Below are 72089 nucleotides of genomic sequence, written 5' to 3'. Positions count from 1 at the left end.
TTCAATAATTTTATTAATTGAGGAACTTTTGAACAATTTATTAACACATGTTCAGAATGGAATATTACCAGATGTGATTTATCAAATGTTACTAGGATGCCGGATGCCATTAATGGATTGCTAACTGGAGCTCGATTGATAGCCTGGGGAGATGGAGGCATTACAGATGCTCGATGGGCTTTCATGGCTGCACCCACTGCTGATCAGGCTCATCGTTGGAAGGGCGCAGCGGCGCTATACCCCGTGATGCTACCAAATGGATTGTTTTCGGGGATGGCCAACTCTGCATCCACTTATAATTTTACTTTGTACAAATCTTATAATGTAACTGCTTGTGTACCTCTGCCTTATGTATTTTTAGTGGGAAATTTTACTTTTTCTCCTACTATTTTTTTTGTTTTAATTGTCGCCTGTATTCTTGCATTAATTCCTCTCTTAATTTTAATGACAGTGATAGTATTATGATTTTCCACAAAGAACTCATATTTGGCTACCTGTTAAATTAGGAAGAGAATAGTCCCAAATCCTTTGGATAGTGTTGTTATTGAATTTTTTACCAAACTACTAAAACGTACAAAACGTACAATTGGAGCCATTATAGATGTGATTTTAAGCCAAATTGCTGTTACTACTGTTGCTGCAGTGTCTGGAATTGACCTACACACTTCTTTACAAACTAAACACTTTATGAAAGAATGGCACCGGGATTCACATAAATTGTGGGTCTTACAGGCAAAAATTGAGGCTTAATTACAAACACAGATTAATATTCTTAAACAGACAGGGGGATGGTTAGGAAAAAGTTATTGGCTTTAGAAAAACAGTTATTGTTAAAATATGATTGGAATTCTACTACCTTTTGCATTACTAATGTAAAATATAATAAATCTATACATGATTGAAATGGACTACAGCAGTATTTATCTGGAAAGTCTACTGCTGCTCAATTAATTGCTCAGTTACAATTTAATGTACATGATATTTTTGGTAAACAATTTGCAAATGATGATGCTTCTAATATTGCTGATACATTTATTAAACGGTTGGAAGGGTTAGATCTGAAAGGAATACTACAAAGCATTTCACATACTGCTAGTGGTATGGGAATTATGATTGTTATTATTCTGCTTGCACTTTTGCTGTTATATTTGATTTTTATGAAACCAAAGCAAGTTTCTATGATAACCCTGTGGAAAGCTTTACTTTTAAAACAAAAGAAAAAAGAAAGAAATTGTGAAGACTCAGGGTCTATGTTGACGGGGTAGAATGATGCAGGCTCCAGCCTCAGGATTATCTGAGGACTGTGTTTGGGATTAGGAAAGCTCTTGGCACGCCGGGCTAGAGAGGGAAAATGTTCTCTCTCCCTATCTCAAAACACATGTCACAGACTCCTGGGAGCTCAGGAAGTAGCTCTTCTGCTTGCTTAAGCATAGATGAACAGCTGGTCAAGCATTTCCCTGAGATTGGAGAAGCGGTTTGAGTTTGCTCCAAAATAGTTTAGATAATAATATACCAAGACATTGTCTCATAGGTCAAGTAAAAATGTATCTGTTGAAATTTTTGTGTGAATGTCTTCTGACCAAATCTTGGCAAAGATCATGCCTGCTTGTCTTTAAATACCCACTAACAATAAAGCACAGCATGCAGTGGCAATTGCTGTTTGCACTCTGCATCCCCTGTGTCCTGATGATTTTGTGACCCTTACCCAGGGACCCCAACGCACTAGACCTTGACAATAGAAGATACCAGGAATCGAAAGATTTCCCATATTCCGGGATAGGCAGAATTAATATGGTGAAAATGACCATACTGCCAAAATTAATTAACACATTCAATGCTATTTCCATTAAAATTCCAGTGACCTACTTTTCTGAAATAGAGAAAATAGTCCAAAAATTCATATGGAACAACAAAAGACCTAGCATAGCCAAAATAATTTTAGGCAAAAGAAAGAATGCAGGAGAGATCATGATACAGGACTTCAAGCTATATAATAGAGCCATAATAAAAAAGACAGCTTGGTATTGGCACAACGAGAGACCCCAAAATAAATGAGTCAGGTTAGAGGACCCAGAAATATAGCCGCATATGGACAGTCAGTTGATATTTGACAAAGGAGCCAAAGATATACAGTGGAAGAATCACAACCTCTTCAACTACTGTGTTGGGAAAACTGGCCACATGCAGAAAACTAAAAGTGGATCCTAGCCTATCATAATGCACTAACATCAACTCAAAATGGATTAAAGACCTTAATATCAAGCCTGAAAATCTGAAACTACTGCAGGACTGGGTATGAGAGACACTTGAACTTACAGGCATAGGCAGGAACTTCCAGAACAGATGCCCAGGGTCATTACAATTTTGAGAATGTCTCGATGGGACTACCTTAAAATAAATAGTTTCTGCACAGATAAAAAAATAGCAACCACACTAGAAAGAAAGCCAAATAATTAGGAAAATATATTTACCAGCAATTATCTTGTACATGTGATTGTAACCCCTCTGCACAGTTTTTTTGCAATAAAAATAAAATAAAATAAATATTTACCAGCAATATATTAGAAAAGGGTCTAATAGCCATTATATATGGTGAACTTAAAAAACTAACTCTTCATAAATCTAACAAACCAATCTTGAAATGGTCAAGGTTGCTAAAGAGATACTTCTCAGAAGAAGAGATAAAAAATTGCAAAGGAACACGTGAGGAAATGTTCATAATTCCTGGCTGTAAAGGAAATGCAAATAAAAACAACTCTGAGATACCACCTTACTCCATTCAGAATGGCCCACATCCTAAATTTAGACAATGACAAATGCTGGAAGGGATGCAAAGAAAGAGAAACATTACTGCATTGCTGGCAGTAATGTATATTAATACAACCACTTTGGAAACCAGTCTGGAGGTACCTCAGAAATCTAAATATCGACCTCTCCTATGAACTGGCCATACTACTCCTAGGCATCTACTCTGAACAATAGGAACCAGTATAGAAAGACACACACCTCAATGATTATTGCAGCACTGTTCACAATAGCCAAGATTTGGAAAGAATCCAGATGAGCTACTACTGATAAGTGGATCCAAAAATTGTGGTACCTATATACAATGAAATACTATGCAGCCTTTAGAAAGGACAAAATGATGGCATTTGCAGGGAAATGAATGGAACTAGACCAAATTATTTGAGTGAGATAAGCCAAGAACAACAAGACAAATGGCACAGGGTCTACCTGATATGTGGATGCTAAAGCCAAAATGCAAGAAGGTATGACAAAGTAAACAGGACTCGAGAAACAAAGGACAGCCACTCATTTTGTTGTATCACCATTAATGACTCCATGTTCTTGACCATGTAGATGGTAGAAATATGCATGCAATAGAGGGAAGCCAGGAGGAGGAACACAATAAGTGGGAAATGGAACAACATACAACAAAGTGGCCCATCATTTGCACTGGACATAGAAGAAAAATAACTAAGCAACCCAAACACAGTGATGGGAAGGGAGGAATGTGTGGGAAAGAGGGAAAGAAGGAATAGCCGACACTAAGCAAAAGAAAAAAAATGTAAACATCATCTGAGGTGGGAAAAATAATTTGGATTGTCAAAGCTCATAGAATTAACAAACTTTAGACCATGATAACAATAATTTGCCTTGTCAAGTTTAAAAAGTGTTTGTGACTTTAACTAAGTATCACAATTCCACAATACTGTGAAATATGTGAAATATATGTAATCACCTATCTCAATTTTTCAAAACGTGTGAGAAGGGAAGAGTTATGAGGGATGAGTGACAATATTGTCAGACACCTTGTATTCATGTACTGTTTTGTAGGATGGGAACATCTTTGTAAAACTACTTAAAGAAAATAATAATAAAAACTGTTTAAAAATAAATAAACATTAGGATGACGATAAAAAAGTTCAAATATAAAATAAGAAATTAATCCAGTTGGAACGAAAATTTCTTTGGGGAGAGTAATGTAGTGTATTCTATAGCAAGTCTCACTTCAGCATTAAATTCAAAAGCTAGACCTCAAGTAAATGAAATAAACTAAGAAATTGAGTTGAAAAAAGAAAAAAAAAAGAAACTCCACCCACTCTTCCTTGCCTGGACAGCTGGTGTGGGTAAAAATGCATCATGCTCCTGAATTGGAACTGAAGTGGCAAGGACCTTACTTGGTCATGCTAACTTCACTGTTGCATATTATATTAGCATGAAAACAGCATTAGATTCATCAGTCTCTAGTAAAATAGGCAGTGGACCCATATACAGAGAAGGCTACAAGATGGACTGTGCAGACACTCAGAGGGACCCTTAAGGATAAGACTTACTAAGTGTTAATTAGCAATAACTAGTGTGTTTCTATAATTTACTTGTTTACAATTAAATTTACATTTTAAGCCGGTTCATTGGGTGGAGAGATGGGATTTTTTAGGATTTGGTAAGAACGAATCAAGGATTTGATTTGACAAGAAAACCAGTGGGGGATGTATAAAGCAGCAAAGCCCTAATAATCAGCATGACCCACTAATCAATGCGGCCCCATGTCCTGGCCCGCAGGAGTGCATGAGTCATGCCACCAAAGGGGCCAGGGCATGCTGCTGGAGGGAGTTGGATATCATCCTCAAATGAGCTGTTAAGAAGTTATTGAGGAATGCGCAGTTCATGAAGTGATGGATGAAAACTGTTAGGCAGGAGACCCACTAGGTCTGGGAGGGGTTCAAGCTATATATAGGCTGCATAGCCAGAGCAATGGAATTGGAGAAAATCAAGTGAAGACCTGGAAGGAAGGAAGTGGTGAGATAGCAGCGGGGAAAGACTTGGGAGAAGAGGAATTTGAGGGAGTGCAGGAGGGGAAGGATGCCAATTGGCCACCAGGCCAGAGAAGTGTAGGCCTGTAGATAGTGGAGAGGCCTAAAGAGCAGAAGGAAATGATGGAAGGGAAAAAGGGAAATGAAGGACATGTCTATAAAGAAGGAGGGAGTTAGAGAAAAGGAAAAAGCCTTACCTATTGAAGTATGGAGTTTCGAGATGATAGTTTGGGGGGTTGGTGGTTTGCACAGTAATTAACTATGTGCAGGGCTGCCCATTGGAGGTCTGAGATTTGGTGGTTGGGGCTGGCTTGTCAATGAGTGTACAGCCCAGGACAAGGCAAATGCAGGCCCATTTCTAGCGTAAATAAAATTACCCTCAATGTGCCTTATTTGATTGTCTTGTGTTTTATGTAACATAAGTATACAAGTTTATAAGTTAATAGTGTCAAAGGTCACGAATTTTGTAAAATGTTATGAGGTCATAATAGCTTTGCAAAACCCAATGGGACAATGATATCACAATGGCAATATGATGTCACAATATCAAATCATAATAATATTTTGATGTCATAATTAGCTGGTGATGCCATAATGGTGATGAGGTCACAATAGGTTTATGATGTCACAATGGATTGATGATGTCACAATGGCATGCTAGACTTCAATTTTCCATAACTTCAAATGAGAATATAAATCCAGAATGGGATTGTGATATCTACAAAGTCATGCATTGGCCTAAACGTTATGAACTCCCAACAAGTATGTAATGTCACAATGGATTACAATGTTCATGATATCTGACAGAGTGATGACATAATTTTCATGATATCAGAGTGCATTTCTAATATCACATATCATACCTGAAATTAGTAAAAAACAGATTATCAGATCAAAAAGGGCTTGTGTGTCACCAGGGCATCAGGTCAAAGTTATGAGGCGAGGACTGGTTAATGATGGCACACTAGTGATTCTGCTTAGAAGGGTTTGTAATATTACAATGGTATAACTGATCCCAATTGTTAGACCACAAAGAATATATGGGTAAACAACTGAATTTTTTTATCACAAAGGCCATATGCTGTTTCAAAGGTGCTAAGAGATCATAATCGATTAAAACGTCACAATGTGATGGTGATGTCACAATGGCAATGTGATGATGCAATAGGTTTGTGATATCACAGTGGTCATGAGGACACCCATGGAATAGTGATGTCATTATGAATTTGTAATATTACAATCACATGTCTGATTTCAATTGCTACTGGTTTACAATGAGGATAAGAATTCAAGGAAGGAGCTAGAAGTCCTAAAACCCATGAATATTCTAACATGTGATGTCAAAATAAGTTTGTGAAAACAGAATGGTAGAGTAATATCACAATGTCAATATGATGTCACAATATCATGTCATAATAAAGTGTTAAGGGAGTTCTGAGGAAGATGGTGGAGGAGAAGCTGGAGGCTAAACAAGCTTTCTCATAGAAAGCAGTTTTAGTGTTCAAGTGAACAATCCTAGGGTAGAGAATCACACCAAATGTGCCATCACAGTACAGAGAGTGTGTCCAGAGAGGGAAAATCCAGTCAAGGAGACAGATCTGAGCACTTGCTAGTAGCCGTGGCTGCTGTGGCTGCAGCGGCAGCAGTGGCGTCCATAGCCATCATCCCTACAACAGAGAGATCCCAGGACAAAGGTGCCAGACACAGCGGACAGGGGATTCTACTCAACACCAGCAAGAACTGAGAAGGAGCAGATACCTTCATCCTTCAGATTGCAGACCAGAGAGTGCCCAGGAACTAAGATTCTGTCATGAGTAGAACCCTGAAATCCTCACTCCTTCTCAGGGAGCAGAGGTGGGAATGCCAGCCTTATCCCCTACCACCACTGGAGATCTCCATCTTTGATACTGACAAAGACCCAGCTGAGCAGGTAGCTCCAACTCAGGCCTTGGAAGAAAACAAAAGAGTCATTTTGCAAGTCACAGGAACAAGAAGGGACCTGGCAGGCTCAGTTCCACCCAGGGCAAAGTCACCCCGCCCAGGCAGAGAGAGCTCTGCCCTCAGAGAAGTGACTTTCTTCACGGTGTAAACAGAGCCAGAGTCTGCCCCTCCCTACAGAAGCCTAGACAAACAATTGAAATTCAGTAAACATAAATCCTGAGAATGGCTCAGAGCTGGACTCTGTGTCTCAGAAGCTAGCCCCTCAGGGAAAAGCTACTGTTTGCTGAAAGGCCTCAAACCTACCCAGAACCTAGCCTCATCACAGCTTCTCCAAACTAGAGGAAATTGCCATTTCCCTCTTTTGGGATACTCAAAGCAGATCTCCGTCCCATTGAACTATATCAATAAATTAGAGAGATTTGAAACCATCAATTTAATAAGACATCTGAACCTCCTTAAAAAAAGAGCAGCAAGATAAACCCCAATCCAAGAAATGGAAAGAAATAATTAAAATTAAATCAGAATTAAATGAATTAGAATCCAAAAACACCATATAAAGAATCAACAAAACAAAGAATTGGTTCTTCAAAAAATTTAACAAAATTGATAGACCCTTAGGAATTCTTACCAGACAAAGAAGACAAGACACCCAAATAACCTCAAAGATGAGAATGGAAACATCACCACAGAAACAACCAAGATTCAGAACATTATAAAGGAATACTTCTCAAACCATTATGCTAATAAGTTTGAGAACCTGGCAGAAATGGACATTTTCCTAGCTAATATCGACTTGCAGAAACTCAACCAAGATGAGATAAATCAAGTAACATGACCATATCAAGCATAGAAATAGAAAGAGCAATAAGAAACTTCCCACTTAAGAAAAGCCCAGGACAAGATGGATTTTAAACGGAATATTACAAGGCCTTCAAAGCAGAGCACACACCAATACTCCAAAAACTCTTCAATGAAATTGACAGAGAAAGTTCACTACAGAATTCTTTCTATGAAGCCATCATAATCCTCATCCCAAAGCAAGGCAGGGACTCATCAAAGAAAGAGAACTATAAACCCATTTCTTTGATGAATATTGATGTAAAACACCTCAACAAAATTTTGGCCAATCGACTTCAACATTTCATCCAAAAACTCATACACAACGATCAATCAGTATTTATTTCAATGATGAAAAGCTGGTTCAATATATGCAAATCAATTAATGTAACTTATCACATCAACAAGAGCAAGGATTAGAACCACATTGTTATCTCAATAGATGAAGAAAAAGTATTTGACAAGATCCAACACCCCTTTATAATGAAGGCTCTGGGAAAACTATGAATCCAGGGAATATTCCTCAATACAATAAAGGCTGTATATGACAAGCCTACAGCCAGCATTATACTTAATGGTAAAAAACTGAAGCCATTTCCTCTTAACTTAGGAAGGAGACAAGGATGTCCAGTCTGTCCGCTTCTCTTCAATCTAGTATTAGAATGACTATCTACATCAATAAGAAAAGATGCAAATAAAAAAGGGATCCAAATAGGGAAAGATGAAGTAAAATTCTCCCTCTTTAAGATGACATGATCTTGTATCTAAAGAATCCCATGGACCACTCAGAAATTACTCATGATGATTCAAAACTTTGGCAAAGTAGCAGGGTATAAAATTAACTCTCACAAATCAATGACTTTTCTGTATGCCAGCAATGAGAAAAGCGTGGCTGAAATTAGGAAAGCAACTCCATTCATAATACCCCACAAAAATTAAAATACCTAGGAATTAACTTAATCAAAGAAGTGAAGGATCTTTTTGATGAAAACTTTAAAAACCTGAAAAAGGAAATCGAATCAGAACTTAGAAAGTGGTAAAAAAAAAACAAAAAAAAAAACAACTCTCATGTTCCTGGATTAGAAAGATCAACATCATGAAAATGGTAATACTTCCCAAGGCTAAAATTCAATGTGATACCTATCAATATTCCAAACTCGTTCTTCATGGAAATAGAAGAGGCAATGCAAAAATTCATATGGAACAGTAAAAAACCCTGAATAGCAAAAACAATCCTCAACAGAAACAACAGTGCTGAAGGAATATCAATACCAAATTTCAAACTGTACTACAAAACCATAGTAATGAAAACAGTTTGGTACTTGAACAAAATCAGACCTCAGGATCAATGGAATGGAATTGAATACCCAGAAAATGAACGCACTGACATATAGCCACCTAATCTTTGAGAAAGGAGCTAAAAAAATAGCATGGAAGAAAGATAGCCTCTTTAGTAAATGGTGTTGGCAACGTTGGTTAATCACTTATAGAAAACTAAAGCTAGATCCTTATATATCACCCTGCAGCAGAATCAATTCCAAATGAATCAAAGACCTCAGAGTCAAAGCAGACACCCTAAAAACTTTAGAGGACAAAATAGGAGATACTCTAGATATCCTTGGAACAGGACTACATTTTCTTAATAGAGACCCATAAACACAACAAATCAAAGAAAGGTTGGACAAATTGGATTGCATGAAATTGCAGAGCTTCTGCATGGCAAAGGACAAAGCTCACAAGATCAAAAAAAAGCCCATGGATTAGGAGAAGACCTTCACTAACCATAAAAGGGACAAGGGTCTCATATCTAAAATATACTTGGAACTCAAAAAATTAACTCCCCCAACAACAAATCCTCAAAGAAACCACTGCCCAATAAATAAGTGGGCTAAAGACTTACAGAGAATCTTCTCCGAAAAGGAAAGTGGGATCGCTAATAGACACATGAAGAAATGCTCAGCCTCCCTAGCCATAAAAGAAATGCAAATCTAAACAACACTGAAATACAACATCACTCCAGTTAGAATGGCTATAATCAAGAACTCTAATAATAACAGATTCTGGACGGGATATTGGTGAGATTGTAAACTTGTTCAACCACTTTGGAAAGTAGTATGGAGGTTCCTCAAAAGACTCTACATAGAGCTCCTTGATGACCCAGCAATCCCACTTTTGGGTATTTACCCAAGTGATCACAAACAAGAATATACTAAAGCTACCAGCATAACTATGTTCATTGCAGCATTATTTACCATAGCTAAGATATGGAACCAACCCAGATGCCCCTCAGTAAATGAATGGATCAAGAAAATCTGGTATATATACACAATGGAATTCTATGCCTCCATCAGAAAGAATGACATTGCCCCATTTGTTAGGAAATGGAAAGACTTGGAAAAAATTAAATTAAGTGAAGTAAGCCAGGCCCAAAGAAATATAGGTCCCTTGGTTTCCCTTATTTGCAATAACCAATTTATGTCTGAGACAAGCTGAAACGGCCACATATGTTGATGTTAGGCGAAATGAACCCCTTGGTAAGGACTCAAATTGTTTTTCTTTTCTTTTTTCTAGTATATTTGTAAGATGATTTCTCTGTTGCTTTGCATGTTCCTACTCCACGATATAACCCCTGTTTTCAGTATATTTGATGTTGGTATAATTTTGGGAGGGGAAGGGAAAAACAAATAGGGATACAGGGTGACCCATTGCAACAATGACATGTACAAGACATTATGTCGAAAACCAAACTTTATAACTTTTCGTGGGGTGGGGAGGTGCAGAGGGAGAGATGGGAATGGATGGGAAGGGGAAACAAAGGAGGAGGCAACAATGATTGATAAGAAATATACTCATTACCTTATTCATGTAATTGTAAACCCACTGTATGTATTTTTACAATAAAAAATCATGAAATAATAAATAAAAATCCATGTCACTTTTTTTTTGTCAGTCATGGGGCTTGAACTCTGAACATTGGCATTGTCCCTCAGCTCTTCAGTTCAGGAATGCCACTATACAACTTGAGAGCCACAGTACCATTTCTAGTTTTCAAGAGTTATATTGGAGATAAGAGTCTCACAGACTTTTCTGCCCAGGCTGGCTTTGAACCACTACCCTCAGATCTCAGACTTTTGGGTAGCTAGGATTACAGGCATGAGTCAACAAAGCCCAGATCCAAGACAATTTTTTAAAAGCAAGCTTATTGAAACTTCTGCCTTTTTCCAAGAAACAATCTTACTTTTTCAGCATTAGTTTATAACTATGAGTTACTTTTAGATGTAACTGAGTTTTTCAATAGAATCAAATATAAGTTTTATTATTACTAAGTATCCCACAAATATCACTGTAATTGATTTCCCCCAAAGTCAATTATTACATACAATATTACTCACTATTATTGTTAGAGTCTATATTACATATAATGTGAAGTGAACCATTTCATATAAATTAGTAGATGCTATTTTAGCATTATAAATTCACATCTGTGATTTTAAACGAAGGAAAGAAGATTTTTCAAGTTAAAATGAAATATGAATGTGTAGTGTGTCCCAACTGAACCTAAAATTCTGAGTTCATACAGACAAAATTATTTTCTTTCAACTAAAGACTTTCCACTAAAGTAACACTATTAGAAATAGTGAGGCAAGAGGAGGAAGAATTAAAATAATGTCAAACAATGTCTCTGTAATTCTGCTAACCCCTCCTCTTTGATGACCTGCCAATTCCCCGTTGTCACAAAGCTTCAAGTGTCCCTCTTAGAATTCTATTTGGAGAACTTCTCAATCACTGATTCTTTTTGTACTTTCTGTTATATGAAACAAAATATAGACACAAAACAATTGATATAAAATGCACACTTATGTTGAAGGCACCACAACTGGAAAAACAACCAACAAAGTAGAATTCCCCCAGGAACAAAATCATGTTGTGTCCAGTTTTTTTTGAAAGCACAAATAACTCAAATACATGTTAAATTGGAGTAGAGCCATAAAGATAACTGTGTCTCAAAAATAAGGTTGTGTTAATTTGTAATTAAATTCATCTAGATGAACCTAATATAGCAAATCCCTTGAATGGATAAAATTGTTTAAAACAAATGTGACTGTATAAGGAGTGAGATCTGCATATATATAAAAGAATAAAGTAACAAAATCATGACATACTTTAAAAATTCAGAAATGCAATGAATAAGTCCAATAATATCCATATTGAAAACTAATTCCTACTGATTTAACAAGAAAAAATATGCAACTATACAATCTGAGCAGTGTACATGAGTCTACATAATTTTAAACTACTCCAAATTACACTTTGTAGAAGACTGAATGTGGGTTACCTAAAGGAAAACTTCAACATATAATAAAAATGAATTAAAAATCTCATGAAAAGAGAAAAGTAGTTACTGGAAAATACTAGTTTAATAAATGGTGGTCAAAATCTTTCTAGTACTGAAAAAATTGCACACCTATTTAGTTAGATCCAGAAAAAGACCCAAGTTACTCGAGCTGATTTGAAACTTTGGCAAAGTAGCAGGATACATCTGTAAAATTTCTATGGATGTTGACTCTGGCAAGGAATGTATTTCCTCTTTGCTCTGACAAATAAATATATGAAAGAACATAACTTCTACAACTAAATATCAAGACCTAACTAAACATATAACCAGAAAAGTCATCATGTAAGCTGTATTGCAACTGGAGTAAAATTGAGATACCACTTCACAATTAGAATGGCTATAATCAAGAACTCTAGTAACAACAGATGCTGGACGGGATGTGGACACAAGGAAAAGTTACTGTATTGTTGGTGGGAGTGTAAACTTGTTCAACCGCTTTGGAAAGCAGTATGGAGGGTCCTCAAAAGACTCCACATAGAGCTCTCTTATAACCCATCAATTCCACTTTTCGGCATTTACCCAAATGTTCCCAAACAAGACCATACTAAAACTACCAACACGACTATGTTTATTGCAGCCTTATTTACCATAGCTAAGATACGGTACCTACCCAGATGCCCCTCAGTAGATGAATGGATCAAGAGAATCTGGTATATATACACAATGGAATTTTATGCCTCCATCAGAAAGAATGACATTGCCCCATTTGTTAGGAAATGGAAAAACTTGGAAAAAATGATAGTAAGTGAAGTAAGTCAGGCCCGAAGAAACATATGTCCTATAGTTTCCCTTATTTGCAATAACTAGTATATGTCTGAGTCAAGCAGAAAACGTCAGATAAGTTGATGTTAGGGAAATGAATCCTAAGATATATATTCAAATGGTTTTTTATCTTTCATATGATTGTTTTTAACACATTTATAAGATGATTTCTTTGTTGCTTTGTATGTCCTTCCCCCACTGTATAACCCGGCTTTCACAGTATTTGATGTCTCTATAATTTGTGGAGGGGAAGGGAAAAAAACAAATCGTTTAAATAAGGATACAGGTGGACCCATTTCAACAATGAGATGTAAAAGTCGTTATGTCGAAAATCAACTTGACAAATTTGGTGCGGGGGGATGATGGAGGTGCGGGAGGAGGATGGGAAGGGATGTGAAGGGGAAACAAAGGAGGAGGCTACAATGTTTGATAAGAAATGTACTCATTATTTGCCCATGTAATTGTAACTCCTCTGTATAGTATTTTCACAATAAAAAAAGATAAATCAGTCATACTGATTCTGTATTTATTGTAAATGTTGATTTTTTTCAATAATTATTTCGTTTAGTTTGCTTTTTTAAAACATTGTGTTAAATGATGTATATCTTGGTAACAAATTTTGGATGCCTCCTTAAATTTTGTTCTGAGTATAAAGTCTCACTTCAGTTCCTCACCCGTGAAATGATGTTGATTACAAAAAAATTCTAATAGCCACTGTTTATAATACACAAAATCTCATAAGCATGACACCAAAAGCATTGGTTAACATTTGGATATCAGGGTCTCATGACTGATGAGGCCTATCTGCAGGAGTATCATTGTACCTAGATTCCTCAGCCTAAATTTAGCCACTGTTTAAAAATGTTTATATCTTTGTCACCCATCAGAGATTAAATCTGAATATAAAGCCTAAGGAAAATGATAAAGAATTTAGCTTTTCTGGATATAAAGTAACAATATGCATCATAGAGTAACTCACTGGTTTAAAGTCAACCTATTTCTCCAAAACATTCTAGGTATTTCCTTAAAATGTGTATTATTTCCTTGAAAGCAATGGGGAATGTGAGAAGAGGATTAACCAAGCATTGCCTTGAAATATACATAATTTGGATGTACCTCTACAATTCGCTATAAGCATTTCTGATAAAAATGTTTGAATAATTGATTTTCTGTTCAGATATAATATATCCTAGTTTCATATACTAAACTACATTCAGAAAATGGTATATACCGATTAACTAAAGAAAGTCCTGGAAGAAAAAATGGCATCTCTATACTATGTGATGCCCAATTCTTAGGTATTTCATTCTGCCTCCATTTAGTGAATGCGATTGTTTAAATCCTTCATAAGGTATTAATTAAAATCGATCAGTGTCCTATAATATAATTGTGTATGATTTTGTTCTAGAATGATTCAAGGAGTGCCCATTCAATCACGACAAATATCACATTCCATTGGTATTCATATGGATAGGAATGAGTTTCTTAGGATCTCCTGCCATTTGAAGGTGGCAGGATCAGGATTCGAACTGTGGGCTCCAGCTCCCACCACTTAAACCTGAGGATAGGGAACTCACCTGTGTGTCCAAGAACATCAGCAAGACCAGTGATAAGACAGGCACAAGTGTCTCTCAGCATTCCTCCTTGATACTTACAAGGCTTCTCTGAACATGACTTTTTTCATTTTTTATTGTAAAAATATTATACAGATGGGTTACAGTTAAATGAGCAAGGTAATGAGTACATTTCCTATTGAACATTGTTGTCTCCTCCTTTGTTTTCCCCATACCATCCCTTCCCTCCCATCTCCACATCTACTCCCCCTGCCGATCTCAGTGACTTAATTTTTTATTTTTGGCTTTGTGCAAGGTTTGATCTCAAGTAGTGGCAACTATGAACTTTCCCTCACATTGGGACACATTTACCAAGACCCTGAGTTCAAATCCCAGGCTAGGAAATAAAAGTGGCAGAAATTCCAAACCAGGGAGCTTTATTTTTTATTTTAGTTAAATGATTAATTATTTTTTAAATTTATTCTTTATTTTGCCAACACGGGGGTTGAACTCAGGTCATGCAACTCTGCCTCAGCTTTGATCGCCCTAGGCTGGAGTACAACCTCTGGACCCAGAGCCGATCTTGGGATCCTAGGCCCAGAGGGCTTGCACGAAGAAAAAAAAAAGTAGGATACCACAAAAAGTGGTGAGCTGTAGAGGGCTGGGGGTTTACGTTTTTTACCTTTACACGGTGACCATCCTGGGTCTGAATGACACAGCTGCAATTGGACCTGACCAGCCATTGCTGAAGGCTGTTGGACTATCAGGGAAACCATAGGTCTACCTGTCAACATAGGCTCTGGGGTCAAATCCCGGTCCTGACACCTACCAATGGCAGGAGATCACAAGAGACTCATTCCTGTGCATAGAAATACCTATTGAAAGAGTACTTCTTGATTCAGTGTAGTCTAAAACTGGATGCAATAATCCTATCATGTGGATTGATCTTAATAGTTTATTGAACATGAAAAGAATAATATTACTTCAGTGGCGGTATAATAAATGCCTAAGAGTTGCTAGGAACCTAGTAGGTTTCATTCAATCATAGACAGACAGATCTGGTGCTCCTTTCCAATATGTATTTATTTGTATACCACCATCTGCCTATCCATGTATCACTGTTTGGGCCAAAACTGGGGCTGGAGGTCAGGACTTGGGAACCACCTGACAGCTTCATTGTCTAGAGGCTGCTGTGCTCAGACTCATCCATTCATGAATTCGGCCTGGTAGGCCCTGACTTCAGATCCAGCACTGCCAAAAATTTAATCTTGGAGTAAGAAGCCGAGTATGACACATTTTATCCTTTTCTGGGAGAGTCCTGAGTGTCAGGCATGATGGATATCATATCTACAAATCTGGATGCTGTGATAGGATGTAAGCAATGTAATAAATGGTAGCGGTGTCATCAGAGTCAATAAAATAATTGCTAAATAAACGAATAAAACCAGAAATAAAATGAATAACTACACCAAACACAATATGTACTGAATATCTGTATGGAAGTATAAATCCTATATTTAAAATGGATATAAAGAGTATGTTTTCCCAGCCTGAAGCTTGAATTCAGGCCTAAGGAACAGGCCTGACTTTCTTGTCTTCAAGCATGGTCAGATTCCCTTCTCTCACAGTGCTGCATATTTACCCAGACCTTGAGTTCAAATACCAGGCCTGGCAGAAAAAATGGCACGAATTGCAAACCAGGGGGGTAATTTTTTTTTAGTGGCGCGTTATTGGGGATGCCATTGTCCTGCATGACAACTTAGGTTGTGAGCCCTGGAGAAGCAAAAGTTGAGAAGGTGACGCCTCCACAAATTGAGGATCGCAGAGGATGGAGACATGCCCCAGACCTAGAGGGTCTGCGAGCACTCTCAGAGGCTGAAATCCACAGGGGGAAACTCCCGCTGCAGGAGTGGTGACCCCTGCAATGGGGTCACAGTAGCTCAGTGGCAGACAGAGTTGGAGCCACAGGCCTCCTGCCTCATGAGCTGCCACCATAGCAGGCTTGGGGATGGGAAGTGGGACAGGGGGCATCCGAAAACAAAACCTGCTTCATCCATGACCTGCATGATGACATGGACTTCCATAGTCCAGCGGATGAGCACCACCATCGATGCAGCCAGCTGTTGGCACACATCTGCACTGTCTTGGAATCCCTCATGGCGTGTAAGAGCAGATGTTCATCCTGGATGAACTGTGTCTGGAGAAAGCCAAGCGTGTGTGCTGGCTCTCCCAGGAGAAGCTGGAGAAAGGAGAGCTGGGGAGCTGCTGTCCCTTCTTGCAGGGGAAGGAACAGATAGAGGGCTCCAGATGCCGGCACAGGATGAGCCCCCACAACCAGAGCTGCTTCAGATGCCTCAGGCTCTAGGGTGGGCAAAATGAGGGAGGAGCTGAAAGGTTTTGAAGAATTGCAACTTCAAGACAGCTTGGAAACTGCCAGAGGAGAAATCTGGGTTCCCGACCCTGTAGATGACTCCCCTATGGAGCACATCCTACAGCAGATGCCCCACATCCAGAGCCACCTACAGCTAGCAGGCTTGGTCATGGGGTGCTCCCTTTCTTTCTTCTGTAGATTGATGTGGATGATGACTCTCTATGTAACATACTGATTCTCAAAAGCCACGTCAGCCACCAGAAATAGGTGGCCAGGCAGCCTTCTCCCAGGCCTCCATCTGCCGTGTGATGGGAAGGGTAAACTGAAGGTCAGGTAGGGCAGAGGCTGCTGGGAAGCGGCCCAAATTCAAGGGACATATAATAGCCCATTGGTGGCCAAGGAAGAGACCCATGTTATGCTTATCTCAAACAATAAATTGTTTTCAAAGGGAATAAAAGCTTCCAACAAAGATTTGTTCTTCCAGTCCTGGGGCTTGAACTCAGGGCCTGGCCACTGTCCCTGAGCTCTTTTTGGTTAAGGCTGGCACTCTACCAGTTGAGTGTTTACTGATAGTTCATCGAAGATAAGAGTCTCACTCACTTTCCTTCCCAAGCTGGCTTGGCACCATGATCCTCCAGATCTCAGCTTCCTGAGTAGGATGACAGGTATGAGCCCCCAGTGCCCAGCTTGTGATGCCTTTTGAAGGTATTTTGTCAAGTCTGTAAAAGGAGTCCCAAAGTCCTGGATAGACCATGACCCAATCAAGAAGCTGGGATGGGGGAAGGTTGACCTTCTAGCCATTCTGTTCTCCAAAATTAAAGATGCCAGTTGGCGTTGTATGCATCAAACACCTAGGCCAACAGCCATCAGGCTTAGTGGGGAATAGGTAGAGAATACCCAAAGATTGCAGTGTAGAAATCTCTGAATTTGCAAGCATGTGGTGTGTGTGTGTTTGTGTGTGTGTGTGTGTGTGTGTGTGTGTGTGTGTGTGTGTGTTTGTGTGTGTGTGAACTCAGGGCCTAGGCTCTATCCCTGTGTTTTCTTGGTCAAGCCTAGTACTCTGCCACTTGAGCCACAGTCCCACTTGCTTTATGATGGTTAATTGTAGATAGGAGTCTCAAGGACTTTCCTGTCCATTGTGGCTTGGATCAAGAGTAAACACAACTCACAGGTACAATCCTTATGGTGGGCTACTCCTGCCCCCTGATGGCCAGACATGGAACATGAGAGGCCGTGCCATTGTCCTCTAGAGTTCAACTGGGGGAAGTGACCAGGGCCAAGCTGACTTTTGCTCACCATGGGTGCTGATGCCAGAGCAGGTCTGTTCCACCCTAGGCCAAGAGAGCTCCAGGAGGCCCGGCTCCCAGGGGCACAAGGAAGGGAGAGGTCAGCTCTAGGCCGAGCTAAGAGCCTTTGCCCACAGACACCCCAACTTGGCTTTCCTGATCACCACAAGACCTGTCAAAGAAGAACCCCAAAATAACAAAATTGGAGCTGTGGGTCAAAGTGATAGAGCTCTAGCATTGAACCAGTGAGATCAGGGACAGAGCCCCCAAGGTTTGAGTTCAAGACCCCCAGCTGACCCTCCCCAATAAAACACAGGTTGGCTAAAGTAAACTTGTAGTATTTGTGAAGTGTTTCTGAAGAATGGTGATACTAAAGAAAGTACCGTAATTCTAATGACAGCTGAACTTGTGACATACAGCTATGTGCTGAGTCCTTCACAGGGCGCTATTTGCTGGGTCCTTCCCACATGGTGTTTTGTGCTGAGTCCTCAAAAATGTGCTGTTTTCTGAGTCATCCCAAAGGGTGCTATCTGCTGAGTCCCTGAGAAGAGTGGGCCATGCTGGGTTTTTTAAAGGGTGCTGTGTGCTGAGTCCATTACACAACGTACTATATGCTCAGTCCTTCAAAAGGTGCGGTGTGCTAATTCACCCCAAAGGGTGCTGCTATGTGCTGAGCTTGAGAAGTGAGGAAGAGGTGAATTTTTCAAGTGCTTTGTGCCAAGACCTTAAAATAGGGTGCTCTGTACTGTCCTGCAAATGGTGCTCTGGGCTGAGTCCTTTGACAGTGTGGTATGTACTGAGTCCCACACTGTGGTATGTGCTGAGTCTTTCAAAATTGTGCTATCTGCTAAGTTTTTTGAAGGGTGCTATGCACTGAGTGCTTTACACAGTGTGCAATGTACTCAGTCCTTCAAAGGGAGCTGTGTGTGTCTTAACACAGGATGCTATGCACTGAGTCCCTGGGAAAGAGTGCTGTGTGCTTGAGTTTTTCAAAGCATGCCATGTGCTGAGTCCTTCACACTGTGGGCTATGGACTCCCTCATTCAAAGGATGCTGTGTGCTGAGTACTCTACACAGGGTACTATATACTGAGTCATTCAAAGGGAGCTGTGTTCTGAGTCCTTCACACAGGGTGCTTTGGGCTGTTTTTTGAAGTGTGCTGTGTGCTGAGACATCTCAAAAGGTGCTATGTTCTGAGTCCTTGAAAGGCAGTTATCCCCAACAATCACACACACACACACACACACACACACACACACACACAAGGGTCACTGTACACCTGCTTGGTGTGTAGAGTGGAGGGGGAAGAAGGAGAGTATCCTCCAGTGGTGGTGCTGAGGGGAGATTCGATCCCCTGGGCAGATACTGGGGTTAGGAGGTAGTGATGAGCTGAGGTGAGGCTACAATTGCATGGCCTGGAAGCCTTAGGGCCCAGTCAGGGCTTGGCTTGCAGCAGGGGTGGGGGGCTGGGGCCAAGGGGAAGGGGGCATGGTAAGGGGAGGAGAGGTAGGATCCAGGGCACACTGTGTTAGCAGCAGGGGGTGGGTGCACCCCATGGGGGCAAGGCAGCCCAGGAGAGGAGTGGGGGCAGAGAGAGAGAGAGAGCAGATCGAAGAGTGAGCACACACACAAAGGCAAGCAGCTTTATAGGCTGGTGACCTCCCAAATCTTAGCGCAGGTCCCGGCAGGGAGCACAGAGCATGGGGAGCCTGTGCAGCAGGACATTGCAACAGACAGCCACTCAGAAGTGTGGTGGCCATGGCAGGCCTGAGTCTGAGGTCCCTGCGCAGGGAGTACGGAGGTGGAGGTGGCTGAGGTGGGGGCAGTGTTGGCTGATGAGGAGGAGCAGAAGCCAGGTGCAGCCCCTACATGCCCCGCAGACACGAGCCTGCCCACTCCCTGCAGCATCGCATTTCAAACACGGTGTTTTTGGCTCAGATCCATGGTCCCTCTCGAAGTCGCCCAGCAGAGATGGCATGCCCCTGGCTTGCTTGCAGCCCCTACCAGGTCTCGGATCCCGGTCCTTGGACTACGGGCCTGCATGCACCTGGAGGCTCTGCCTACAGCTTCTCCCAGTAGCACACATGAGTGGCTGCCCCATGGGCCTGCACCCTGCAAACCCTCCTGCCAAAAGACCCTCTCCTGCTGACATGGACCTGACCCTCCTGTCTCCCCTCTCCTGTCCTGCTATTGCCCACAGCCTGACATGTCCCTGCGACAAATGTACCCCAGTGTTGGAGAGTGGGAGTGGGAGACGACCCCGGGATCCCACCCCCACCCTAGTAACCGGTGTACCAGGAAATGGGGTAATGCAGGAATGAGTGAGGAGGGGTCTCCACAGAGCTCCTGGCCTGGATGTTCCAGGGAGCCACAGAGCCGCGCACGTGCACCCTTCCTCTCCCTGTTGGGAACCTGGTGGCTTTAGTCAGAGGTGGGGTGCAGCACCTCCACACCTGCCTTCTCGTGTCTTTTGCTTTTTGCTGGGGGTGGTGGGTGTTGGATGCAAATGATAGGCCCTCCTTGCTGTGTGAGCCCTTGTCTTCTGTGCTCGGTCACCCTTTCACCTAAGGAGGGTCCCAGAAAAGCCCACTAGTTATGTGAGGGCACTTGGAGTCAGATAGAAGGTGAATATCTGGGAAGAACACACCCCCTCTGACACACATATACCTGACCTGTCCCTCCACATCAGCTGTCAACAGTTCTCACATGGTGATCACATTTCCCAGCTCTCCCAGCATCTGCTGGCTCACAGTCCATCTGCTCTCCTAGTCCTTCACAAGAATCAGTCAAGTCACCCAGAAGCATCTAGGCTGGAAGTAGGGAGTCTGTCCATGTATGTAGCCTTTAGGACCCCATGCATTTCCCAACACTGCCCCCACCCCGGGTCAAACACCCCTCTGGGACACTGTGACCCCCCTGCTTGTTTTCAGTCCTGGCTCTGAGGAGCCACCTATCTCAGGACACCTTCACACAGCGTCCTGGCCTGGGATTTTGGTGAATGGTGAATAAATGCTGGTTGTTCCCAAGGGAAAGTGTCTGGCCCTTGAGAAAGGGAGAGATAGAGTGGTTCTGCGTTATTAGAGTGGTGCTCCTTTGGGTGGGAGCCACTAGTTTGACAAGGGAATCCCTGTGCTCCAGCTTGTACCTTGTCCCAGAGGAGGAACCAACAACTCAGGAGAGACACTGCTGAGTCTGTGTGCATTTGTGTGTGTGTGTGTGTGTGTGTGTGTATGCATGAGAGAGAGAGAGGGATGGAGGCAGAGAGAGAGACAGAGAGGGAGAGAGAGAGAGAGGAAGAGAGACAGAGAGGGAGAGAGAGGAGAGAGATCATCTTTCTCCTTATACCTGCCTGTCTGTGCTCAGGTGAGTGATCAGTTGGCAAATTGCATGTGCTGCATGGAGGAGTCTTCTGTCACAGGTCTGGATTTATGTGTGTGTGGTGTTTGTGTGTGTGTGTGTGTGTGTGTGTGTGTGTGTGTGTGTGTATGTGTGTTTGGAGAGCAGGGAGAACAATGAAAACATATTTAAGTCATTGTGTCTAAAAAGAGCAAAAGCATTTTATATGTATGTGTGTGTGTGTGTGTGTGTGTGTGTGTGTGTGTGTGTGTATTTGTTCTTCTTTTTTCATCAATGCCAAGTATGAGTCCAGCCATATTTTTGTTTTCTCCTTCACTGTTTCATGGCTCCTTTGGAGAAATTTTCAGTAGACATTCCTTTCCACCTACCTCTTCCCTATTTCCTATAGCCCACAGTAGCTGCTGGGCCTGTGTGGGTCTCCCCTAGGAGGCCTGTGTGAATTGCAGACCAGGGTGGACAGAAGGACTGTCTTCAGCTAGAAGGCTCATGAGGCAAGTGTGAATGCAGGCATACTCTTCTAGCCAAACAGTCTGCTCTCGTGTGTATAGTTGGAGCTAATTAGAGGGTTTGGAATGTGTCTGCCAAATATAATTAAGGAATTAGTTGCGGGGGAGGGGGGGAGTAGGGCAGGGGCTGTGAGGCTAGGAGGGTCTGGGGCGTGGTGAACGGTGTGACATGGCACATGGTTCACCACGACCGAGGATGAGAAGGCAACCTTACCCAGGGCATTGACTGTGTCCGTGGGCATCTGGGCAGGGTGTTCTGGGCACCCACTGGTGACATGGATTCCCTCCCAGGGCATTGTACCAGTGGTCAATCATCTCTGGGGTCCTGCAGACTCCAATCTGTGTCCCGCCTGGGCAGTTTCCAGCTGGGCAGTGGTAGGCACGTGCATTCCCCCTGCGGAGCCCGCTCAGTATCAGGCCGTGGCTGTTAGCAAGGGCTGTCTGAATGCCAGTTTCTGTATCCTGCTCTAGGCTGTCTGGAAGGAAAAGGGGACAGCTGACTTTGGAACCCTTTGATTGGGACAAATTAAATATCATGTTTTCCAGGGTTTTATCTTGAAGCTGGCAATTTCCACTAACACCTGGGATTATGGGTCAAATTAGATGGAACATTTCAGCCACCAAACAATGACGTTCAAAGCAGCACAGGCAGAGTTCCCTAGCCAGATGGTCTCCTGCTATGAACATCATGCCTTGACTGCCTTTCTTTGGCAGCTGTTGATTCTATTCCTGCTCTCTCTAGGGTGACCACCACAGTCGAGGACATCATGGGGAGCAGAGATTGTGACCTCACCATCCCCAGCCTGCCAGCTGTGAGCAGAGATGATTCCCAGCATCTGCACTGGACTCTTGGAGATTCAGAAACCTGGGATGCTTCGAGGATCCTTTCTCTGCAACTTGAACCTTGGGGGCCGGATATGTTAGACCATCCTGGCTAGCCTCAGGGGGAGAAGAGGAAACCCCTTCAGCCAGGCCTTCATCTCAAGGCAACCTCTTTCACACCTGTGTGGGGAATTGAGTGCCACAGAGATGGTCAGCAGCTGAACAGAGATCTTTGAGAAGATAGGCATCCCAGAGGCCCCGGAATCCAGCGAGTACCTCGTGGCTCACTTCCTCGGAACCAAAACAGTTAAGTGCAGTAGCACCAGGAGGGCAGGAAGAGGGAAGACAGAGAACTGTGGGAGAGCTACATCAGGCTTCCCCCCCACCAGGATGCTTACCTGTATCAGATGGGACTTTTCTGTAGTATTGTCGTAGAAAGATGCTCATTTATTTATCCAAAAAACAGTTACAGTATGAGCCAGGCTCCAGGGGGTCCATAGACAATGAAAGGTTCCAGTGCTGGTTCCACAGTACATGAAGAAACCTTGGTTTGAGCTGGATGCCGATGCTTCACACCTGTCATCCTAGCTACTAAGAGGCTGAGATGGGAGGATAGAGGCTTAAGGCCGGGGCAGGAAAGCCTGTAAGACTTATGTCCAACTAACTAACAAAAAGAAAACAGTAGAAGTGGATGTGTGGCTGAAGCTGTAGTCTGTTGGCCTTGAGTAAAAAGGCTCAACCACATCACCCAGGTTCTGAGTTCAAGGTCCAGGAGTGAGAGAAAGAAAGGAAAGAGAGAGAGAGGAGGGAAATACAGAGAGAGAAAAGGAAGAAAGAAAGGAAGAAGGAAGAACATGCAAGCCTTGGTTTGGAGTCCCTGGATCATGGGAGCCAACAATTCACATCTCTGTGGGGACAGTTGCAGAGCATAAAGGCAGTATGTAGGACCAAGCCACTGACCCCTCAGCAACTTCATGACATCCAGGAGCCTTGTGGTCACCGACTGCAGAGAGAAGCAGCCTTGAGTAGAGCCTTGGGCTCAGGGTGGGACAAGAGGTTTCAATCATCTTCCGCCCCAAGGAGTTTATTTTCTGGTCAGATATGAAGGAAATGTCTAAGGGCTAGGGAGGTGTTGGGGTGATGGAGTGTCAAGAGGGGGGAGCAAGGGATAAAAAGGAAGATGTAGAGGGAGGATTATCCCAGTTCAGGTGTGTCAGGACCTCGCCTGTCAACCTAGACCATCACTGATAGAGCTTTTGACCCAGCCACATTGCAATTAAATGTCCTGGTGCCTGTTGACCACCTGGCTATCATCCACTGCAGGATGCCTGTGCAGTAAGACATTGGGGACTGGGATTTCCAGGCTCAATCTGAAGATCACATCCCCGGTGTTCATTTCTTTACCAGAGAAAGAGGTAAGGATGCCACTGGCACAGGACAGACAGGGAATGAGGGCGGGAGTCAGATCAGTGGTGCCCCAAGATTTCCTCAAGTGGGCGTTAGGACCCCGTGATTGCCATTCTCAGAGGCAGAGGTGGGTGTCTTTGCTGGCTCAGCCTTTAGTCTAGATGGCAGATCTGGGACTCAGGAAAGTTTGGGTAGAGGCTGGTGGGAAAACTAGAGGCACTAGGCTCTGAGCATTGTTGTTTCTTTGAGAATACTCACCACCTAGGAACATTCTTGGGATGGATGAGCCCTTTTCTCCTTCCCGAGAGAGAGGGACCCTTGGCCCAGAAATCCTTTCATTCCCACATCTTGTAGTTGGATAACTAGAACTCACCTCACTGCCCAGTATTGAGGCAGTACAGCGAGAGATCCTGAGTCTTCGATAAGGTCAGGGTGTCTCAGTATGAGATTGTACTTGAATGTCCTAACTAGGTGCATGGTCAGTCCCATCTAAGAATGTCTTGATGTAGGACATAGAATCTAAAGAATCAGAGCAGGAGTCTTGAATATCATGTCTTAACTTCGAGCTCCCATGTGCCCACATGCATCTCTTTCTTGGGTGGGTTTCAGCCTTGAGTAGCCTGGATTATAGCCACTGGCATCCAGCTACAAGGATATCTTTTCATACTTTCTTCTATTGTAACAGCTGTCTACTTGCCCTGGCCAAGATCTCTGACCTCCACAACAGCTCCCAGCAGCCCCTGATTGTGTGGAGACCACAAAGGTCAAACTGATCCCATTTCTTTGTCCTCAGGGGAGGAAGTTATGTTTCATCTGAAGCCTGGGGTAGGAGGGGTGGCTGTAGATGGATGCTCAGCTGGGAGAGAGGTAGTCTGTTTTAGCCAAGAAGGTAAATGTGGCCAAATGCTAATAGCAAGAAATGTCTGTGAGACTCTCCTCTCCCAAGAACCACCTGAAAGCTGGAAGAAAAGATGTGGTTCAAGTTGCAGAGAGCTAGCCCTGAATGAAAAAAGTGAGGGACAGAGCCTGGGCTCTGAGTTCAAGCCTTAGTACCAAGATGCATACTTGCTCATCCACACACAAACACACCACACACACACACACATTCAGAGGAAGGTAGTAATGATGAGCTGAACTAGAACTGGGGGCAGTCTGAGGCATAGTCACAGTAAACTCTCAAGCCAAATCAAGTGCTTTCTCCCTAAGTCTTTCTTGGGCTGAGGGGTCTCGGCCATGCCAGTAAGTTCCAAGCCCTGGGATTCCTGGGATAGTGACTGCTACAAGCAACAGCCAGTTGGCTGTGGATTTCTGAGCCTACAAGGCTTTCATGAGCCCAACTCAACACCTGCCCAAGGTGTGCCTGACAAATTCACACACTTGTGATACCCGCATGAGTGGACGTTACTTGGAGTGACATCTTGCACCTCCTGCCCCTCCTGGCCCAGAACCCTGGTCTGAGATGGCGATCTACTGCTCAGATCCACATTGCACCCATGACAGATGCAATTCTGATGATCTCCATGCCCCAAGGCTCAATCTTTCTCTGATACTGTGGCCCGCTCTGTAGGCAATGGCCTCCAAACAGGCTCCACTCAAGACTTGCAGAACACCTACACATTGGGAGAACCTCAGGGGGCCCACTGGAAACTACTTTGCCTAGAGCCATAGAGTGAGGTCCAAGCAGAACAGGTTTTGGTCACGGGGCTTGAACTATGGGCCTGGGCTCTGTCCCCAGCTCTTAAGCTTACAACTTGAGCTACAGAACTACGTCGGGTCCTCTGGAGGATCCTTGGAGATCAGAGTCTCCCGGACTTTCCTGCCTGGGCTGGCATTGAACTGCGATCCTCACATATCAACCTCCTGAGGAGGTAGGAGGACAGATATGAGCCACTGGCGCCCAGCTGATCTGGCCTTTCACCAGAGTGGACTAGGAGCTCCTGAAAGCTTTTCTTTATTTTTCTGTGCCAGTACTGGGCTTGAACTCAGGGTCTGGTTTCTGGTCTCTTAACTTTTTCCCTCAAGGTTAGTACTCTACCACTTGAGCCCCAGCTCCATTTCTGCTTTTTGGTAGTTCATTTGCAAGAAGAGTCTCACTAACTTTCCTCTCCTGATCTGGCTGGACCCTCGATCTCTATCTCAGGCTCCTGAGTAGGTAGGATTTACAGGGTTTGACCCACTGTTAGCATTGGGCTAGAAGCTTTTCTTAAGCAAGAGTTCTTCCTGCATTTGCCCTGACTCCTCCATGCAATGGATGGCTGAGGGTTAGGAGCTGTGAAAAATAGGCTTCCAGCCACAGGAAATGGCTGGGGTCCCTGGTGGAAAGCCATTCTAATCTTCCCCCTAGGCCCCACTCTAGGACTCCACCCTCTGCCCTGTGACTCAAGTACAAACTTTGACCCAGCCTTGAATGTCCTACCAGACTTTTCTGAAGCCACAGGGCTTTCATTCCAACAACAACACCTGCTCTACAGCACACCTCAGGACCTTTGTCCATGCTGTACCTTCTGCCTGAGGCTCTCTGTCCTGTATCCACATCTTAGAATTCCTGTAGAATTTTGGCACTGGATATATCACCTCCTGGAACAAGTCTTTGCTTCCCTTCTACCTCTTTTTTTATATTGAGTTGCTAGAGATGGAATTTTTGCAGGCTGACTGGCAAATGCTCTATCTTGGTGTGTGTGTGTGTGTGTGTGTGTGTGTGTGTGTGTGTGTGTGTGTGTGTGTGTGTGTGTGTGTGTGTGCCTCTCCTGGGTTTGAATTAATTGCCTGGATGCTATCCTATCCCTGAGCTTTTGTGCTCAAGGCTAGCACATTACTACTTGAACCACAGTTCTTTTTTTGGCTTTGGGGGTGTTTAATTGGAGAAAAGGTTCTCATATAGACTTTCTTGCCTGCAATTGGGATCCTTAGATCTCAGCTTGCTGAGTAGCTTCCAAGGGTGAGCCACCAGTACCTGCCTTCTTACCTACCTCTTACATATAACCTCAGCCTTCCTCTGAGTCCCAGAAAAAATATGTCTCACCAGGTTCACTTCTTTTTGTGCCAGTCTTCGGGCTTGAAATCAGGGTCTGGGCAAGTTCCTGAACTTCTTTTGCTCAAGGGTATCACTTAAGCCACAATGCGACTTTTGGCTTTTGCTGTTTCTGTGGAACTGAGGAATCAAACCCAGGATTTAGTGCATGCTAGGCAAGCACTCTACCACTAAGCCACATTCGCAGCCCAAGGCTCACTTCTAACGGGAGTTATGAGGGTGGGATTTATTGGCATACCTCTTTAGGCATAAAAATCGCTGAAAATTTCATATCTATCAAGATTTGGGAGCAGCATGTGACTAGGCAATGAGGAATGATAAATGAGTGATAGCCACCAGGCCCCAGAGGATCTAGGCTCACATCCTACAGAGGGATAGAGAATATGGAGCCAGAAACTTTGACCACTCCTACAGTGTAGGAACTGTGATCTCCCTGGAGGCAGTGGCCGGCTTCTAGTTGTCCCGATGGGACACCTCAGCCAGAACATCAAGCTTCAGTTATTAAATGGCATACAAGGATGCTTTGTTCAAGTTGCCGGCTCAGACTTAGTACTCTTCAGGGCTTGTCCCAGCTTGTCCAGTTTGGGGGGCTGGGCATTGGCAACCTGCTGAATGCCCATCATCCATACATCATCCATCCAAACACAGAGACATGGAGTTATTGCCTCCTTGGTGGGGGGGAGCAGTTCCGTGTTGCACTATCAGCCTAGACCCTGTCCCTGAGCTCCTTTTGCTCAAGGGTAGTGCTCTGCCCTTGAGCAACAGCCCCATTCATGTTTTTTTCCCTGTAATCTCTTAGAAATAAGAGGGTCGTGGACTTTCCTGCCCCAGTTGAATTCAAATTGTCAGTCTCTACGTCTCAGCCTCCTGAGGAGCTAGGATTACAGGCAGGAGCCCCTGGGTCCTGGTTTTCTTTTCTTCTTGTTGTTCTTTTTGTAATCATAACAATCTGAAATCTTCACGGTGTTATTCCAATGGTTTGCATTCGAAGTAAACTACCCAGGCTTGGAGTTCGAATGCCAGGACTGCCACACACAAATTGAAGGATATACTGACAAACTCATTCCCATTCATGTGAATGCTAATGGAATGTTATAAAAATAATAATTAAATTTGCAGTTAATTCATGATTCTATTTTAGAATGCCATGCAAAAATTATTGGATTTATATTTTCCATTCTAGCACCATGGTGTGATTCCCCTAATGGAAGGATATTGAATAATTTTTAATTAATGTTTCTATAAGTATTCAACCAGGATACTTTATTAAATGGAGGCATAATTTCATAACTAATAATTGGTAATAATGTATATAATTTAATATCCTCACATTCCCTCTCTCTTTATGCATATATATATATATATATATATATATATATGTACACACATCTATCTATCTATCTACCAATCTACACAATCGATCTGTTTATGCTCTTGTCACTATTGGCACTACTGGGGCTCAGTGGTAGAGTTCTTGCCTAGTACATACAAAGCCTTGGGTTCAATCCTCACTACAATGTGCATAGAAAAATCCAGAAGTTGTGTTGTCGCTCAAGCAACGGAGCACTAGCTTTGAGCATAAAAGCTTAGAGACTATGTCTAGACTCTTACTCAACACCCAGGAATGGCACCAAATAAAGATAGAATGTTCTGACTGCAACTATATAACGATAGCACTGCAAATACCTCATCACAGAGCAAGCCAGAAGTCTGATGCTGACAGCTGACATCTAACCTGACTTAGCCAGATGTAAACGGCTGCAACCCAGCTCCACAGAACCAGATGGTGCTGGCTCCATCACCTTTGTCATCCAAGATACTCGGGGGCTGAGATCTGACACTGTTGGGTTTAAAACCCAGCCCAGATAGGAAGTCGGTGAAATTCTGAGCTGTGGCACAAAGTGGTAGAGTTCTAGCCTTGAGCAAAAGATCATAGGACAGTACCCCCAACCTTTCAGTGAAATTCCCGTGGCTGACTCCACCTCCCCCAAAAACCCATCCCTCTTAATCATTAGATGTGAACTTTATGTAGGTTGTTATGTATTTCTGAAAGAATGGTGATACTGAGGAAAGCACCCTAACACTGACAGCTTGTGGGATACAGCTATGTGATGAGTCTTTCATGAGGTATTGTGTGCTGAGTCCTTCACGGGGTAAATTCTTTCACTTAGTCCTTGTAAGGGCTCCAGAAGTCAGATGATTGTTCAGATGAGAATCTTGAGGCTCAGATATGTCCCCATGTCAGTGCCAATTGTGTATGTACCTAACTCTAGTGAGTTGTCTCCTGCAGACAATTGTTTTGGTTTATTTTTCTTGGTCGTGAACCTTGAACTTAGGGCCTAGCCACTGAACTTTCTCTGTTGGGCTCATGGCCAGCACCCCACCATGTGGAGCCAAGAGCCCTCTTGCAACAGAGTGTTAGAGTCTAGGCATCTGTAGCTGAGGTCTGTCATCCTGCCTACTCAGGAAGCTGAGATATGACGACCTCGGTTCCAAACTATCCCAGACACAAAAGGTCCCATGAGACTATTATCTCCTATTCACCACTTAGAAACTTGAGGTGGAAGCTGGGTGCCAGCAACTCACACCTGTCATCCTAGCTACTCAGGATCCTGAGAGCTGAGAATCACAGTCCAAAGCCAGCCTGGGCAGGAAATTCCTTGGGAGGCTTCTCTCCAGTGAATTAACAAAAACCTGCAGGGGTGCTGTAGTTCAAGTGGTAGAGCACTTTTATTTAGCTGAAGAGCTCAAGGACAGCACCCAGGCCTAGACTTCAATTCCTCCAACTTACAAGAAAAGAAAGAAAGAAACCTGAAATGGATTGCTGGGAATGTGTCTTAGGGTAGAGTTCTTTGCATGTATGAAACCCTGGGCTTGATTATTTAGTACCACTTCACTAGAATAAAGCCTGAAGTGGCTCTGTGGCTCAAGTGGTAGAGTCCTATTTTTGTACAGGAGAAACTCAGGTACAGTGTTCAGGTCCTGAGTTCAAGCTCTAGGACAAGTGTATGCACACACATTCATGCACACACACACACACACACACACACACACACACACACACACACACACACACACACATACACACACAGATACCAGAAATGATGTTGTGACACCAAATGGTAAAGCACTGAGCTTCTGTTCTGAGCTCATAGTCAGCACTCAGGCCCTTTGTTCAACCCCAAAACCTAGCCACCCAGGGCCCAACTAGGAGAGGTCAAAGGTTTTAAAACTTGATGAACTTCACCGGCTCTAGATGCCAGGAAGCATTGTGATATTACACATGTGCTTAGATTTAGCAAGCTTCTAGAACCTAGGAAGGCACCGTTGCCAATAATGAATCATTTTATTAGATTCAGCTCCCTTGTTGTCTGCCAGAAAGGACCCTTGAATTTATTGTAGCAAGTTATTTCAACACTGGAACATAGTCTAACAAGGACAGGATAAGTGCAGGGAACTTGGCCTTCCACAGGAGGTGGCACAAACTTTTTTTCCTAGGCTTCAGAGCCCACCCACACTCCTCCTCACTAATTGACCCAGATGGAGTTGTTTGTTACACAGCTGTACAGATGTGAGGATTTTGTCTGCCTGTTCCAACAGTGAGGCAGACTTCCTCCAGCAGTCCCTGGTGTGGAGAAAACCTCAGGCTACACTGGGATTGGGGAACCCCGGAACATGCACTGTCTTGAAAGCACTGTCTGTGCTATGAAATCATTTTATTCAAAGCAAATTTCCTAGCTTGGTGCCTTTCATCTTAGGGATTCTGGACCTTCACCGATAGAAATACATGCATACATATTTGGGGAGACATGGAGTTACTTTTGGTTTTTTTTTGGCAGGTTCAGGGGTTGTATTATGAGCCTAGGCACATTCCCTGAGCTCCTTTTGCTCAAGGGTATCGCTCTGTCCTTGAGCCACAGCCACAGTTATGGCAATTTTTTATTTCTGTGATCCCACAGAAATAACAGTACTGTGGACTTTCCTGTCCTGGCTGAGTTCAAACTGGCATTCTCTACCTCTCAGACTTCTGAAGAGCTAGGATTACAGGCAGGCACAAATGACACCCGGCTTTCTTTACTTCTTGTTCTTTTTTTCATTGTGACAAACTGAAATCTTCACAGTGTCATTCTAATGGTTTGCATTTTGAAGTAAACTACCCAGGCCTGGAGTTCGAATGCCAGGACTGCCTCCTACAAATGGAGGGAGATCTTGAGAAAATCTTCACGATTCATGTGAATGCTTAATGGAGTGTTATAAAAGTAACAATTATAAGCCGGGCGCCGGTGGCTCACGCCTGTAATCCTAGCTACTCAGGAGGCTGAGATCTGAGGATCGCGGTTCAAAGCCAGCCTGGGCAGGAAAGTCCGTGAAACTCTTATCTCCAATAAACCACTAGAAAACCGGAAGTGGCACTGTAGCTCAAGTGGTAGAGCGCTCGCCTTGAGCTAAAGAGCTGAGGGACAGCGCTCAGGCCCAGAGTTCAAGCCCCACAACCAAAAAAAAAAAAAAAAACAATTATATTTACAGTTAGTTCATGATTCTCTTATAGAATGCCACACAAAAAGTATTGGATTATGTCTTCCATTCTAGCACCACGGTGTGATAGTTCCAATTAAGGAATACTGACTACATTTACATTAATGCTTCAATAAGTATTCAACCATGATACTTCATTAAATGGAGTCATAATTTAATAATAATTCATAATATATATATAATTTAATATCCTCACATTGTCTCTCTCTCTCATATATAGCAAACTATACATCTATCTATCTATCTCTATATCAATCTCAATCTCTATATCTATATCTATCAACCACTGCTATGGCTTGTTCTCAGGTCCTCAGAACTGGCTGGCAGCTCAGTTTGCCAAGGACTATTTTTCTACACTGACCTTTTCATGAATTGGGCATTGTGGGCTGTGAGTTCAAGTCCAAGCATGGTCAAAATTTTACATGTGGAGTCAGAAGTAAATTTTGACACATTTTTTCCTTCTCTGTGAAAGTTCTGGCTCTCAATATGATGTATAGTATAACCCATATGTAAATATACCCATGTATTAAGATGTAATACATGAAATAAATGTTAGATATGTAATAATACTAAATAAAATAAAAAATAAGGGTAATAAACGTCATAGGGAATAAACTCATGTATGTAAATAGATCTCATATATGAATATTATTTTTATCTGTGCTGGGGCTTGAATTCGGGCCCTGGAAACTGGGCTGAAATTGTTTTATTCAATGATAGTGAGTTTCCTCTACGCCACAGTGACACAGAATTGCCCAGGCCCTGAGTTCAAATTCCAGGCCTTCCAGAAAAATGGTGCAAATTCCAAGTAAGGGCCTTAATTTTTTTTGGCCAGGCTTGGGGCTTGAACTCAGCTCGTGGCAACTCTGCTTCAATTTCTATCATCCTAGGCTGGGGTGTAGCCTCTGGACCCACAGCCCATCCTAAGACCCTATGACCCGAGTTCAAATCTTGGGACTCACAAGAAAAAAAAGGAGAAGTGCTGGGAAGGTGGGTCAGTAATAGAGTGCTTAGCTTGCATGCATAAGGCACTGGGTTTGATTCCTCAGCACCACATAAGCAGAAAAAAGCTGGAAGCAGTGCTATGGCTCAAGGGGCAGAGCGATAGTCTTGAGCTGAAAAAATGATGGACAGCACCCAGAATCAGAGTTCTGGCCCCAATACCGAAAAAATAAGAAGAACAAAGAGAGGGGGAAAAAAGGAGAAGGATACAACTGAGAAGTTCCAGAAGTCGGTTTTACATAGTTTACTCCTTTGCATTGCAACCATCCTGGGTCTAAATGACAGGGCCCAGAAAGTGTACATGACCTTGTACTGCTGAAGTTTGGTGGACTATCATGGAAGCCATAGCCAAAACCAGCAACCTAGACCCGGGGTGCGAATCTCAGGACTGCCACCTACGAATGGTGGGAGATCCTAAGAAATGCTTTCCGATATACTTCCATACGAATTGAATGTTGTAAAGTAATTATATTAGTAGTGTATGATTATATTATAAAATTATACACAATAATTATAGTACACTGACTAAATTTCAATTAATACTTTGTTATGTATTCAACCACCATTTTTAAATAAAGAAGGAATAATTTATCAATAAGTGGTAGTAATATAGTATATAAAATCAAATAATATACAGATATCTCTGTCTTGTTTTATATATACATGCATATATATATATATATATATATATATTTCTATGAAACAATCTATATATCTGTTTCTACATTTGTCATTCCTGGGGCTTAGTGGTAGAGTGCTTGCCTAGTACATACAAAGCCCTGGGTTCGATTCCTCTCTACTGTGTGCACAGATACATCAAGAAGTCATGCTGTCACTCAAGCAGCCGAGCACTAGCTGAGCATAAAAGCTTAGTGAATGTGTCTAGACTCTTACTCAAGACCCAGGAATGGCATAAAAAAAAAAAAGATAGACTGTTCTGTCTGCAACTATATAATGATAACACTGCAAATACCTCATGAGAGAGCAAGCTGGGAGTCTGAAGTTGATGGTTGGCATCTAACCTGACTTAGCCAGAGGTCAAGAGCTGCAACCCAGCACCATGGAACCAGACACTGCTGGCTCACCCCTAGCTGCTAGGGGGATGAGATTAGACACTGGTGGGTTGAAAACTCAGCCCTGGCAGGAAGTCTACCAGACTATAAGCTGTGCCTCAAAGTGTTAGAGATGTAGCCTTGAGGAAAAGATCTCTGGACAGTACCTCCAACCTATTAGTGCAATCCCCAAGGCTGATGACACTATCCACAAAACACACCCCTCTAAACCATTTAATGTGAACTTGTGCGGGTTGTGACATGTATCTGAAAGAATGGTGATACTGATTAAAGCACCCTAATTCTAATGACAGTTTGTAGGATACAGCTATGTGATGAGTCCTTCCAGGGGTGCTAGGTCGTTCATGGAGTACTGTGTGCTGAGTCCTGCACAGGGTCCTATGTACTGAGTCCTTCATGAGTTATATTGGTTCATCTGGTCCTTATAAGAGCTACAGAAGTAAGATAATTGTGCAGAGGCTCATATATGTCCCCAAGGCAGGGCTGAATTTATGTATACACTGAGCTCTAGTGACTTGTCTCCTGCATACAATTGTTTTGGTTTAGTTTTCTCCATTACGAACCTTGAACTCAGAGCCTAGGTGCTGACTTTCTTCTTGGGCTCATGGCTAACGTTCTACCATGTGGAGCCAAGGACATCCTTGCAGCAAAGTGTCACGGCTTAGGTGTCTTTAGCTGAGGTCTATCATCCTGCCTGCTCAGGATGCTGAGGATCTTGGTTCAAAACTATCCCAGATCATGGTCCAAAGCCAGCCTGGGCAGGAAATTCCTTGAGATGGTTATTTCCAATAAACTACCAGAAAGCCTAAAGGGGTGCTGTAGCTCAAGTGATAGAGCACTAGACATGAGCTGAAGAGATCAGAGGCAGCACCCAGGCCCAGACATCAACTCTTCCAACTTACAAGAAAAGAAAGAAACCGGAAGTGGAGCATAGGGAATGTTTCTTAGAGGTAGACTGCTTTGCATGTGTGAAACCCAGGGTTTGAATTCTCAGTACCACATCCCTAGGGAAAAAAAGCCTGAAGTGGCTCAATTGGTAGAGTGCTGTCCTTATACAGGAGAAAAACTCAGGTAGAGTGCTTAGGAACTGAGTTCAAGCACCATGACTGGTGTATGCACAAACACACACACACACACACACACACACACACACACACACATACACACACACGGAGGCATCGTTGCTAATAATGAATAATTTCATTAGGTTCAGCTCCCTAATTGTCTGCCAGAAGGACCCTTGAATTAGTGGTAGCAGTTTGTTTCAACACTGAAACATAGGCTTACAAAGACAGGATGAGTGCAGGGAACTTGGCCTGCCACGGGAGATGGCACAAATGAAGACTTCCTGTCAAAACACAGCACTGGGAGGAGAGATAGCTTGGGGTACAAAGAGGCCTTTTTCTCCTGACCTTCAGAGCCTGCCCACATACATCCTTCCTAATTGCCCCGCATGAATTGTTTGTTACACAGCTGTACAGGCAGGAGTGAGGCTTTTTCTCTGCCTGTTCCAACAATGAGGCACACTTCCTCCAGCATACTCGGGTATGAAAAACACTCAGGCTACACTGGGAACATTGAGGGGAGCCAGGGAACATGCACCATCTTGAAAGTACTCTCTGTGCTATGAAATCATTCTATTCAAAGCAAATTTCCTAGCTGGGTGCCTTTCTTCTTAGAGATTCTGGATGTTCACCGATACAAATACATGGATACATTCAACACACATGGAGTTACTGGCTCTTTTTTTTGTGGCAGTTCCTGAGGCTTGAACTGTGAGCCTAGACCTTTTCCCTGAGCTCCTTTTGCTCAAGGATGCATTTTATTGTATCTTAAACCATGATTACACTAGGCTGGGGTGCAGCTTTTACACCCAAAGATGATTCAGGGATCCTAAGACGCAAGTTCAACTCACATCTCTGGCAAAAAAAAAAAAAAAAAAACAGCAACCAAAAACATCAAACCAACAAAAATGGACGAGGAAAAAAACCAGATAGTTTTATACAACAGTTTTACTTTTGTTTCCTTAGCACTGTGACCCTCCTGGGTCTCAATGACTTGGCTTGAAAATTGTACGTGACCTTGCATGGACGAAGGCTGGGGGCTGTCCATGAAGCCTGAGTCCAACCCAGACACCTAGGCCCTGAGTTCGATCCCAGGACTGCCACCTACACATGGCTGAAGATCCTAAGAAATGTGTTCCTATCTTTAGGAATACTAATACAATGTTTGAAATGTACTAATTAAATTACTAATTAGCTAGTCATTCTTGTATATGATGATAAGCAATAAATATCGGTCATTGATTAATACTTTATTAAGTATCCTACTGTGATTAATTAATGTAGGCATAATTTTATACCAAATAATTGGTAATAATATAATACATAGAAATAAGATATAGACATCACTCTTTATATACGATTATACACTAGAATTTACATAAATGTCTATCTGTCTCCCTGTATACATTTATAGATGCATATACATATGTAAATATACAAACACGCGTGCACACACACACACATACACACACACACACACACACACACACACACACACACACACACTGCATTCTAAGCATCTATCTGTTTATATATTGGCAATTCCTACGGCTCGATCTCAGGTCCTCAAATTTGCCCGCCAACTTCACTTGCATCAGACTGGTGTGCTAAAATTTGCCCATTCATGAAGTGGGCCTGCCAAAACCTTAATCCTGCTGGAAAGCCAACTGTCCCACTTGTTTTCCTTATCAGTGAAAGTCCTGGGTCTCAGGAATGATGTATAATACACAGGAAAATCTATGTCTTATGTAATATGATGCAAAAAATGATATATGTTTAATCATACTCACTAAAGTACATAAGAAATAGATAAAACACAAAATAAAATGAATACATTAACTGCAATATGCAGTGAATATGTGTATGTAAATATAAATCATTTATTTAAAATGTATATGAATATTATTTTTTCGAGTGCTAGGACTTGAATTCATGCCCTAAGAACAGGCCTGACTTTCTTTTGTTCCAGCATGATGATCTTCCCAATCTCCCACAGTGCTGCAGATTTACCCATACGCTGAGTTCAAATCCCAGGCCTGGCAGAAAAAATGGCCCGAATTCCAAGTCAAGGAGCCTCATAATATTTTAAATATGTTTAATGTATGTATGTATGTATGTATGTATGTTCAGATGAAATGGAAATAGAGCAACTATGAACTTAAAAGGAATGGGTAAAGAAGACATAGGCACAAAGTAGAATATGCCAAGAAATGCTGAAGTATAATTTCAAATAATGTGCTCAGGTTTGAGGGTGTGTTCAAAGTACAGCTTCAGACAATGTAGTTGGATATCTTGGGGGGAAAACTGCTTTAAACTATTCTGGGATAATTGTACAGGTAGAAGCCCCTAACTCTGACTCTAATCAGCCACAACATCATCAACTTAGGGACAATTTTCCAAGGGCAAAGTGAGAAAAAGAAGGCTCATCACAGTTAGTGTTCAGGTTGAAGCAATGGCCATCACATAACTTTTCTTATAAATGTTCATTTATTTTGGAGCATTAAAGGAGGAAAAAGCCAAGTAAATATTCTGCATGTACCTAAATTAAGTGGAACGTATTATATTGGAAGTTATAGATTATGTCTTTTTATACTCTATCTTGGGACAAATGATCTACTGTTAGTTATTTTCTTCTCTTCCCCTCTTTTGCCCTTCCACTTACATAATTATTATTTGAAGCGACATGCTTGAGCTTGCATTTCTAAATTCTTCAAAATTATCTGAACTATATCATACTTCTGGCAGTCTCCTACATCTTTCTCAAGGGAAATATTTTGTCACTACCATTTTTGTCCTATATGATATTGGATATCTTCTTGCCTAATTCAGTCCAAGATATACATTAAACTTATCCAGATATCTCAACAATTGTATCACCATAAAATACTATCTTACTTAGAAAGGATTATTTTAGTATATCTGGTGAGGTGGCATCTGTCATTTTTGAATGACCCTAAATCATACTTACATGCAATCATGTTTAAAACCAATAGGCCACTCAGTAGATGAACGAATTGACAAAATGTGAATTTTGTGGAATTCTATGCTTCCAATTCATAAGGAAATAGAAAGACTTGGAAAAATCCTAAGTAAAATCAACAAGCCACAAAGAAACAGATTCCATGGTTTTCCTCATTTGTAATAAGTAGAAAATGTCTAGGATAGTCCTAGCAGATGAACAGAATTTCTCAACAGCTATGTATACATGACCATATAAGATGATGCTGAGCAAAATGAACTCCTGGATATTGAAACAGAGGTTTAACTTTGTGGTTGTTGTTTTTAATGTACTATGTGATTTCTTTTTTCTTTTGTGTTTTCCCCTATGGTTTATCCCCTGCTGTATTTGATTTCAGTATCCTATGTATTGTATATACATTTATCTTAATTTGGCAAGGGAAAAGGCACAACAAAATGGCGAGACAAAGGACAAAGGAAAAAACCAATGCAATAGCAATACTTACAAGACAACATGTTGGAAATTTACATTACAACTTGTTAGGAGTATTGGGGTGAAAGAAAAGTCTGAGAAAAATGAGGGAGGGTATAAAAAGTTCGACGTGTTATGTATTCACTACCTTACAATTACTACAACCCCTTCTATATATCACCTTGACAATAAAATTAAATTAAAAAATGACCTGCATAAAATACAATTTCAATGTATTGGTATAGTAAATATTATTCTATGTGGATTACCTTTTAAAAAAAATGAACATTTTGGCTGCTAATTTGAATTAATTACCCCTTTCTTTATCAAAGAGTCATCCACTGGAATTTATCAAACTATACAATATTTTCACAATATGCTTGCTATTATATTGAAAAAATATCATTTTTAATATTTTCTCATAATAAATCAGAAAACAGTTGAATTCTATGGAAACGCCTAACTTTTAAAACTTACTAATTGTTAAGAGGACAGAATATATATGGTCTTCAACATTCCTATGACTACTAACTATTCATTTTCAAATTCTGAAAATGCCATACCAGAGACATTCAAAACTACCTGTTTGCATTTTATTTCCAATGAGGCGTTACATATTTAAAAGTCAACAGAAAAAGTAGATACATTTTGGTAGAAGATAAAACTATAAAGTATCTATAATAATTAATTCCTCAAAAGTAAACATTTGTTCATTAGAGTAAGCTATTATTTCTATGACAATCAATCCCAATTTTTATTCCATAAAGTCATCCTAGACCAACAGTTTCCAATTTTTAAGGTATATCTTAAAATTCCCTAAATTCACATCATGACTAGCTTATCACTATTGTGAAAAAATACTGCACTTCTGCTAATGTGATGCCCTTCGTCTTGTGGAAAAAAACACTATACTAAACTTTGCTGCATCATTTTCCCCCAGTGGTATTCTTGAGATCAGAACACTTGCAAATATTATTTTTATTTTATTATATACTTATATATATTATCTATCATAGATATTCAGAAGATCTGAATATCTGAATATTAAGATCTGAAGATTATGGTTCAAAGCCCACCCAAGCAGGAAGGTTCCTTAAATTCTTCTCTCCAATAAACTGCTCATGAAAATCTAGACACAAGTGGCACTGAGGTTCAAATGGTAGAGCAGTAGCATTGAGCAAAATAGGCTCACCGACAGTGCCCAGACCCAGAGATCAAGCCCTAGGACAAAACAAACAACAAAAACAAAATAAAACCAAACCCCAAACCTTGCATTCTCTCATTGTATACAGAGGTAAATAATTAAGGAAATTTCTTCCTGTGTTTTGTATAGGTAGAAGAAAAAAATGTCACACAATTAATCTCTTCATACTATGTTACACAAAAATCTCAAAAGATTGCTCGCTTTCTAAATTTATAAATTAATATCAATTTGTTGGCAACTATGTCTAGATTATTCACAGTATCATGTTACACATGAACTGTTGGAATTGTCGATTAACTAAGTACTAATTATACCTCACTTGAAAGAATATTCTAGGCAAATAAAATGCCAGAATCATTTGTGAATTTCTAAATTAAATCTTCTACTTGAAAAGAATTTTGTAGTATCCTATTGAATAGTAAATTACAAACAAAAATATTTATTTTAAATCTAAATTCTAATTTGTATACAAAGCCCTACATTAAATCAACTTTCCTATTATTCAAGGATTAAACTTTTGTAATCCTTCATCATTTCTTTGGAATCTAACAGAATGATTTTTACTTTTTCAAATTTTTGGTTGGGAATCATGATCTCTTTAGCATGTAGGAATGTTCTGTAATGAAGACAACATTTAAAACACAACTGAGGATTATATATTAGTTGCATTTCAATAGGAAACTTGACTTCTCAAAATATAATCACAAAATTAGCCCAAACTTCCAAATGTGTATGCCTTCCTTGTTTATTTTTTATTCCTTTCTTGGTTTGTTTTATTGAGACAAAATTATACTACCTAGTCCAGGGAATGTATCACTATGTAATTCCACTTTCTAATCTCCTGTCTTAGTCTGAGTGCTAGAATTCCTGGTATGAATCACATTGTCCTACCATTGTTTGTTGGTTTATTTAGATACAGACTCCAATAACATTTTCCACTAGACTGATGGCTCAGACTGTTCATGTACTATGTTCAAAGCTATTCTAACATTTGATACAGGATATGAACATTTTCAGATGCACCTGTAGGGATCTCTGATTCATTCCTCCATAGATACCTTCCCTTTATTAATGATGACTTGACTTTCTATCTCTGGCCTCTACCTATATAATATTCTCAAGCTTTTTTTTGGGGGGGGGGTCCGGTCGTGGGGCCTGAACTCTGGGCGCTGTCCCTCAGCTCTTCAGCTCAAGGCTAGCGCTCTACCACTTGAGCCACAGCACCACTTCTGGCTTTTTTCTTATGTGGTGCTGAGGAATCGAACCCAGGGCCTCATGCATGCAAGGCAAGCGCTCTACCACTGAGCCACCTTCCCAGCCCTATTTTCAAGCTTTTGGGGGGAAAGTTCCCTTGAGGACTTTCTAATATTAAAAATTATCACTTGATTCTAATCTTACGCAGGAAATATTTTCTATTATTTTCTTACTTTTCTAAACATTCTGAGACTTCCCAGACTCCTTTCCATTATTAGGTTTTATTTCTCCAGGAGTATCAACTCTAAAACTACAAACATTTTTCTGAGTGTAAAATCTAAGCTGTAGCCCAGATTTTTAACTCGAGTTCATATATAGATAGATGGACATACACATTACATATGCTGAGTGTACACTGTTAGAAATATGATCCTAAGCAAGGTTCCAGTGGCTCACGCTTATAGTCCTAGCTACCCAGGAGGTTGAGACTGAGGATTGCAGTTCAAATCCAGCACGGGTAGGAAAGTTTCTGAGGCACTTATCTCCAATGAAGCACCAGAAAATTGGAGGTTGTGGCTCAAGAGGTAGAGCACAAGCTTTGAGTTGAAGAGAAGGGGGACAATGCCCAGGCCTGGAGTTCAGGCCACACGAGCATCAAAAAAAGAAAAAAGAAAAAGAAAAAGAAAGAAAAAGAGAAAAAGAAATGTGATCTTAGCCACCAGTTCATTGCTAGTATAATTCCTGCTCTCTCAACATGGCCTTTTTTTCAGTTAAGTCCATGCTCTTATATCTGACTTGCTTGGAACCAGAATTATTCTTCCATTCTACTTTTTTACAAATTCGCATGATTAACTAACATGTTTAGAGCTAGTAGAAGAAAGACAGTGGCCTCATCCTTCATATTCCATTTAGGAGTAATGCTTTCTCTATATCACTCCCATAGATCTACATACTGGTCTTGGCTTTATTGTTTCAAAGTTATCTTATTTGCATAGTCTTCTATAGTGCATTGAACCATTATACCTAAACGTAGAACTTCTCTTTCTTCTATTCCTATTGTTTCTCCTTCTACTAACTTATGTAAACTTGGGAACTAATGCACAACATACACACTCACAAAAAATGTTTCTGAGAACCTTCTTCCCACTTAAAATTGGTCTTAATTTACAGAGCACTTAGGAAATTTGAAGTTAATGTACTCCAGGATAATTTTTTTTCGTTTTTTTATTGTGAAAATGGTGTAGAGAGGGGTTTGAGTTACATAAGTAAGTTAATGAGTACATTATGTAACGAGCATTGTTACCTCATTTGTTTCTCCCCTGCCATCCTTTTTCTTCCCACGGTCCCAAATCCCCCCTCCCATCCCCAGATAGTAAAGTTCGTTTTCAACATAGAGTCTTTTTCATCTCATTGTTACAATGGGTTATACTGTGTCCTTGTTTCAGAATTTTATTTCCCTTCCACTCCCACAGTAGAAAAATGTATATGCAAGATGCAGGTCACCAACATCAAATACAGTGAAAATGGGTTATACCGTGGAGGAAGAAAATAGAACATAGATTAAAAAAAATTACAGCATGGTAATAAAAGAGTTCCTGCTTGACTTGACTCCCTGCTGCCTCTGACTGTCTCCAGGTCTAGGAGAAGCTGGGGAATGGGCAAGCGGCGCACTTACCTTTCCTCGGACCCGGTCTGTCTTCCGCGGGATGGACCAAGACCCAAAATCTGGCACCCAACATGGGGCACGAAAGGAAAATATTCCAGCCGAGGCTAAGGGGACTCTAAGGGTAAGTGAAATCCTTAGTATGTGTAATGCTATCTCAGAGAAGGTGGAGGAGGGGGAGAGTTTTATTTCTTCTTTCCCTCTTTGGATCCCCTCTATGTTTGCATCTTGTCTTATTGATGTAGCTAGGCATTCTAATACTAGATTGAAGAGAAATGGAGAGAGAGTACATCTTTGTCTTGTTCCTGAGTTAAGAGGAAATTGCTTTAGTTTTTCACCATTATATATAATGCTGGGTGTAGGTTTGTCATATACAGCCTTTATTGTATTGAGGAATGTTCCATGGATTTCTAGTTTTTCCAGAACCTTCATCATAAAGGAGTGTTGTATCTGTCAAATTCTTTTTCTGCATCTATTGAGATAACCATGTGGTTCTTATCCTTGCTCCTGTTGATGTGATGAATTATATTAATTCATATGTGTATATTGAACCAGCTTTGCATCACTGAAATGAATCCTGTTTGATCGGGGTGTATGATTTCTTTGAATGAATTGTTGAAGTTGATTGGTCAGAATTTTGTTGAGAAGTTTTGCATCAATATTCATCAAAGAAATGTGTCTATAGTTCTCTTGCTTTGATGAGTCCCTGTCTGTTTTTGGGATGAGGTTTTTGATGGCTTTATAGAATGAGTTTGGTAATGAATTTTCTCTTTCAATTTCATTGAAGAGTTGGAGGAGTATTGGTGTTAGCTCTGCTTTGAATGCCTTGTAGAATTCAGCTCTAAATCCATCTGGTCCTGGGTTTTTCTTAGATTTGAGTTCTCTTATTGCTGTTTATATTTCAATACTTGACATGTGCCTGTTAAGTTTGTTTAGTTTCAGCATGTCAATATTTGCTAGGAAAAGTCCATTTCTACCTGGTTCTCAAACATTTTAGCATAACGTTCTGAGAATTATTCCATTATAACGTTCTGGATCTTGGATTTTTTCTGTGGTGATGTTTCCATTCTCATCTCTGAGTTTGTTTATTTGGGTGTGTGCTCTTCTTTTTCTGATAAGATTTGCTAAGGATCTGTCAATTTTGTTATTTTTTTCAAAGAACCAACTCATTGTTTTTTTGATTCTTTCTATGTTTTTTTTTTGGATTCTGATTCCTTTAATTCTGGTTTCACTTTGATTATTATTTTCCATCTACTTGACTGAGGTTTATTTTTTTGCTCTTTTTCAAGGAGTTTCAGATGTCTTATTAAATTGTTAATTTCAGATTTCTCTAATTTGTTGGTGTAGGAACTCAAAGGTATAAATTTGCCTCTGAGTATTTCATTTGCTGTGTACCAGTGTAGCTGGTAATATATGTGTTAATTTTTGTTGAATATTATAAACATTTGCATATTCTTCCTAATCTCTTCCACGACTCACTGGTGAATCACCAATGTATTATTCAGCCTTCATTTGTTACAAGACTTTCTTTGGTAGCTTTAGTGTGGTCTTGTTTGTAAACATTAGGGTAAATGCCCAAAAGTGGGATTGCTGGGTATTAGGGGAGCTCTATGTGGAGTCTTTTGAGGAACCTCCATACTGCTTTCCAAAGTGGTTGAACAAGTTTACATTCCCACCAACAATGAAGTAAGGTTCCTTTCTGTCCACATCCCCTCCAGCATCTGTTGTTGTTAGAGTTCTTGATTTTTGCCGTTCTCACTGGAGTGAGGTGATATCTCAATGTTGTTTTGATTTGCATTTCTTTTATGGCTAGGGATGTTGAACATTTCTTCATGTGTCTATTGGCCATCCTTCTTTCTTCTTCAGAGAAGTTTCTCTTTAAGTCTTTCGCCCACTTATTTATTGGGCAGTGGTTTCTTTGAGGATTTGTTGTTGGGGGGTTTAATTTTTTGAGTTCCAAGTATATTTTAGATATGAGACCCTTGTCCGTTGTATGGCTAGTAAAGATCTTCAACTATGTTTATTGCAGCATTATTTACCATAGCTAAGATATGGAACCAACCCAGATGCCCCTCAGTAGATGAATGGATTAAGAAAATGTGGTATATATACACAATGGAATTCTATGCCTCCATCAGAAAGAATGACATTGCCCCATTTGTTAGGAAATGGAAAAACTTGGAAAAAATTATATTAAGTGAAGTAAGCCAGGCCCAAAGAAACGTAGGTCCCATGGTTTCCCTTATTTGTAATATCTAGTATATGTATGAGTCAAGCGGAAAAGGTCAGATAATGTGATGTCAGGAAAATGAACCCTTAGATGTGTATTTTAATGTTTTTTTCTTTCATGCATGTGTTTCTAACACATTTATAAGATTATCTCTTTGTTGCTTTGTATGTCCCTCCCCCATAGTATAACCCTTGCTTTCACTATATTTGATGTCAGTATAACTTGTGGAGGAGATGGGGAAAAACCAGTTGTTTAAGGATACAGGTGGACCTGTTGCAACAATGAGAAGTACAAGTTGTCATGTCCAAAACGAACTTTACAATGTTGGTGGGGGGGGGGGGCTGGGGGGAGGGAGGAAGGAGAAGGATTGGGATTAGGGGGGGAGGGGGGAGGCTGGGAAGGGATGTGAAGGATAAACAAAGGAGGAGGCTGCAATGCTTGGTAGGAAATGTACACATTATCCTGCCCATGTAACTGTAACTCCTCTGTACAGTATGTTCACAAATAAAATTAAATTAAATTAAAAAAAAAAAAAAAAAAAAGACTTTCTTTGGTGGGTTTGAATGTTGAGTTCTAATTTTATTTCCTTGGTTGCTGTTTCTTGGCCTTTATTTTGGTGTTGTTGGTTTTCTATGTGTAGGATTTCTCTAAGTAACTTTTGTAAATCTGGTTTGGTGGAGACATATTGTTTCAATTTTTCTTTGCTCTGACCCATTTTTATTTTACTTTTGGTTATGAAGGAGAGTTTAACTGGTTTCTATATTCTTGATTGATAGTTGTTTGTCTTTAGGGTATGGCATACACCATTCCAGACTCTTCTTGCTTTGTGTGTGCTGAGAAAGCTGAGGCGATTCTAATTGGTTTCCTTTTACAGGTGATTGATATTTTCTCCTTGACAGCTGTAAGGATCCTTTCCTTGGTCGGAATTGATCCTGTGTAGATTATAATGTGATGGTGGGATGTCCTGTTCTGATCTGGTCTATTTGGGGTTCTAAAAGCTTCTTATATCTGAATAGGCCTATCTTTTTGTATGTTTAGGAAGTTCTCTGCTAAAATTGTGTTAAATAAATTTCCTAGACCAATAACTTTTCTTGTGTTTTTCTGGCTTGTTCTGCCCATTTGGAATGAAAGTAAAACCAATTTTGTGCTAGAACACTATTTTAAGGCAAGCATCGACCAGAGTCCTGTACTTTCACAGTCAAAAGTCTGAAGATACAATCTAGTTCAACAGATACAATTTATTCAACATCAAACAACCATGGACTAGTGGACTAAGAATAGCAAAAAGGATTTGGCACACCAAAAATCATTAAGTATAGGGAGAAATATGGAGAAAAATAGGATTAGAGTGATGTGGAGAGGTAAAAGAACAAGGAATTTAACCAAGTCCTAATCTTTGAGAGGGAAATGGATTAGACATAATGATAGGAGAGATTTTTTTAAAATAAAGAAAAATGGATTAACAAAAATTTAAATTTAAGAAGTGAAACACCCAAAGTTATGTAAGTTTAAAGAAATGAAATTGAGAGAAGAAAAGGATAGGATGAAATGAGAAGAGGGACAGAAAGGAAACATGAAAAATTAAAAAATAAAATTTTTAAAATTAGTTACTTGAAAATTAAATAGACAAAAAGAGATAATAGTGCTATTAACGAACTTAAGCCTAAGACGTTTTGAATTGAGTAAAAAATCTCAGGATTAAGTATGTATACATGGGGAATAAGGTCTAATAATTGACCACAGGGATATATCTTGGGATGAGCAGATCATCAATTAAGTCACACAAAAAAGAAAGAAAGAGAGAAAAAAATGAAAACAATAAAAAAGGACCAAAAGTTCAAAAGAGGTTAAAAAACACACGGACACATACAGACCAAAAACAAAAATTATGAGAATAAAAATTAACATCAAACACTTTTAAATAAAATAAAAATTGAAAACAAATTTTCAAAAGGAGTTCTTTGATTTTTCGGGTTTTTTTGGGGGGGAGGGGGAGAAAAATGGGAAGACCCTGTATCTCCCCTGTGTCTGTAACCAGTCTTTTGGTGGAGTCTCTGGTCTGCTTTTGGTGTTTGGTATTCTTATGGCTTGATTGTTTTCTTAAGTCAATTTTTTGGAGCAAGCAGAAAAATGCTCAGCTTTACCCAGGATTTTGTGATCCTCCTCCCAGGCTATTTCAGTGGGAGGGAGATCTGCTTTGAGTATCACAAAAGAGGGAGATGGCTGTTTCCTCTCGTGTGGAGATGCTGTTATGATGCTAGGTTCTGGATAGGGTTGAGGCATTTCAGGGAAAAGCCTGAGTGGCTAGCTCCTGAAACACTCAAATATCCCATTCTTAGGGTTTATGTTTAGTGAGTTTCAATTGTTTTTCTAGGCTGCTGTACAGAAGGGCAGCCTCTGGCTCTGTTTACCCTGTGAAGAAAATCACTCCTCGGAGGGCAGAGTGTCCACTGGCTGGGCGGGGTGACATTCCTCTGGGTGGAGCTGAGCCTGTCAGGTCATGTCTACTTCCTGTGACCTGCAAAATGACTCTTGTTTTCTTCCAAGGCAGGAGTTGGAGCTACCTGCTCAGCCTGGCCTTTGTCAGTATCATAGATGTAGATCTCTGGTTGTGGGCAAGGGGTGGCCTTCCCTACACTGCTCCCTGAGAAGGAGTGAGGATGTCAGGGTTCTACTCATGCCAGAGTCTTGGTTCCTGGGTTGTCTCTGGTCTGCAATCTGCAGGATGATGCTTTCTGCTCCTTGTCAGTTTTTGCTGGTGTTGAGTAGAATCTGCTCACTGGCCACATCTGGGGCCTTTGTCGGGGACTCTCTGTAGGTATGGTGTCTATGGCCACTGGCGCTCTCCCTACTGCTGCTGCAGCTGTAGCTGCTGGCAAATGCTCAGATCTGTCATCTTGTCTGGCTTTTCCGTCTCTGGCCAAACTCTCTGTACTGTGATGGCACACTTGGTGTGACTCTCTTGCCTAGGACTGTTCACTGGAACACTAAAACTGCTTTCTATGTGAGAGCTTGTTTAGCCTCCAGCTTCTCCTCCTCCATCTTCCCCCAAATTCTCATGATTTTTTTATGAGTGTTTTTTTTATTGATAAATGATATTGGTGTTTATATTTTGTGTTTGCATAAAATGAGCTTACTATTCTCTTAATTTAATAAAAATAAACTCTCTGATCCTATGACAGCATAAATTTTGTGAGTAGTGTTTAAGACTAGATTGCCTTTCTGAAAAAAAAAATCACCACCCAAAAAAGAGGAACAAAGGAAAATAAAATGTGACAGGAAACTTATAAATCTTAATGGACTAGGGGCTGGAAGGTGGCTCTATGGTAGAGTGCTTGCCTAGCATGCATGAAGCCCTGGGTTCGATTCCTCAGTACCATATACACAGAAAAAAGCCAGAAGTGGCGCTGTGGCTCAAGTGGTAGAGTGCCAGCCTTGATCAAAAGAAACTCAGGGACAGTGCCCAGGCCCTGAGTTGAAGACCCAGGACTGGCAAAAAAATAAATAAATAAATAAATCTTAATGGACTAATAGTCTGTCAGTTGTTTTAACTTTTAATCAAAAATTAAAGTAATACTTGATAATATTTTATTAACATTTAAATTTCTTCATCGTTGCCATATAAGATACACTTTAAAAAGAAATTCAACAGGTGAAAGTGTTTTTTCCTTAATAGTCTGTCAGTTTGTTTTAAATTTTAATCAAAAATTAAAGTAATACTTGAAAATATTTTATTAATATATTTAAATTTAAATTTCTTAATCCTTGTCATTTAAAGTACACTTTAAAAAGAAATTCAACAGGTGACAGTGATTTTTCCTTACTTTTCCAAAGAAATGATCATTTCATCATTATAGCGTATAGCACAATATACCCAGAAAGCATTTGTTAAGGAAAAAAAATTCGCATTCTTTGGTTTGCTTCAGTCTGTATTTAAAGCTGCATATCACATCTTACCCACCCTATTGTCTGTCTTTTCAGTTGAAACATTTCATTTTTTTCCCTGGTGTGTCAGCCAGAAAATCTGTATAAAACAACATACTTTCATTCATCCTGCTTTCCAAAATATATCTCACAAATGCCTAGAACGAAGCACAACCTGAAATGTCTGTGGATTTTTCCACCTAGAGTACGAAGTAATCACTTTCCATACTCCATAGAACCAGCTGTTCACTGGCATTAATTGCTCTGTCACTTCCATGCTTTAGAACAACAGCATTTGACAATGGCATACATTTTAATTGATTTACCACGTTTGGTTTGTTTTCAGCAAGGACTGTCTTTCACAGAAGATGGTAATAGATGAGGTTCGCAATTATGTAATTTAAAAGGCCTTTAATTGTGGATATAGAATATCCATTTCAGTGACTAAATATTTAAATTAAATCCTACAATGTATACTCCTTCAATTTTCTGGCTGAAGTTTTCTACAATCTAGATATACATATATTTTTTTGGAGAGAGGCCAGTTGTGGGGCCTGAAATCTGGGCCTGGGTGCTGTACCTCAGCTCTTCAGCTCAAGGCTAGCTCTCTACCGCTTGAGCCACAGTGCCACTTCTGGCTTTTTTCTTTTTGCTTATATGGTGCTGAGGAATCGAACCCAGGGCCTCATGCATGCAAGGCAAGCGCTCTATCACTGAGCCACTTTCCCATCCCTAGATATTTTTAAAGGAAATATTGTACGTTGTTTCTTTGGTGACAATGTAATTGGAACACTTAAAATTTTCATATACCATTGCCGTCTTAAATGAGGTGGATGTACATGGATGTACATACATATAGAACTTTTTGGACATCATTAATGTTTGAATCTTGGATCTGATTAGGAATTGTGGCAGGCTTTCATGGTATGAGAAGGAAAACAAAAGGCCATACTAATAGTTTTATTTGTTACATTGCTAAATTAGTTTATTATTAGCTTATGTGTGTTTACAAACATACACACATACACACAGATATACACATGTGCAGTATGAAGACCCAGTCAGTCTGCAAGAAAACATTTTAATAGGAATTCCATAAAATATTTAGTCTGCTGAGATCTGATTAGAATTTATAGCAATATCTAGTTGCTTTCACCCCTGGGCAAGTTACTACCATTGGTGAAGATGTTGCCATTTGAATTTAGAATGCCCCAGAAAGTCCTATGTGTTAAAGAAAAATAACTTTCCCTTTTCTCCCATACTGTGAAGAATGCCTGAATAGTTCTTCTGGAGATTATTTTCTTCAGAGTGAAACCTATGAGAACATGGACTCTCATCTACTTTCTTCTTTTATCTTTTAATCATTCTAGGTCAAAAACATTTCTCTTTGACGTACGACCCACCTTGACATTGTCTTGTCACAGCCCCCCAAAGCAATAAAACCAACTGAACATACACTGAAACTTTCCAACTTGTAAATCTGAGTAAGACTTTCTGCTTAATAAATGGACATTATCACTTATTAAGGTAGGTTTAACGCTAATAAAAAAGTCTAATCTTTCTAACAATGTAGAGTATATAAAAATGTATTTCATTATAAAATATATAACTCCATGTTGTATTTTGTGTTTTTGTTTCTGTAGATCCTAGGGCTTAAACTCAGGGCCTGGATGGTGCTTATGTGTTCAAGGCCAGTTCTCTACATAAAATCTGAACTGGAACTTCATTTCTCCTGGTGGTTAATTGGAAATAAGAATCTAATGAACGTTCCTATTCAAGCTGGCCTAGACATGTTGCATATTTTATGAAATTCCAATTCTCAGTATTATATAGATCCTCCAACTACAATATAAAAAAAACTTAAAACATGCTAAGGGTATTTTTAAAGCATAAAATGAAGGAAGAATTTTCATCCTTTACAAATCTATGGAAATCTATGCTAAACTATTGATATTTTATTGTACTTTTCCTGCAACCAGTTTAATATAGTTTAACACTTGTCACACCAAATTTCTCTATATTCTACTGGAGATTTACTTTTTCATGTATGTGTGTATATGTATAAAATATGTGTATGTATCTATATATGTTCCAATGTGGATTATCGACTTGAAACTGCTTTGTTTTGCTGTTCAGAAATTGAACCTTGTCAGCTCATTCTGTGACAATATCTGTGCTCATTCTCATCATTCCTTTATTTACCAAACCATTAGCCTTCTAAACTTTGCTTCATTTCCTGGGTATGTATACCAATTAGTCCAACCAATATCCACCTAGATGGTTTTATTTTATGTTTATTTATTTCATATTATTTTGGGGGGTCCGGTCGTGGGGCCTGAACTCTGGGCCTGGGTGCTGTTCCTCAGCTCTTCAGCTCAAGGCTAGTGCTCTACTAGTTGAGCCACAGCGCCACTTCTGCCTTTTTAATTTGTGCTTATGTGGTGCTGAGGATCGAACCCATGGCCTCAGGCATGCAAGGCAAGCGCTCTACCATTGAGCCACCTTCCCAGCCTCCAGAGGGTTTTAATAAATCAAGCCTTAAGGAAGAAAGATAACATGAAGTGACAACTACAGAAATTCTACAGAGACCTGACAACTTTCACATTTCTGCCTTCGTTCTCTTCTCATACTTCAGAAAGCATTGACTAACATTATAAATATACTGCAATTATAACTTAAGGATCAGTATTTTTTTCCAACTGGAAGCCTTCTTTTCCATGATTTTTGACATAAAATTTTGGGAGATTTTTTTTTTGTTGTTTGTGATGGGATTCCAATCAAAACAAAGCTCTGTATATCAAGAAAGCCAATGTTTTCAACTCAGAGTACTAAACAAAAAGGGAGAAAATTATATAGGCAATATCAAGATATTTTGAAATTGTATACTTTTACTGAATAAAGTGGCTTAAACCTGTAATATTATCTGCTTAGAAAACAGAGATTAGAGAAGTCCAGTTCCAGACAAGCCCAGACAAAAAAAAGAAGTTCCAGAAAGCATTTGCTGGGTACAAAGTGTTTTGCTTGTGTTAGGAGGACCACAGTCCAAGCAGGTCCAGGCATAGTGATATTACCTCAAAATAAGCAATCCAATTACAGTCTGCAGGCATGGAAGTAGTAGAGATGCTGTTTCACAAATATAGGGTTTGGAGTTCTATCCTCCAGTAACACTAGGCATTTACGAGAGTGCCAGGGTAAGAATTTGGCATGTCTAATGTCAAGACTTCATACTCATTTTACAACCTCTAATGAAATCTTTACTTCTTTTGCTATTTTTAAAAAACATGCCATAACTTTCATGCCCAAACCAAATAATTTCCTATTAGAGATTTTTTCCTATCCATTAAGTAATATATTATGTGTTGGATACTGTCATACTGAAATCTTTCCTATGATAAAAAACCCAATGCCTTAAAAAGTGACTGCATTTTGAAACAGAATCTCAAAGGTAGCATTTAAGTTGAAGTCTCCTCCAAGAGAAGCAGAAGGTTTTGAATATGCCAAGGAAAGAGGACTCAGAAGAAGCAACTCTGATCTTGGAGGTTTAGTTCCACCAACTCAGAGGAAATGTATTTACAGTGTTAATGCTACTCAATCTTTGCTAGTTTATTATTATAATTACTAGCAAACATGTGTAATCTATAAGACATGAAAAGTCATTGCCTGTTGGGGCCCATGACTCATCTCTATAATGCTAGTGATTAAGAAGGATGAGACTTGGGGGATAATGGTTTTCAGTGGGGTAAGAAAGTTCATGAGGTTCTATCTCCAATTAACTATAAAAATTTCTGGACGGGGGCATGGTTCAAATGGTAGACTAACTCTTGTTAGCAAACTGAGCATGAGTTATGTTCAAGCCCCAAACTGGGAGAAATAAAAAATCCTTAGAAAACTATTATGAGAAACAGAATTATGAATAGGAAAGCAGAACCAAAAGAAATAAACTTATTGATACTGATAAAACTTCCCAATGTGAAATATGGCACAAACTGTAATATTTAAGGTTTTCCTTCCTATACAATAGAAATAAATGGTATTTTGATTTGACAAAACTAAAGTGTGAAACTGTAAGCAATAAATAATCACATTACTTTTGTGTTTCCATAATTTAACTTGTTTTTCTATGAATTTATAGGATAGTGTAGCTTTGGAAAATCAATAAATGTTGAATTTTCATATAGGATTATATATCCTTGCAAGTGTTGTCTAAAACTGATCTACACTGAAATGATTGCCATTGATAGCTTTCTCAAGATGCCAAATGTTTATACTTTCAGCTGACCTTCCACAAAACTCATAAACCAAACATAACTTTTTAGTTTGTTCGTGCAATCATAGAAACATAAACATATGACCCAAAATGTTAATTACTTTTACCTGCTGTCATTAATGTAGTATAACTAATACAGTTAAGTATATACCTTGAGGAAAATAACATTCTTCCTTTGAAATACATGCTTCCAAACACACACACACACACACACACACACACACACACACACACACACACACACACACGCACATATACATATTTACCACTCTGACTCAGGTTAGGTTCTTAAAATTGGGTATCAATCATCTAATAATCAAACTTTCCTGCCCAGACATAAAATACATTCATAATTCCACACATATAAAAATACCAGATCATTCAAAATAATGAGAATATTTAACGGAATCACCCAGCTCCTGTACCATCTACTCCCTGATTTAATTCATTTATGACAATGCATTTTTCATATCATAATTAAAAATAATTTTGAGTCTCTCTGATTAGCAGACAAAATTATGTTATCATATAATAGAAAGTGTAGGTAAAATTACTTTTCCCTGTGTAATCTTTTATATATCTTATCAAAAACTTCTTTTTCCTTGCATAGTCTGTTTCTGGCATTTTGCCCTAATGTCTAATATTAAATTACAAAGGACATGCCATATTCCTTAGTTCATTTTTCCTAAAGGTTATGCTTTGGAGTTGATTCTGACTTGTTTGATTATTCTAAATTAAATTTTCTCAACAACTTGAATAATTGTTTATATTACTCTTAAGCCATTTGAAATATCAAAAAGAACCGGAAGTTCACTTTGGCAATAAGTTGTGAATGGCAGCAATGCTTGTGGGTGGAATGAAGGACTTGAATTACCTAGCGTTCCTTAAAAATGGCACTGTTCTTTAAAAGGCCTATGATTTAGTAAGCTTTTAAAGTGTAGTCTTCATATTCATCTAAGAAGATAACAGTATGCTTTTCATCACATTCTTGCCTGCAAAGCACAAATATTATTTCCCTTGTACAGTACATGCCCAGCTGCTACTGTAGTGAAACCCACAAACAACTGCACAGCTGTGTTAGGTGCTCTGGATTTTGAAATTTTCTTCCAGTAGCCCTAGTGATTTGAGCCCAGATCCATGGGATAGGCACATAATCTACAATTACAAAGCACCACAATATACAAAGACCACGTGCAAAATGAGGTTCAATATTCTTCTTTGTTGTTCCCTTTTTGTCTTATTGATTGTCTTTTAAGGAGCTAGAGGCTGTTTATTTCTCATTATTGTTGATGTAACTTAAATAAATTACCAGATTTTTCAAATAAAATAAAGAGATATAAAAAGACATATTCATTCATAAAATAAACATTTCAGTGATGTTTTTTATTCTAGTCCTATTTTCAGTTATCTTCATATAGTGTTGAGATGAGTCAAGTATATGTGTAAATTGACACGTATTAAGCACACAGAACTCTTGAATCTTTGGGTATGATTTTTATATAAACCACCTAGAAAAGAAAATTATCACTTGTTTCCTGTCTTAAGTAATCTACTTAAAACAAGTTGTATTGAATTTTTTCTCTTAAAATATTTTTTCCCAGTCCTGAGTTATATATATATATATATATATATATATATATATATATATATATAAAATTTTAAAGTGTGAAAATACCCTACAGAGGGGTTACAATTACATGGGCAAGGAAATAAATACATTTCTTATCAAACATTTTTGTCTCTTCCTTTTTTTCCTCTTCCCATCCCTTCCCATCTCCCCGTTGGTATAATTTGTGGAAGGGAAAAAATAAATTGTTTAAATAGGGATACGGACGGACCCATCGCAACAATGAGATGTACAAGAAGTTATGTCTAAAAACCATCTTTACTAGTGTTATTAATTTTATCAATAGATCTCATGATCTATGGAATTGATTCATTGCAAAAGTATTTGATTTCTAATTTCCACTGGATTAATATTACATTTATTTACTTTTATTACACATGAAATAATGACATTCTTGTGGAAAAAACATCCCTAGTTTTCATTTTGGTTGCCAAAATGGAACTCTTAGACATTTTGAAAATTTAACTTTAAACCCGAACCTTCAAATTTCACTAGGACTTGAATTGTGTTACTTACAAATTTAATATTAAAATAAAAAGCATTATTAAATAGAAAGCAACATTGTAAGTTATCATACCTTAGTCCCTGAAATGACTTTATGATTAAAACAATTATATTTATATAACATGATATACATACTCAAACAAACGATGAGACATGGAAACAGAAGTCTCCTTTTTTGTTTTGTGTTTGTTGTTCTTTATAGTTTGTGATAATTCTGTCTTTATCTTATGTCTGGTATATTCATTGTACGTCTTCAGGAAGGTGAGGGGTAGGCACAGAGCTTTAGGGAAAAGAGTGAAATATTGCAGCAGTGGAGTTCATTGAACATTGGTGAAAGTAAACTATTTTACAATTGGATAGGGACAGGAGGGAGGGACTAGGAGCAAGTGAGGGAACCAAAGATATTTCATAAAAGGAAATGTACTTATTACCTGACTCATGTAATTGTAATCCCTCTATAAATCACCTTAATAATAACAACAGAGAAATTTTTTTAAGTCAGACAGAATATTGCTTCTTAGAGTTCTAGAAGTTTTTTGTTCACTGGTTTGAGCTGGTTGAGTCTATCTCTGAAAATAGCTACATTGACATTCATTGAGTGAATTTGTGAGTTACTAGTAGATAAAAGTCAATTATGATTGCTTGTATGTTTTTTTGAAACTCTGATTTATTTATTGGTTTAATCTAATTTGTAGTATTTCTGTCTACCGGTTTTTGGTTTGGCTTGTTCTTGTTTTTCAAGTACCTAGTGGTGCACCATTAGTGCTGAATCAAGATTGTTCTAATTTATTGCTGTACGTACTCAAAGCTATAAATTTTCTTCTGAGTATTGCCTGTGTTGTTGTATCCCAGAGGAGGTAGTATTTTGTGTGTTCATTTCCACTGAATTCCATAAACGTTGGAACTTCCCTCCATATCTCTTCAGTGACTCACTGATGATTTAGCAATGTGTTATTCAGTCTCTGTGAGTTTCAGAATTTTCTGTGATGCCTTTTGATGTCAATATCTAATTTGGTCCCAACATAGTCTGACAGGGTACAAGGAGTAATTTCATTTTTATTTTTGAATTTTCACAGATTTTCCTTGTGATTGAAGATATATATTTTGGAGAACATTTGATGGGCTCCTGAAAGAGATATATATTTTGATGCTGCTAGGTGAAAACTTCTGTAGATATATACTAGTTATATACTAGGAATATATTGTCATTACAGTTACTTAGTCTGAAGATTTTTTTTGCTAAGTTTTTACCTGGCTGGCCTATCCAGAGGTAAGAATGATGTGTTCAAACAACCAACAATGTGTTTGGATGTATGCATATGTTTAACTTAAGTGGCATTTGTCTGATGAACTTGGGAGCTCTAGGATTCAGGGCATTGATATTTAGAATTGTTATATCCCCGTGATGGAGAGCTTTCTTTGTCAATATTTAATACCGTTTTTTGTCTCTTTTTACTTTCATACCAATTTTGATTTAAAGCCTATTTTATCTAATATTTTTATACCTACTCTAGCCTGTTTATGAAGTCCATTTTTAATTTGTGAACCCTAAGATATGTATTCAAATGTTTTTTTTTATGCAATTGTTTCCAACATATTTATAAGATTATTTCCTAGTTGCTTTGTATGTCCCTCCCCAACGGTATAACCCCTGCTTTCACTTTATTTGATGTTGATATAATTTGTGGAGTGGAAGGGAAAAAACAGATCATTTAAATAGGGATACAGGTGGACCCATTGCAACAATGAGATGTACAAGTCGATTTGTCGAAAACGAACTTTACAACTTTGGTGAGGAGGGGAGGGAGGGAGGTGGATTCAGTGAGCGGGGAGGATGGGAAGGGATGGGAAGGGGAAACAAAGGAGGAGGCGACAATGCTTGATAATAAATGTACTCATATCTTGCCCATGTAATTGTACCACTTCTTTAAAGCATTTTCAAATAAAAAAAGATGATGTACAGAAGGGTTACAATTACATAATCAGATATTGGACACTCTTTTGAACAGTCTCACCTCTTCCCTGATGTTCTCCCAGATTTACCCTTTCAACCTCCCTCTCCCATAAGTTGTATAGTTCATTTTTCAATGTAGTGTTTATTGAGTAGCACTGCTACATTTGTTCACCCTTTGCCCCACCATGTCTGTGTTTCCCCTTGCCCTTTCCAAACTTACATATAAGACCAAAGGAACAAAAATCAAAACAGCAACAGAAGATAGGAGGAAAAAGCAAAATAATAAAACTCTCATTATCATTTCTTGGATATAATTTTGCTGAATATTATTTTATATGATAATACTCATATAGCTATTGAGCCTTTGTGATCTTCTCCAAAGGACTTCCTCCTTTGATCTCACTGTATAAATTTTTGGAATCACATATAATTTATCTTGTCCAAGTCTAATGTTTTCTCTTTTACCATCCAAGTGTGTTTACTTGTAGAATTATAGGCACATTCTAATACAACAAATGAGGGAAATCAGGCAACCTATATACACACACACACACACACACACACACATATATACATACATACATACATACATACATATGTACATATGTACATATATATACAAGACATATATAGAATTTTATTGATCCCTATTAATAAGTATATATGTATGTATATATACACATATATACATATATATAAATAATCAAATTCCATTATTCCATCATAAAGAATAATACTGCACCATTCTTAAGGAAAATGAAATACTTAGAAATAATAATATTCAGTGAAATTAACTGCACTCAGAGAAACCTCGGTTGCATGATTTTCTTCATTTGTGGTAGATAGAAGGTTCTTATAAATGTAAAATTGTTTTTTAATTAATTAATTAATTTTATTGTTAAAATACCATACAGAGGACTTACAATTATATGGGAAAGATAACGAGTTCATTTTTTATCAAGCATTGTTGCCTCCTCTTTGTTTCCCCTTCCCATCCCTTCCCATACAATCCCCACCTCTCCCCACCTGATCCTCCCCCCTCCACCAAAGTTGTAAAGTTGTTTTTCGACATAACGACTTGTACATCTCATTGTTGCAATGGGTCCACCTGTATCCCTAGTTAAATGATTTGTTTTTTCCCTTCCCCTCCACAAATTATACCAACATCAAATGCAGTGAAAGCGGGGGTTATACTGTGGGGGTTAAACATACTGGATGGTATACAAACAGGTACAAATGAATTATCTCAAGTATCAGTGTCTATGGAGAGTGAAAATACTGTTATTATTCTCTTAAAAGATTGAGTCAAAGCCCCACAAAATAAATACCAGTAAATGTGTACTGCAAGAGAGGACAATGGGGGGCAATGTGAGAGGGGTAGTAAATTGAAAGGGAAAAGGATAGAATACAGGCATTAAACTATTACATACTTCCCAGAATTGAAATATACAAAGCAAGGGGTAGTGTGAAATGGGAGTGAAGATGTTGAAGTGGTAACACAATTCCAGGTACATTGTACACATAAACTGCTTTGTTAAATGGCAAGTAATTGCATAACATTATACTGAGATACGTAAAGACTCGGGTTGATTGGGACGAGTGGATGAGGATATTGAAAGGGGTGACATTGACCAAGATGCACTGCATCCATAAACTGTTTCAGTGAATGGCAACTCCTTTGTACAACTACTTAGGGATATTAAAATATTCAAAAAATTAATTATGATAGTTGAATAGAGAGTTGCACATCAATTCAATTCCCATTTAAAAATACTTTTAACCTGGAGTTTTGGAGAATAAAATTCAAATTATAAAACATTATGAATCTTTTTTTCTGAAAATTTGAAATTTAAATCAAAACTACTTTGCTTTTTGTCAACCATTGGGCTGTTATTAGAGAATACTTCAAAGTAAGTGGCTTAAAAACATCAGGAGTATATTACTCATACTCTAGGAGCTTGAACATTGATTATAAAAATGGTTATTCAAATCAATTCCTTGTCTTATGGGGGTCTACTTTCTAGTTCATTATACTTTATTTGCTGGATGTTCACATGGCAGAGTAGTTATATTGGGCCTCTTTTATCAGGATCATTATTTCAGGGTCATCTCTGAAAGGGTGATTCTAATGTCACCAGACAGGGGAATACAATTTCAAAATGTGTATTTGGGAGGAGTTACATCGTCCAATATGTTGTGCAACTTTTGCTTTAACTCAGTGTAGTTTATCATTTTGATATTATTTCATAGAAAATAATAACTTAAGGACAAACCTATAACAAGTAAAGTATGTGAATGATTCTTCTTACAATGGGAATAATTATAGTGATTGCAAAGCGAAGTATGATTGTTTTGTGGCTCTTGAACTACATCAAGGGCAATCATGTAAATATGGTGTGACCTTTCTAAGGCCCTTCTGATGTATTTGAACAATCTCCATTGAGTTAATTGCTTTCAGAAATACAGATCTCCTTTGATTTTAATAAGGTCTGCTATTAGGACTCCCACAGACACCAAAATTAGAGGATGCTAATTTCTCTGATAAAATGCATAATTGTTATAATTAATATAACATGAGGATTGTAATATTATTAGTATTATAAATACTAGTGTTCACATTATATAATACATTTACATCCTTTGGTTGCATCAATTTTTAGAATATTTATAACTAAATTTATATTGTTTGTAAATAGTTATTTGATGATGTATAGAAAATGAGAAAAAGCTTTGTGTACATATTTACTACAGATGAAAAACATATTCACTTGGTTATTTCTGATCCTTCATTTGTTAGTTTCATTCATGCATAGAGAACAGGCAGAGAAGTGACAATTACAAACTTGCATTTACTAAAGGGTTAACTTACATGAAATTTATGTTCGGCTAAATAGCAGATTTTATAAATTAAATTGTTTTTGTCCCTTCCTTCCTTCATTCATTTTTTCTTTCCTTCCTTCCTTCCTTTCTTTCTTCTTTCCTTTCTCCCTCCTTCCCTCCATCCCTACCTCTCTCTTTCTCCCTCTTCTTTCTTTCTCCCTCTTCTTTCTTTCTCTCTCTTCTTTCTTTCTCTCTCTTCTTTCTTTCGTTCTTTCTTTCTTTCTTTCTTTCTTTCTTTCTTTCTTTCTTTCTTTCTTTCTTTCTTTCTTTCTTTCTCTCTTTCTCTCTCTCTTCTTTCTTTCTTTCTTTCTTTCTTTCTTTCTTTCTTTCTTTCTTTCTTCCATTCTTCCATTCTTCCTTTCTTTCGTTTACTCAGAATACTTCTTAAGACTATAGAAGAAATACCAAATGTTGTACTCCAAGGTGTTATGAGGAATTACGACTATTAACTAGATTAACATTAATTTTAATAACCTATGCTATATCTTAAAACAAATTTTACTAAAAACCACTTCACAAAAGTTGCAGTATATGTAACAAATATTACTTTTCGTGATATTGTTTATTTCTTCAAACTAAAATAAGAATTTAGACATAATATTGTACGTGTCTCTCTGTGTATGTGTGTGTGTGTGCGTGTGTGTGTGTGTGTGTTTGTGTGTGTTTTGCTCTTGTAATTTGAACTCAAGGCCTATCCCTTAGTTTTATTCACTCAAGGATAGTGTCCTAACATTTGATCCACAACTCCACTTCTGGCTTTCTCTCTCTCTCTCTCTCTCTCTCTCTCTCTCTCTCTCTGTGTGTGTGTGATTGAGATGTGTCTCACAAAATTTCTTGCCAAGGCTGGCTTTTAACCCCAGCTTCCAGAATACCCAGGATTAGAAGCTTTTAGATATAATATATCTAAAAATAAAACAAATTTCTTGTTATTTGAATTCCAGAGGTCAATTTGACAAATTAACATTTAGATATTTATTTAGTTATTAAATCTGAACCTGCACTGTGGAAAAATACTTTTCATTTTTATGAAAAAATCTATACTCGAAGGTTTAAATGACAGAATCTTTGGACAAATTGAAATACTTTATTGTTCAAAAGCTACAAAAGGAACATTAATCAAATGTCTCATGTAAGGTAAAATCAATAGGCTCTGTCAGGCTGAATGAAGCAAATTGTCATTAACATTAAATTTTATCTACTGTGGCTACATGATTTTCTATTCTTTTTACCCTGAAATTTTTTGACATAAAAATGTAGATTCATATAATTCTTGAGTATGCAGAAATCTTAGGTACTGGTCATGTATTTCTGAGGTTCAAGTACCAAGTCATTTCAGAGGTTAATTTCATGTATTTTATGTCAACACTGATTTTTAGAAATTGAATCAATCTAAATATGAGATAACTAAAGCAAGATATTACATGACTTATCCAATTATTCCTATAGTTCTGAATATAACTTATTGTTGAATAGCAGGAAAATCATATTATACCTACTCTCTATATAAGTGATAGTATTCATTTTTCTTCAACTTGAAAGAATGAACCTCACTATAGATGAAAAAAACTTGAATAAAAATGCCATAAAATTATGAATAATTCAAGTCATAATGAGTTAGATGTAATAGTCATTTTTGAAGATAAAAAATGAAATATCTTGACGCTTCCTTATCTGTTAAATAAAATGTATTTGCACTCAAAATATTTCATTGGTCTCTCCAGCAATTGTATAACCTAACCAACTCCAAGCCAAATATCTCCTCTGATTAATTCAAGTAAATATTTAGGAACAGAAGTTATCACAATTGTACAGAAATATCTACCCACCACTCTAGAAATTAAATGTGAAATCATAAAGGATTGAGATTAATAATTAGTTTTCACTATGCTGCCATAAAGAGGTGGTGAACATTTTCAAGTCGACACAGTTGTAGAGATTTAGTAACTGAGGACTTGTGATCAATGAGGAAAATAAAATCAAAGTCCTTTCCTCCTCTTCCTTCTTTTTCTTCTCTGTCTCCTTCTCCCTTTCCTTCTTCCTCTACCTCTCCTCCTCCTCTTTTTTCTCCCTCTCCCACTCGTTTTCCTCCTCTTCTTTACTTCCTCGCTTCCATAAATTCACATACTCCATCGCATGTTCCTGATACGGGGTACTGTGCCACCACCCACCCAAAGCAATGAGGATAAGAAACATAAACTGAAATGTATAAAATCAGAAGCCAAGATTAATCTGTCTTCCTTTTAGGTTGGTTTTATAAAATATTTTGTCATATTAATAGGAGACTGACATAGCATGCTCTCATTTATTATAAGGGATAAGATTTACTGGAAAAAAATCTGACCAACATCGCCTTAATGAAATGATTGATTAAATTAATATGAAGGTAGGGCAAATCAACTTTAAAATATCACATGTACTTCAACAAGAGGCAAAAAATTTACTTTGCTCCTGTAAACAACCTTTGAATTCTATCTATATTTTGTGCCTAAAATGACTTGTATTTTATTCTAATCATAATTTTAATTAACTTTAAGTACGAGATTGGGGGTTGCTGTTTGACCATGCAGTTTATAAATAGTGTTTAGTGAGTTATTTTGTTTTTCTTTTTTCTCTCATGAGTTTTGAACTCTGGGTCTGGGCGCTACCCCTAAGCTCTTTTGGATGAACACTAGAACTCTAATACTGGAGGAACAGTAGCACTTTCAGATTTTTCTGAGATTTAACTGGAGATAAGAATCTCACAGACTTTCCTGCCTGGGATGGCTTCAAACCTCAATCCTCACCCTCCTGAATATTTAGGATTACAGGCATGAAGCACTAGTGCCTGTCTTAATACAATGCTTCCTTTTTTTTTTTTTTGGCCAGTCCTGGGTCTTGAACTTAGGCTCTTGACAATGGGCAATGTCCTTGAGATTCTTTTCCTCAGGCTAGCACTCTACAACTTGTATCACAGTGCCAATTCCAGAATTTTTTGTTTATGTAGTACTGAGGAAAAAAACTGAGGGCTTCACACTACTATTAAGTCTATCACTAAGCCACATTCCCAGCCCAGTACAATGTATCTTGATCATCATTTTCCCTCATCCTTCTCAATCCTAACTCATCCCTCAATTTGCATAATTTTGTAGAATATTCACTGACTCACAATATCATATATAGTCACTTAGAGGATATGCAACAGATCATATTTTATTGATTCATCAACGTATGAAACTTATGCATTACAGAATTCTGTGATTTTAATTTCTAAAATATCACTCAGATTCACCCACTACTATTCTAAAATTTTCCTAAGGTTAATGCAAATGCAAACTGTAATTCTTCGATAAAGTACAATGATTCATAGAAAGTTAGATATGGACTATGAACATCACTTTGAGTTCTAGAACATTTTATCATCACAACCCTCTCAAAATACTCCAATACTTATTAGTAGTTACTTCCTGTGATCATTTCAACCTACCACCCATTGACCAATCATTACTTCATAGTCTACCACTACAGATGTGACAATTTTAAAAAGCTAATTCAATTAGAAAATGAAGTTTATTTTATCCATTTCTCCCATATAATATTAGTGTTTCCCAAGTAAATTCATGTAAATTTTTCTCAAGGATAGACAATATTGTTTTGTATGCATGTGTATAATTGTATAACGTCCTCAATGGGCATTTCAATATTTTATTTTATATTGTTGTAAAAGGTTTTGCTATGTATATTCTTGTACATGTGTCTCATTGGGCATGTGTTGAAATCTGTTTTGTATATAAAATTATGATTCAAAATGCTGGATAATAGAGCAACTATATGTATAATATCTTAAAGATTGTCAGTATGTTTAAAAACTGACTATATCATTTAAGTGCTAAACACCAATGTATAAGGATTCCAATTTCTTCATAGTGGTTGTGCAGACCTAATTGTTGTATCTTTTCTTTATTGTGAAAAAACTGTACAGAGGGGTTACAATTACATGGGCAAGATAATGAGTACATTTCTTATCAAGCATTGTAGCCTCCTCCTTTGTTTTCCCTTCCTATCCCTTCCAAGCCTTCCCCCCCCAACCAAACCTCCCCCCACACCTCCACCAAAGTTGTAAAGTTCGTTTTCGACATGACAACTTGTACTTCTCATTGTTGCAACAGGTCCACCTGTATCCTTATTTAAACGACTGGTTTTTCCCCTTCCCCTCCACAAATTATACCGACATCAAATACAGTGAAAGCAGGGGTTATACTGTCGGGGAGGGACATACAAAGCAACAAAGAAATAATCATATACATCATTAGAAACAAATGCATGAAAGGAAAAAAACATTTAAATACATATCTTAGGGTTCATTTTCCTAACATTATCTTATCTGACCTTTTCTGCTGGACTCATACACATACTAACTTTTGCAAATGAGGGAAACCATGGGATCTATGTTTCTTTGGGCCTGGCTTACTTCACTTAATATAATTTTTTTCCAAGTATTTCCATTTCCTAACAAATGGGGCAATGGCATTCTTTCTGATGGAGGCATAGAATTCCATTGTGTACCTATACCACATTTTCTTGATCCATTCATCTACTGAGGGGCATCTGGGTTGGTTCCATATCTTAGCTATAGTAAATAATACTGCAATAAACATAGTTGTGCTGGTAGCTTTAGTGTGGTCTTGTTTGTGAACATTTGGGTAAATGCCCAAAAGTGGGATTGCTGGGTCATAGGGGAGCTCTATGTGGAGTCTTTTGAGGAACCTCCATACTACTTTCCAAAGTGGTTGAACAAGTTTACACTCCCTCCAGCATCTATTGTTATTAGTTTTCTTGATTTTTGCCATTCTAACTGGGGTGAGGTGGTATCTTAATATTGTTTTGATTTACATTTATTTTATTTACATTTATTTTATTTACATTTCTTTTATTGCTACGGAGGTTGAGCATTTCTTTATGTGTCTATTGACCATCCTTCTTTCTTCGTCAGAGAAGTTTCTCTTTAAGTCTTTAGCCCACTTATTTATTGGGTAGTTGTTTCTTTGAGGATTTGTTTATTTCCACTAATCTCTATATGTATGCAATGTCTAGGTATGTTATGATCTTTCCATATGTTATGTGGTTGTTGATATATTATTACAGAGATATGTATTTGGACTTTTTGATGACTTAGTCAGGAAGGTAATGTTTTTCATTGGCCTTAATATGCTCTTAATATATTTCTGATTCAAGTCTCTGTAAATAAGCGTTTATGTATGCATACTATGTGTACGTATGCATATATTCATACTTGTATGTGTATATATACAAATAACTATTATGTATACACATAAATGAATATACAGATGTATACATACATGTATATAGACATATATGTATATTAATATTTTCATTTGTCCATAAGCTATCATTTTACTTTATTTGCCAAACATGTCCTTTATTGACTTTAGCATTAAGCCGTCTTAAATATAGGCTCAAGTCTAAAATTTTAGTATTATCTTAGACACCAATGGCATTCTATTCTAATAAGCCATGAGCCCACCGACTGTTGACTAAATTTCTTAGTTTGTTTACACAATTATTATAATTATGTATTTTCACATCTATCATTGTTTCATTTCACTACAGAATCTGTATTTATCCTTTATGTCATACTTGAGTACCAATGCCTTTGGAAGATATTTATTAATTGGTGTATATTAATTTTACGAAGAAATCGTATTGAAATATTTTGCACACTCACATATTTATCAAGGGCCTGATTAATCTGTTTCTGTCTTTCTCCATTCCCATAGCCCTTTATTTTTCAATGGTTTTCTGTGAATATATTTGTGTTATCTCCACACATCGTCAAAATGTATTTCAGTTTTGTTCACCCACCATCATTGAAAATTATACCATGCTGAATATAAAGACTAAATTCTATATAAATAGAGACATACAATTTTTATGGATTGGAGGATGCATATTGTCTCCCGCTTCCTCCCCCCTCTCCCTTTTTTGGGGGTCATTCTTGGGGCTTAAAATCTGGGCCTGGGTAATGTGCCTCAGCTCTTCACCTCAAAGTGAGTGCTCTACCCCTTGAGCAACTTTGCCACTTCTAGATTTCTCGTGGTTAATTGGCTATAAGAGTCTCACAGACATTCCCATTCCAGCTGGACTTGAACCACAATCCTCAGATCTCAGCCTCCTATGCAGTAAGGATTATAAGCATGAGCCATCAGCACCCAGCTTCACAATTTTATTTATAAGTTTTTGACAATTTCTTAAAACACCTGACCAACATTCTTTGATTCATTGACAAAGGAATATAAACTGGAATATATTTCTCTGTCCAATATTAAAGCTGTTAGTGTAAAATTGTCATATTTGTAGAGGAAAGATTATATAGCTCAATGGGTATCTAGGGCACCAGATTAGAACCACATAAATATTATCAAGGAATATTTTATAAAAGTGTAAAACCAATCTCTTGTGGAATGACATTCTCTTTAATAGTGGTGATAGATTAGACAGTATTGGGGAGAATTAAAAAGTGAATGCTGACTTAAATATAGCAATTTTTTCAAATATTATCTTAAAGCAGGTTTTGAAGGTGGCATATAAAACAAAAAAGTGATGTAAATATAAAGTAAAGGAAGATGTCTTGACAATTTTGGAGATGAAGCATACTTAAATATGGCATTAAAATTATAGGAAAGGAAAACTTGATATAGTGAAACTCAATAAAAGTTTAAAATAATTTAGTCTGTAAAATCTCATATACAAGTAGTGAATAGAAGTTTGGAGCTGGTGGCTCATGTATCACATCCTAGCTACTTGGAAGGCTGTGATTTGAGTATTGCTGTTTGAAGGCAGCCCACAAAATAAAGTTCCTGAGAATCTTATCTCTGCTTAATCAGTAAAAAATGTAGAACTGAGGCATGACTCAAATGGTAAATTGTTAACAAAATGCAACAAATCTCAGGGGCCCTGAGTTCAATCCCCAGGACCATACATACATGTAAAAAAGTAATAGTAGTAATACTAATAGTGATGATGATGATGATGATAATGATGATGATGATGAAACGTGCCCATAGTAAGGATAAAATAATTACAAATCCTGTACCTGAAGACTGACTCAAATCTAGAGTCTACATAGAACTCTCAAAACCTAATGTTAAAAAAATCAATTAGACAACATCAAAATACTTCTTGTGAAAAATAAGCACAAGAAAATAATCATCGGTAATCAAATGAATGCACATTAAAACTAACATGACATCATAAAACATGTATGAGAATTACTTCACATAATACAATAATGTCCATACTAAATGCGATCAAGAAACAGAGAAACTGGATGTTGGCAGGAATGTCAAATGGGAAAGCTACTTTTGAAAACATTTTGACAGTTTCCTAGAATATGAAATATGCAACCACCCACAGTATAGCACAGGAATTGAGCTCTTCAGTCTTCGTCTCATGGAAATAATATGTTACATTCACCCAACGGCCAAAACACAGAGGTTTATAGCAGCATAATTTCCTCTAGTCAAAGAAATGGAAATCAGTTCAGGGTTTCTTTAGGTGATGGGAAACGAATCATGCTACATTCTATAATGACAGAACCAAAGGCAACTCGTGGGAATACAATACAATATGAAGGCATACAACAACTGTCAATAATCTACCATAGATTTGATGGCAATCTTAAAAGCGTATTTATTGCATGATCTAGAAGTCAGAGCAAAAAAAATATGTTGGTTTCCAGTATGAAACAGGTTTTGGACAAAGAGGAGTAGTGGGTTTAATTATAAAAGGGAAACATGGGACAGACACATTTTTGGTAAAGAAACGTATCTGTAAATAAGATATATTAATATAGAGTTGATAAAATTATATTGGACTTAATATTGCACAAAAATAATTAAAACAACTGAAATTTGCATAAGGTACTTGTGAAATATTAATATCCGACTTACCATATCATACCTATAAATATTTAAAGGAACTGGGAAAATATTCAAGGGATTTCTCTGTGTTCTTATTATAACATCATAAAGAATCATACTAACCTCAATAGAATGTAAAGATATACAGAAAATAGAAGTCAATATTGAATATTTACATTGAAAAATATTATGAGTCCAAACGTGGAATGAAATGTACCTTGCTAATTAGAAGGCAGTACTTTAGAACACTGAAATCCAGGGCCAGTTATGACAAAAAAAAATCGTGAGAAACTACAAAAACAAAGAAAGCTAGATATAGTGTAATTTCCTTGTTATCTCACATTTGTGGAAGCCATAGGAAAGAGATTATTGCTCAAGAGAGGCTTGGCTAAAAAGTAAGACCTCATCTGAAAAATAATCTAAAGTGGTCAGAGCCTTAGCAACTTCAAGCACCAGTAGTGCTAAAGGAAAAAAGAGAAGAAGACAGAAAACTAAAGGAAAGGATAGAAAAGGAAAGCTATTTCCTTTTTATTCTTGTAGTTTCATGTCATTGAATACAAGAATTGAGAGTAATTTGCATACTGATTTAGGATTTAGGCCTCTCTAACATGAAAGGATTTATTTCTAGTAATTATTTTATTATTACCATTTATTAAGTTATTATGCGTTCTTAGAGACTGAACACCTGGTTTTGTACATATTACTATAGTCCTCCAACTGAGCTCTACCCCAGCTATCTTGTATAACTTAGAATTTTGCTTTGAGATAAGAGGGAAATCGGCTATTTTCTGACATCTATTAAAATTATATACAGATATATGTATTTCACATGCATGATTGATTCTTAGAGTTCGTTGCAATATGGTCATATGCACATAGTTATTGAGTCATTGTGATCCTTTCCTCAGAATAGCTTCCCTTGTTTTCACCATGTGAATGCTTAGAGTGCTGTTAGTTAATCATGTCCAAGTATAATTATTTGTCTTTTACTACCTACTGGATTAACTTGTAGATTTATGGACATATTCTAGTTATTACAAACGTGGAAAACAATGCAACATATATTTAATTGGATCTGTCTTATTTCAATAAATATCATTTTTCCAGTCTCTCTTTATCCTCAGGAATGCGGTAGTGCCATTCTTTCCAATAAAAGCACAGAATTCCATCAATATAACAGAATTGAAGACCCAGAAATGAATCCACTCCTATAGGCACATAATCTTTGATAAAAGAGACAGAAACACAGGATGGAAGAAAGACAGCCTCTTCAAAAAATTGTGCTGGTAGAATTGGCTGTACACAGAAAACTGAAGTTAGATCCTTATATATCGCCTTGCACCAGAATCGATTCCAAATTGATGAAAGACCTCAATGTAAGTCAAGATACCTTTAAAAAATGTTACAGGAAGGGTTAGGGGAAACATGAGGGCCCCTTGGCATAGGTCAAAACTTCCAAAGATCATGAAGCACAACAAATCAAAGTCTGGGTAAATGGGATTACATCAAACCAAATCAATCATTTGTCACATTCAAAGGCCATGGAGAAAAAAACTGATAGTGTAGCACAGATTTATTAGGGAGCAAACCTACAGATGAGAGCATCAGCCAATGCTAAACATTTAATCCCTTTTCTAACTAGGTTATGTATAGTGGGCTTACATGAATATAAGAGTTTTCTGTGGGGATTAGAAAGAAAACAACTAATGCTAAGACATAGATAGCATGTGAAAGGAGTTGTAGCTTGAGAAAGGGAGGGATTAAGGCAGTGGGGTCTAGTTCAAAGACTTGGTTTGGTGCTAGCTAAGTAAGGCAAGGGAACGGGGGTAAACCAGGAGTGGTTATAAACAAAAGCTCTGGTTTGAAGCGTCAAAATAAGACCCTTGTCTATGTGAATCAAACAGTCTCTAACATGAGGTTTTATTTAAATTAACAAGAAGGAGTTTAAATTTTTGCAGAGTGGGATGGTGCATATTCACAGGCAATGTCTGCTATGTCAGGTTATACAATCTACTCTTTCACATGTTACCCAAAAGCCAGGTTTCAACACAAATTAGTACAAAGAGATTGTACAAATGAGACTGTTATTTTTCCCTCTCATGAATTTCAACATTCCTCATGATCTTTTCTACTATTTTGTCTTCATTATTGATGTTCATAGTACTTTTTATTGTTTTCTTCTGTGTATATGCCATTTTTATGGCTTGAACTCAATGTTTAATGGTCTCCATTGTATTTTTTTGCTCATAGGTGATGACACTGTTCCTTGAGCCACATCCTCACCTTCTCCTTTTTGCTGGATAATTGGAGATAAATTTTCACATTTTTGTCTGTTTGTACTGACATTGAACTAAAATCTTCAGGTCTTAGCCTCCTGAGTTTCTAGGATTTTACACAAGAGCCGCTAACACCAATCTTTGCCTTACTGTTATTTTAATTATGTGGTAGAAGAAAGTGAAAGTATATTTGTGTTAAGTGTGCAATTTTCAAATACAAGTTTGAATCAACTTGTTATAATGTAACTGTTATCAATTTTAACAGTTAAATCAATGAATATTACACATTCTCACAGAAATATAATTGAAAACAAAAGGCATAATTGTTTTCCTAAAACAAGTAATGGAACCATGAATTTCTTTCTCTTTACAATTCATACTTTATATAACTTTAATTAGCAGACTTCCATGACTAAAAGTTAATATATTAATTGTATACCATAAGAAGCAACGTGATTATAGTTAAGAATAGATATTTCATCATAGCCAAAAGACAATGTTTTGAGCAGTCTCACTAAAGAGAAATGTCTCAGAAACTATTGGATATGATATAGCTTGATCATTACACAAGATATAAATGAATGGGATTACAACTCCATACTTCATAAATGTGTAAAAATAATTCTGAAGTAGGTGCCAGTGGTTCATACTTGTAATCCTAGCTACTAAGGATTCAGAGAGCTGAGAATCATGGTTCAAAACCAGCCTAGGCAGGAAAGTCCATGAGGCTCTTATCTCCAATGAGCCAATAAAAAACTGGCAGTGGCTCAAGTGGTAGAGCACTAGCTTTGAGCTGAAAAGTTGAGAGAAAGTGTCCAGACCCAGATTTCAAACCCCATAACCTCCAAAAATAAAAATAAACAGGTAAAAATAAATATTTTTACATAAATGTTAAAATATATATTCTAAAACTCTTTAAATCTTCACTAGATATAATAGTTTACATAAATGTAGGGAAGTGTTTTGTGGCCTTAGTTGTCATTGAATCAATTTTGTAAATCACACATTTCTCACTCAATTCATATGTATGTTTATATAGTCATATGTCATAAGTATAATTCACTGATAAGTGATAGCCAGTGCTGTTTATGGAATCTCTCTTGACTTTCTACCATTAACCCTTCTACCCTAAAATTTATATGCCCTCCAATCTTGCCAGAGGTTTCATTTACAGTAAAGTTACTCATCTCATTGAAGCAGAAAAGTATAAGCCATCATCATTGTTTGGAACAACTGTCACATTTACATGCATTTCACTTAGTTTAAGAACCATATCAGTTATAGCAAAATGTCTTCTGAACTATTCAATCTCTTAAGTGATGAAAATCTTTAATTATACACCTATTTTTGACTAACATCCTATTCCTTAGAAAGATCTTTTTGTGAAACTCTCTGTTCCTGATTAGAGGCTGGAACAAAGGCAATAATGAAAATAGCCAAGGAAAATACTTGAAAACATTTTAAAAAGCAATAACAGACACTCTTGTTTTCACTGGTTTCAATGGAAGTGTACATTAAAGTATCACGTTTGTTATCATTTAAATTTCAATTAGCAGTGTAGAAGGGAACAGAAAACTTTGTTTGAAGACAGCTTGACTTTGAACAATTCAAAATAAGCATAATGGATTCATCTTGTTTTTCTGTGTAGTTGGCAAAATAATAGAGAGCAATGCCCAAAGGCAGGAAAACACCTGAGCCAAAGCAATAAACTTTTGTCTATAAAATAATTGTGAGGGTCTGACTCTTTCAAAATCAGGCTTGCAAAGAGGAAAAGTGTATTTGCTTTAGTGTGAACAATAAAAAAATAAAAATCCTTTATTAATGTTTTACATATCTTGACTAGGATTTCTCTTGTTGGAGAAGAGGAAAGGTATGAAAAAGATCAAGATTGTTTGACTATTCCCAAAGATCATTCTTATTTATTAGCTATAGCAACACAAGTAGACTTGGTTTCTCTTAGTATCATTCTTTTTTACATTTAGAAGCATTATTTGTTGCTGGGTTATAAGCTGCAAGCCCTTAAGTATTAATAATGAGTCATTTCCTATGAGAGGAAAGTTGCTGTGTAAACAAACCTAAAATATCAAAGACAGAATAGTGGAAACTATTTTCTAGCTATATCACAATCTGTAGGTGTAGATTTTGTTTCCCATTGTTCCAAGGAACCCATTTTTGTTATCTTCTTTTTCACCATCTAGTGATCTTATAACATCCTATACCATTCTGGGATTGTTGTATCTTTACTGGATTCTCTAATTT

This window comes from Dipodomys spectabilis, unplaced genomic scaffold, assembly GCF_019054845.1.
Source record: "Dipodomys spectabilis isolate Male_0828 unplaced genomic scaffold, ASM1905484v1 ptg000604l, whole genome shotgun sequence".
NCBI lineage: Eukaryota > Metazoa > Chordata > Mammalia > Rodentia > Heteromyidae > Dipodomys > Dipodomys spectabilis.
The sequence above is the reverse complement of the archived record's forward strand: the minus strand, read 5'-3'. Positions refer to the sequence as shown.